Below are 72089 nucleotides of genomic sequence, written 5' to 3'. Positions count from 1 at the left end.
TTATCAACTTAAGATTGAAAAATAATCACTTACATTACTGTCAATAACTTGATGAATTCTGGGGATTTGTTCTTGATCTTAATCTTGTAATTGTCTAACTAAATTTCAAAAATTATAATCTTTGAATAGGTTTATAATTCTTGAATTTGTGAATCTTACTTGTAAACAATGAAATCTAAAGGGAGTCTTGATCTTAAGCTTAATCTTAAACTTGAAGAAAAATAGACATCTTGCACCCTGGTTGATAGCAAGAACTTGATATACTAGTAATGAATCTTGGCTTAGATTAAAAATACTTGAATTGACGAAAATTGAGAGATTAGTCTTTAATTAATCATAATTATAATTCTTGAATAAATCTTGTTCTTAAGGGATTTAAATCTTGTGATTGAATATATCTTTGACTTAGAGCAATTCTTGGTCTAGAAAGAATCTTGTACTTGGATAGATCTTTAAACTAGAACACTTGAAAATTTAGACAAAACTTTACTTGAATTGGTATAAACTTTGTAATTGTGATTAGTATACAACTTAAGCTTGGTTTCTAGTCACTTAAAAGCTATTTCTTTACTTTTCTCATCATCACTAAATTCGATGGTGAAGCAATTGATAACTTGAATCAAAGACTAGAGAAACTTGCTTGGTTCTTGAATTTTCAAATTGGTCTTAATCTTCTATGAAATGTCTAGCAATCATTTTTTTACTTGAATTTGGACAACTAGATCTTGAAGATAACTTTTGCTAATCTTGTCTTGATCTTTCTAGTTAGGTCACGGTATCTAAAATTCTTTTTAGGGGCTAAAGTTTTCTAACTAGGTCTAGAAAAAAAGAATATTCAGAAAACAGATACAAAAGCAAATAAGAAATTGTGTACAATAAATAATTTTTTTACACATACCTCCACCTTTGGTTAATGTGTCGAGTGCGTTAACCTCTTCGGTGTCAAGCTGTTTTCCTGAATAGTATGATGGTGTGGATATTCACCCATTTCTTAACAATTAAAAGAATAGGAAAAATTTAAAACAAGAGAAAAGATAAGGTTTCTTATCTCATATGGAACGTCGAACTAGATGTGAGTCCTGCCAAGTTAGCTCAATACACAAATGCATAATTTTTCAAGAAATAATCCATGTACCCTTTAAAATAAGCTTGAATACTTAAAGCTTCAATCACTTGTGCAAAATTTAAAGTAACTTTACTAAATCATCATTATTAGTTCATCCTCATGGTCGACTTGTGAAAAAGCTTCATAAAGATCTTATTACACAAAGCTTATTTTAAAAAAAAACCTAACAAAGCTTTATAATAAAATCTTTTTCAAGCATTTCTCAGCTTGAAACTATCAGCTCAACTAACCCAAATTTAGAGAAGAGCTCAGCTAACCCAAATTTAGAGAAGAGGTGGTATATTTATAGATATGGTCCCCCTTTTTTTTTAAACCTAAGCTTATATCAAAGCTTTATACTAAGCTTTATCTCATAAAGCTTTTAATATTAAACTTATTAAGCTTATTAAAAAGCTTATTTGAAAGCTCTTAAAGCTTAGTCAAAAGCCTACAAATTATATATATATAGTAAAATAATTTTCCTTCTACTAGGGTATGCTCAGTGCATGAATAGAGAAGAGAAAAAAAATAATAGTAAAAATAAGAAGCTTTTTTATTATTATTTTTTTTTATAAAGCTTTGCTAATGATTTATTCATCTAGACAGCGCCCGTGATGAAGGAGGGAGAGAAAAATTACAGCAACAAAAAATATATATATTATGTTGGTTTTATAAAGCTTTATTAAAGCTTAATCAAAGCCTTTACAAGTTTAAACTAAGGAACCTCTTCTCTTGACACTACCCGCGCAGCGCGCAAGAAGAAAAATAAAACAAAATTCAGAAAATTCTGCGCCTCCTGGGTTTTTGGGCAAATCTGAAAATTCCTCCTGAATTCGCACGCTGGCCACCGCCGACTGGATGGACAGAGGTTGGGAGGAGAGAGGTCGCGCTTTTGCCGCCGGGGTAGGAAGGAGAGGGAGAGAGAGGAAAAATAAATCAATTGGGAAATTATATATATATATATATAATTAACTTAAAGCTTGCGCCCAGCACAGCGCAGAGGAGGAAAAAAGAAAATAAAAATTTAAAAGTAATTCTTTTTTTTAAAAAACAATTTGAACAATTCTCATCCCTCTATTATAGAAATTGAGCAAAGGAAAGGTTTAGCAATTCTGCTTATGGCTCTCCATGCTTCTGTGCTTGCTCTTTTAATCCGTACAGACAGATTAGGAAGAGGATTAGTGAAGAGGAAGGTGATTTTATGGTTTTAAGAAACCCACTAATGGTTTTCCACCTAGTTTTACCCTTTGGACAATACATTGATGGAGATTGATTACCCAATGGTTAAAAACAAGCTTTATTTCATCCACACATAAACAAAATCCCTAAACGTGTTCTTCTTCAATTAAAATTCAAGAAAATTACCAAAATCACCTCTGTTTTTGTCTCTTTAACCTCTTTTGACCGCCTTCAAGAAAATTAAATTACACCAAAGCTCTGATACCACTACAACCAGACCTTTAATTTTCTTGAAGAGAATAATCAAAAGACTCATAAAAATTATATCAAATATCAAAACAACTACTTGAATTAAATTGAAAATTAAAGCACATATCAAAACATAAGGCAAGAGAAAGAAATACATCACCATCAACACAAGGCAACACAAGACTAGGTGCAATCTTCCCCCCCCAACGTGAGTGGCTTCTTCTCGCATGGGTATTTGTGATATATTCCAAAAGTAGGCTTTCAGCCCCAAAAATAAAGTACACATCCATATTTGGACTTTGCCATTTAATTAGCCTTTGTCCTCAATGAACCTTTGTCCTCAAACCTTCTAAGGTTTGCACTATTTTTCTAATACAATAATCTAACTTGTGCACATATGCACATTACAAAATAAATCAACTAATGCTCGTACGCACACTGTACAATAAATTGACGCATGCACACACACACATCACACTAATGTCAAAATAATATCAAATGCAATAATACAGCCACAAAACATTGTGAACATAATAATGAGATTTGTCCACACGCCACGACTCAATCCACCATCCGTGGGACACCTTTATCGGTACCCTCGCACTGTGCAACACCTAAATCGGTACCCTTGCACATCTCATCACCTAAACTCATAAACATAAACCACGTCAGTAGTAGTAACAATCAATTCACATCACATCAATCAATCCTAACGTGTTCATGAGAAATAGGCATCATAAAAAATATATAAATTTAAATGACCATGATTATCATTCCTCAAATAACATGGGTCATAACAATCACTTGAACAAAGGCAGAAAGTGAAGGCTGGAGATTGGCCTCTATCTTTTGTCAACTTTTATGCCAATAATACTAGAAAACACATAACAATTCACTTGTTTGTGAAAGGAGTATTTTTACAAGGTTCTAATTTCTTTTTTTCCCATTTCCAAGCTCTTAAAGTTTTTAGAATCAGCTTGTAATTGATAAAGATATATTATGTTGTCACTCCAACTGTTGGCATCCCACATTTAGAAGCTCAAAGGGAAAGCTTGCGTGAAAGGAGGAAACTACATCCACATTTCAACATGACCATCTTTGTCAAGAGAGAACCATCTTTCTAATGAATTCAAATCCTAATTTATGCCATTTTGCTTGATTTATCTTATAGTATTTGTATAAAAATAAGAGAGATAGAAACTTTAATCAAACTCACTTTTTCTTTGTAGGTTGATGAAATGAAATGGAATTCTGTGAAAAGGAATTCCGTGAGAGGGAATTCCGTGAAGGGTAATTCCGTGTGAGATGGAATTCGTAGTCCAACTATAGAATCAATGTCAAAGATCCCATCATCTCAACTACCAAATGCGCTAGTAGCATAAAGGTGAAATGGTCTACTAGGCACAACATGAGTGACAACTCGTGTTGAGCTATTCTTCTTTTTGAATAAAAGATTCATGGAATTTATAAAATCAATTATACCCATATTTACTCTTTTAGTATAAACACTAATCCATTTATCTAAATGAATCATTTCCATAATTCTCATAAATTGATTGATTTTATAAAATTTGTGCATAACCTTCTTTATTTTTCTTACTATTGAATAATGCTCAAAACTCTACTTTTAGCATAAAATTTATTTATGAATGTACATATATAAAGATAAATATAACAAAAATTCCTCTTTTCTCTATTTAAACAATTATGCATAAATACTATAAAAGTATTTTCCATAAATAACAAAAATCATTCTTTTAGCATCAAAATATAGATGCTTAGAATATGATGGGAATTCCTCTTTTTGCTTTATTAAATTTATGCAAAAAAATAAGATCTATCTTTTTCTGGAAAATTTTAACATCGCTTTGCTGCAACTTCTAAGAATGTTTAATTTCCTAACTTTAAATGAATATTCCTAATTGAAATATAATAAGAACTCCTCTTTTAAACTAAAATTTATTTATGTATACATAACATAATTATAATCATAATTACAATTAAATCTCTTGATTATTCTAAAATATCCATTCCTCATTTCCAAAAATGTTAGCATAACCCTCTTTCAACTTAAAATAAATTAATATGATTTTTCTTAATCATAAACAAGCTTAAAGAAATCAATCATCATTTCATAAAAATACCTAATCTTTTTCTCTAACTTGTCAAGCCTAGAGTTTTGTTTAAGATAATGCGTTTCTCGTTAAGAACCATCCTTCTAACAAGGATCTAACCATAAAGATGATTAATCTTTCCAAAAAGAGAGATTTAAATATAAAAATACTAATTAAGCATAAAGATTAGTATTAAACCATTTAAACATTATGAATCATTAGAAAGCTTGATTTCATGAAAAAACCATTTAATTGAAAGCTTCCCAAGCATAAGAGGGGTTCCGAAGGAGGTAACCATTGAGAAGATAGAAAAACCATTGAATTAAGGCTTACCTTTGATTTTGGATAATTTTTGGACCAGCTTGGCTCACTTTTTGATCTAGTTTGCAGGAGGAGAGATGAGAGATATAAATATCTCATTTTTTGAATTGAAAATGCAAGGCAATCATGAAAAAAGGCGCCTCCTTCAAGAGCTCTTTCCTTCCTTACTGAGGTGTCAAAAATTAATTTTTTTATTAGAAAACTTAATTTTTAACTAATAAACCCAGTACTTCGTTAACTCTTTATCTTATGTGAGCATTCACTCATTTTTGGGCTATCTTATTTTATTCTTGGTATTTTTGTCATCCCAACACTTGGATTAATCCAATTGGCCCTTTAGAACCTTATTTGGACCGTAATCAAAAATTTCTGAAATTGTGGACCCTTAGGCTAAGGTCTTCAATACACATATTCAGTTAATTTCTAATGCACATTGGAAAATTCTTTTTGAACTTCTGTTTCAAGGGAATTCATCTTAGATTTTAGGAGAAATTTTGTATCCAAAAATATCTCAAATTTGTATTATCTCTCTCTATACCATTTTCTCTCTCTAGGCAAGGGAAAACAATGTTTTCTTGTATTCTGAATTGGGGGATGATTACAAAAACTAAAGGGGAGATTCTTACACCTTTATATCTCCAAAGCTGGAGGGAGGAACCTTATAGGAAGCATCCAAGAAGCTAGCCAACATTCATTCATGATCAATTCACCATAACAAACCTAAGGATTCACTAAATTCTAATAAAGTACATTGAAAAAGAAGTTAGCAAATTGACCTACACTAGACCTCTCAAGAAATAATTAATAGCTACCACATAGGTAAGAAAATGCCAAGGAATCCCAAACAATCACCTTTAGCCAACAATGCCTAATGAGACTAGTACTAAATGATACTATCAGCTCAAAAGAATACATGCACCACAAAGCTTAGATTGCCAAAGGAAAGCACCTGTTAAGAGAAGATCAACAAATCTTAAAGTTGTGTTAATAGAGAGGTAGAAACTTTGACGCACCTTGTGTCATAGACAATGAAATAATGAGAGTTATTTCAACAAAGGACTAAAACACCACCTCTCCATCAACGATATCTACTTCCAAATCATGATTATACGCATGGGAGTTAGATCCACTGGATATCTATCACAATTTGGAGATGATGATGATAGCTCAAATTTTTGTGGCACGACTAAGAGGCAAGTACAAAAATAGCCTATAGAGTACTCGAGATAGAATACCACCTCATCCATATATAAGCCTTGTGTACACTTGAAATGTACTTAGTACACGAAAAATATAAGAGCCATCATATTGTGCTACACAAAACTAAACAACTAAACTAAGACAAATGTGTATTGTGCTACAAAAAAACTAAACTAAGACAAATGTGTACTAAAGGGAAACATGTTGACTCGCAGGTGGTTTATCCTTGGGCTTACATTTTTTGTGGTTGCTATACCAAGAGATACATTGTGCAAATAAAAAGAGAGGGAGGAGTCACAAAACAAGGAGAATCATGTGTATACTACCATGAAGACCAAGGAGATCTATGTGTACCATGACTACACAATTGGGTACCCAAGGGAAGCGACCTTGACCTCCTACACTAGCGCTTTCAGGAAATAATAAATATCTACTACCACATAGGTAAGAAGATGCAAAAAAAGCCCAAACAAAACAACCTCTAGGGACTAATGAGACTCGTACCAAACCATAGTATGAGGTCATTAAGGAGTGTACATTGAATGGATTGGCAAGGAAAAGCACCCACTAAGAGAAGATCAACCACACTCACCTTGGGAACAATCCAAGTGCACCTTCTAGGTTTTGCTATGACATAAGAAGAGTTATTCAAATTTGATGTCATCTACATCAAAGATAGATTGCTACTTACAAGATCATCCTCTACATCAAAGATCGCTACTTCAAGATCAGCATCATATTATTCATGGAAGTTATATCCATTGCATATTTATCATAACTTGGAGATAGCGACGACAACTCCTCAAAATTTTGTGGCATGGCTAAGAGGCAAGTACAATAGCCTCTAATGTACCACTTCATCCATATAGTCCATCCTAAAATAAAAGTGCCTAATAAAATGGCATTTTTCATTTAGATATTCAAAATATAAAGTCATTCTTGATATAACATCTGTCAATCGGATTGTTTAGAAATAAACTCGCTTTATCTTGGACCTTTTCTTGATATCATTATGAAAATAGCTCTTGGGATTGGTGTCAATCTCAAAAGAAAAGCCTTTTATTTCCACCAATACACCATGAGGATTGCTTGTGGGTCTCTTCCAACTCCTTATATCTTGAGATTTTACTTGACCTCAAGGGAGAAGGTTCATTATATCATGAGGAACATTGTGTGTCTAACCTACCAACCATGAGCATCTAGGTAGCCAAATTTGTTTAAAAATAGAGTGATGGGTACATTCTAAGGAGAGGGGGAGCATGACCTTAGAACAAAATGTTTGCTAAGGTTATAAAGATATCACTATGGTGATATTATGAAGCGATGTAAATGAATAGAAGCCATTGACTAGAAGCTACATTCCCTAGAACTAGGCACCTACTACCATTGGGACTCGAAAATCCATAAAGTCTTTAATTAGCATTAAATGGGACTCAAATCAAGGGGGTGGATGCTATATGATTTAGGGTTATATTGGGCGAGTTGTAAAGCTAGTCCATGGGCTAATGATGATGTACTTGATCCCATTTAAAGGCTACGCATCTGATGGAAATGTGTGTTTCGGATATAAAAATCAAGATGGAATCTCCGCTGAAGATCAGCAAGATCAACCAACTCCCAACCTAGATTTCAAATTGGTATCAGGTCAAAACCATAATCCCTTTGCCATATATGCACTCTAAGGTTGCTAAATTAGCAAAATCATAGAGTATTGATTTGAGTCTTGATTATCTCACTTATCCTATTTTTCCCTCTTTCACCCATTCTTACAAATCAGCTCAAACCAAGTGGTTTGAATACTTCTATAGGAAGTTTTAGCTTTCCACAAGCCCATAACAGTAAGAAAATCAAGCAATCAAAGAAAATTTAATCAACTTGGGAGTGGTTTTTTCTAGCATGAAATGGAAATGAGCTCAAATCTGGTATAATTCTTGTTTCTTGGTGCCATTAAGACTATGCAAAGTTTGCTCCAACATTGATGCAAGTCTCCAAACAAGTCTTAATAATGGACACCTCATGAAAAATAAGTGATTAATTCTTAATTAAAATGTTAATAACAACCATTTATGGTTTAAATCTCTAATACGGGAGGCACTTTCCCTCTATCAAATCAGTAACCCTAACATCGTTTGGTACTCAAATGATTAATCCAAATCAAGGTATTTAGGAAATTAATTAAGTGAAGCCATGGATTAATTATGATTTAGTTGAGTCTATTTGAAGGAAATTAATTAAGCTAAGCCATCAGCTAATTATGATTTAGTTGAGTCTATTTGAAGGAAATTAATTAAGCTAAGCCATGAGCTAATTATGATGTACTTGAGTCTATTTGAAGGCCTCCCATCAAATGGAAATGTGTGTCTTGGATCAAATCTCTTGTCTAAGTTATTGTGTTAATCACTCTCTTAATCTAGATTGTGCCAAAATGTTGAATCTAATCCATTGTTATCTACCTTGATCAACTCCAAACTTAGATTTTAAGTAACTTCAAGATTTCTTCTTATAAATTGGTACATGTGATAGGCTTACCAATGATGAACCTCCTCTCTACTCTTTGTTGCTATGAAAAAACCCTTGAACTTAGAACATCAAGAGTGGTGGCATTTTCTTTTTTTGTTCTAGAATTTAGCGAATTTAGCCAACTTTATAACTTTTTATTCATGCCAAAAAATTGTAAAACCAAAAGCAAATACCAAATCCTAGGCCACTAAGCTTGGTGCTAAGCATGATGGGCTAGTCCAAAAGCAAGTGCTAAAGACTAAGCCATTGAGCTTGGTGCTAAGCTTGATGGTGGGTAAGACTTATCATCATTTAACATACCAATATATCTCGTATTTTGTGCAAAGGGTTTGGGCTTGAATATGAAGGTTGGTACCAAGATGATCGAGAAGCCCATCAATTCTTTTTCTACCTATAGTTTTTTATCCATGGCAGTCATTTTAGATTCTCATAACTAGAGAAATACATCACCATCAACACAAGGCAACACAAGACTGGGTGCAATCTCCCCCCCCCAACGTGAGTGGCTTCTTCTCGCGTGGGTATTTGTGATATATTCCAAAAGTAGGCTTTCAGCCAAAAATAAAGTACACATCCATATTTGGACTTTGCCATTTAATTAGCCTTTGTCCTCAATTAACCTTTGTCCTCAAACCTTCTAAGGTTTGCACTATTTTTCTAATACAATAATCTAACTTGTGCACATATGCACATTACAAAATAAATCAACTAATGCTCGTACACACACTGTACAATAAATTGATGCATGCACATACACACATCACACTGATGTCAAAATAATATCAAATGCCATAGTACAGCCACAAAACATTGTGAACATAATAATGAGATTTGTCCACACGCCACGACTCAATCCACCATCCGTGCGACACCTAAATCGGTACCCTCGTACTGTGCAATACCTAAATCGGTACCCTCGTACTGTGCAATACCTAAATCCGTACCCTTGCACACCTCATCACCTAAACTCATAAACATAAACCACGTCAGTGGTAACAATCAATTGACATCACATCAATCAGTCCTAACGTGTTCATGAGAAATAGGCATCATAAAAATATATAAATTTAAATGACCATGATTATCATTCGTCAAATAACATGGGTCATAACAGTCCCCCCTGTTGGGAATCAACTGTCCTCAGTTGCGCAATCAATGAGTGGATGGCTTCATGGCACAAGTGGAGGACAAGATCATCACATCAAACAATTTCTGAAAATAAAACCAAACAAGTGAACGCATGTAAAAGGGATCTAAGTGTCCCATACCACAGAGGTACCTTCCACATACAAACACTCGCTAGTGAAAGATAGAAGACGTAGATACGTCTGGGGTAGGCATGTAAAACCAATCTAATGTCCCATACCATAGATTAATTCCACACGACACTACCTTAAGAATAGAAGTTTGAGACGGAGTAGCTAATTCCCTCTGAAACTTTCATTCTGACATAACTTTTCTCTATTCTCAAAATTAGACTACAAGTCTTATTCCAAAAATAAATTAGGTCGAAATGGAAATTCTTATCAACTTAAGATTGAAAAATAATCACTTACATTACTGTCAATAACTTGATGAATTCTGGGGATTTGTTCTTGATCTTAATCTTGTAATTGTCTAACTAGATTTTAAAAATTATAATCTTTGAATAGGTTTATAATTCTTGAATTTGTGAATCTTACTTGTAAACAATGAAATCTAAAGGGAGTCTTGATCTTAAGCTTAATCTTAAACTTGAAGAAAAATAGACATCTTGCGCCCTGGTTGATAGCAAGAACTTGATATCTTGGCTTAGATTAAAAATACTTGAATTGACAAATATTGAGAGATTAGTCTTTAATTAATCATAATTACAATTCTTGAGTAAATCTTGTTCTTAAGGGGTTTAAATCTTGTGATTGAATATATCTTTGACTTAGAGCAATTCTTGGTCTAGAAAGAATCTTGTACTTGGATAGATCTTTAAACTAGAACAATTGAAAATTTAGACAAAACTTTACTTGAATTGGTATAAACTTTGTAATTGTGATTGGTATACAACTTAAGCTTGGTTTCTAGTCACTTGAAAGCTATTTCTTTACTTTTCTCATCATCACTAAATTCGATGGTGAAGCAATTGATAACTTGAATCAAAGACTAGAGAAACTTGCTTGGTTCTTGAATTTTCAAATTGGTCTTAATCTTCTATGAAATGTCTAGCAATCATTTTTTTACTTGAATTTGGACAGCTAGATCTTGAAGATAACTTTTGCTAATCTTGTCTTGATCTTTCTAGTTAGGTCACGGTAACTAAAATTCTTTTTAGGGGCTAAAGTTTTCTAACTAGGTCTAGAAAAAAAGAATATTCAGAAAACAGATACAAAAGCAAACAAGAAATTGTGTACAATAAATAATTTTTTTACACATACCTCCACCTTTGGTTAATGTGTCGAGTGCGTTAACCTCTTCGGTGTCAAGCTGTTTTCCTGAATAGTACGATGGTGCGGATATTCACCCATTTCTTGACAATTAAAAGAATAGGAAAAATTTAAAACAAGAGAAAAGATAAGTTTTCTTATCTCATATGGAACGTCGAACTAGATGTGAGTCCTGCCAAGTTAGCTCAATACACAGATGCATAATTTTTCAAGAAATAATCCATGTACCCTTTAAAATAAGCTTGAATACTTAAAGCTTCAATCACTTGTGCAAAATTTAAAGTAACTTTACTAAATCATCATTATTAGTTCATCCTCATGGTCGAGTTGTGAAAAAGCTTACATAAAGATCATATTACACAAAGCTTATTTTAAAAAAAAAACTTAACAAAGCTTTATAATAAAAGCTTTTCCAAGCATTTCTCAGCCTGAAACTATCAGCTCAACTAACCCAAATTTAGAGAAGAGCTCAGCTAACCCAAATTTAGAGAAGAGGTGGTATATTTATAGATATGGTCCCCCTTTTTTTTTAAACTAAGCTTATATCAAAGCTTTATACTAAGCTTTATCTCATAAAGCTTTTAATATTAAACTTATTAAGCTTATTAAAAAGCTTATTTGAAAGCTCTTAAAGCTTAGTCAAAAGCCTACAAATTATATATATATAGTAAAATAATTTTCCTTCTACTAGGGTATGCTCAGCGCATGAATAGAGAAGAGAAAAATAATAATAGTAATAATATGAAGCTTTATTATTTTTTTTTTTTTTTATAAAGCTTTATCTCTATAAAGCTTTGCTTATGATTTATTCATCTAGGCAGCGCCCGTGTGATGAAGGAGGGAGAGAAAAATTACAGCAACAAAAAATATATATATTATGTTGGTTTTATAAAGCTTTATTAAAGCTTAATCAAAGCCTTTACAAGTTTAAACTAAGGAACCTCTTCTCTTGACACTACCCGCGCAGCGCGCAAGAAGAAAAATAAAACAAAATTCAGAAAATTCTGCGCCTCCTGGGTTTTTGGGCAAATCTGAAAATTCCTCCTGAATTCGCACACGCTGGCCGCCGCCGACTGGATGGACAGAGGTTGGGAGGAGAGAGGTCGCGCTTGCCGCCGGGGTAGGAAGGAGGGAAAGAGAGGAAAAGTAAATCAATTGGGAAATTATATATATATATATATAATTAACTTTAAGCTTGCGCCCAGCACAGCACAGAGGAGGAAAAAAGAAAATAAAAATTTAAAAGTAATTCTTTTTTTTTTTAACAATTTGAACAATTCTCATCCCTCTATTATAGAAATTGAGCAAAGGAAAGGTTTAGCAGTTCTGCTTATGGCTCTCCATGCTTCTCTGCATGCTCTTTCAATCCGTACAGACAGGTTAGGAAGAGGATTAGTGGAGAGGAAGGTGGTTTTATGGTTTTAAGAAACCCACTAATGGTTTTCCACCTAGTTTTACCCTTTGGACAATAAATTGATGGACATTGATTACCCAATGGTTAAAAACAAGCTTTATTTCATCCACACATAAACAAAAATCCCTAAACGTGTTCTTCTTCAATTAAAATTCAAGAAAATTACCAAAATCACCTTTGTTTTTGTCTCTTTCACCTCTTTTGACCGCCTTCAAGAAAATTAAATTACACCAAAGCTCTGATACCACTTACCACTGCAACCGGACCTTTAATTTTCTTGAAGAGAATAATCAAAAGACTTATAAAATTTATATCAAATATCAAAACAACTACTTGAATTAAATTGAAAATTAAAGCACATATCAAAACATAAGACAAGAGAAAGAAATACATCACCATCAACACAAGGCAACACAAGACTGGGTGCAATCTTCCCCCCCCAACGTGAGTGGCTTCTTCTCGCGTGGGTATTTGTGATATATTCCAAAAGTAGGCTTTCAGCCCCAAAAATAAAGTGCACATCCATATTTGGACTTTGCCATTTAATTAGCCTTTGTCCTCAATTAACCTTTGTCCTCAAACCTTCTAAGGTTTGCACTATTTTTCTAATACAATAATCTAACTTGTGCACATATGCACATTACAAAATAAATCAACTAATGCTCGTACGCACATTGTACAATAAATTGACACATGCACACACACACATCACACTGATGTCAAAATAATATCAAATACAATAGTACAGCCACAAAACATTGTGAACATAATAATGAGATTTGTCCACACGCCACGACTCAATCCACCATCCGTGCGACACCTATATCGGTACCCTCGCACTGTGCAACACCTAAATCGGTACCCTTGCACATCTCATCACCTAAACTCATAAACATAAACCACGTCAGTAGTAGTAACAATCAATTGACATCACATCAATCAATCCTAACGTGTTCATAGAAATAGGCATCATAAAAAATATATAAATTTAAATGACCATGATTATCATTCGTCAAATAACATGGGTCATAACAATCACTTGAACAAAGGCGGAAAGTGAAGGCTGGAGATTGGCCTCTATCTTTTGTCAACTTTTATGCCAATAATACTAGAAAACACATAACAATTCACTTGTTTGTGAAAGGAGTATTTTTACAAGGTTCTAATTTCTTTTTTTCCCATTTCCAAGCTCTTAAAGTTTTTAGAATCAGCTTGTAATTGATAAAGATATATTATGTTGTCACTCAAACTGTTGGCATCCCACATTTAGAAGCTCAAAGGGAAAGCTTGCGTGAAAGGAGGAAACTAGATCCACATTTCAACATGACCATCTTTGTCGAGAGAGAACCATCTTTCTAATGAATTCAAATCCTAATTTATGCCATTTTGCTTGATTTATCTTATAGTATTTGTATAAAAATAAGAAGATATGCAACTTTTGTTGGCTATATATAGAATGTCTCTATATATATAGCCAACAACTTTGACCTGCATGAGATAGAAACTTTAATCAAACTCACTTTTTCTTTGTAGGTTGATGGAATGCTATAGGGGATGGCTTTAACTCGATTGGAGTAGGTAGGTGTAGTCCAACTATAGAATCAATGTCAAAGATCCCATCATCTCAACTACCAAATGCGCTAGTAGCATAAAGGTGAAATGGTCTACTAGGCACAACATGAGTGACAACTCGTGTTGAGCTATTCTTCTTTTTGAATAAAAGATTCATGGAATTTACAAAATCAATTATACCCATATTTACTCTTTTAGTATAAACACTAATCCATTTATCTAAATGAATCATTTCCATAATTCTCATTAATTGAAATTTTCATAAAAATTTTGCATAACCTTCTTTATTTTTCTTACTATTGAATAATGCTCAAAACTCCACTTTTAGCATAAAATTTATTTATGCATGTACATATATCAAGATAAATATAACAAAAACTCTCTTTTCTCTATTTAAACAATTATGCATAAATACTATAAAAGTATTTTCCATAAATATAACAAAAATCATTCTTTTAGCATAAAAATGTCTATGCCTAGAATATGATGGGAATTCCTCTTTTTGCTTTATTAAATTTATGCATAAAAATAAGATTTATCTTTTTCTGGAAAATTTTGCCATAGCTTCGCTGCAACTTCTAAGAATGTTTAATTTCCTAACTTTAAATAAATATTCATAATTGAAATATAATAAGTACTTCTCTTTTAAACTAAAATTTATTTACGTATACATAACATAATTATAATCATAATTATAGGTATAATTATAATTAAATCTCTTGGTTATTCTTAAATATCCATTCCTTATTTCCAAAAATGTTAGCATAATCCATTTTAAACTTAAAATAAATTAATATGATTTTTCTTAATCATAAATAAGCTTAAAGAAATTAATCATCATTTTTAACTAGATTAAGATCATAAAAATACCTAATCTTTTTCTCTAACTTGTCAAGCCTAGAGTTTTGTTTAAGATAATGGGTTTATCGTTAAGAACCATCCTTCTAACAAGGATCCAGCCATAAAGATGATTAATCTTTTCAAAAAGAGAGATTTAAATATAAAACACTAATTAAGCATAAAGATTAGTATTAAACCATTTAAACATTATGAATCATTAGAAAGCTTGATTTCAAGAAAAAACCATTTAATTGAAAGCTTCCCAAGCATTAGAGGGGTTGGGAAGGAGGTAACCATTGAGAAGATAGAAAAACCATTAGAATAAGGCCTACCTTTGATTTTGGCTTGATTCTTTAAATAAAGAAGTGAAGCCCACAAAGAAAGCTTTCGACACCAAGTTGGGGAGGGTAATCTCCAAGAGAGGATGGAGAATTGTGAAGTGATCCATTTTGGATAATTTCTGGACCAGCTTGGCTCACTTTTTGATCTACTTTGCAGGAGGAGAGAGGAGAGATATAAATATCCCATTTTTTGAATTAAAAATACAAGGCAATGATAAAAAAAAAGGCACCTCCTTCATGAGCCCTTTCCTTCCTTACTAAGGTGTCAAAAATTAAATTTTTTACTAGAAAACTTAATTTTTAACTAATAAACCCAGTACTTGGTTAACTCTTTATCTTATGTATTTTATTTTATTCTTGGTATTTTTGTCATCCCAACACTTGGATTAATCCAATTGGCCCTTTAAAACCTAATTTGGACCTTAATCAAAAATTTCTGAAAATGTGGACCCTTAGGCTAAGGTCTCCAATACACATATTCAGTTAATTTCTAATGCACATTGGAAAATTCTTTTTGAACTTATGTTTCAAGGGAATTCATCTTAGATTTTAGGAGAAACTTTGTATCCAAAAATATCTCAAATTTGTATTACCTCTCTCTATACCATTTTCTCTCTCTAGGCCAAAACAAGGAAAAACAATGTTTTCTTGTATTCTGAATTGGGGGATGATTACAGGAACTAAAGGGGAGGTTCTTACACCTTTATATCTCCAAAGCTAGAGGGAGGAACCTTATAGGAAGCATCCAAGAAGCTAGCCAACATTCATTCATGATCAATTCTCCACCATAACAAACCTAAAATAAAAGATTTCATTTTCCTATAATGGGATCACAATGGTGTGGACTAGTAATCCAATTAATATCATAGCTTGCGGGCTATCCTAACACATAGTTTGGAAATACATCCTTCAATTATCTATACCCCTCCTTCAATTTCCATTATCACTTGAACAAAGGCGGAAAGTGAAGGATGGAGATTGGCCTCTATCTTTTGTCAACTTTAATGCCAATATTGAAAAGCACATAACAATTCACTTGTTTGTGAAAGGAGTGTTTTTACAAGGTTCTAATTTCTTTTTTTTTCATTTCCAAGCTCTTAAAGTTTTTAGAATCAGCTTGTAATTGATAAAGATGAATTGTGTTGTCACTCCAACTGTTGGCATCCCACATTTAGAAGCTCAAAGGGAAAGCTTGCATGAAAGGAGGAAACTAGATCCACACTTCAACATGACCATCTTTGTTGAGAGAACCATCTTTCTAATGAATTCAAATCCTAATTTAAGCCATTTTGCATGATTTCTCTTATAGTATTTGTATAAAAATAAGAAGATATGCAACTTTGACTTGCATGAGATAGAAACTTTAATCAAACTCACTTTTTCTTTGTAGGCTGATGAAATGCTATAGGGGATGGCTTTTTTTTTATTTTGCTTCACTTTTTATACAATAAACAACTAGATTTTACTCCCCATGCTGGATACCCACCACAACACCATGCTAAAATTCTTCTTTTATTATTTTATTGATAGAGTAGCCCTTGCCTTTGCGAAAGCTTTTGCACAAGTGAAGGGGTTTCTTTTGGTGCATACAATTGGTTTACATACAAGCTTCCTTTAAAGGGCAGTCGAATGGGGTTTAGGAAAAATGGACTGTTGAACCTTGGGATGTTCATCATACCTCTTCATATCCCTTATTAAATGAACGAATCATTATTATAATCCTTGATCACAAACGATACAATGTTCGAGCAAATGACTGATGAGAATGTCCTAGGTGCAAATTAGTTAAGTTTCTTTGCATTCATTAAATTCTAATAAAGTATATTGAAAAAGAAGTTAGCAAATTGACCTACACTAGAACTCTCAAGAAATAATTAATAGCTACCACATACGTAAGAAAATGCCAAGGAATCCCAAACAATCACCTTTAGCCAACAATGCCTAATGAGATTAGTACTAAATGGTACTATCAGCTCAAAGGAATACATGCACCACAAAGCTTAGATTGCCAAAGGAAAGCACCTGTTAAGAGAAGATCAACAAATCTTAAACTTGTGTTAAAAGAGAGGTAGAAACTTTGACGCACCTTGTGTCATAGACAATGAAATAATGAGAGTTATTTCAACCAATGACTAGAACACCACCTCTCCATCAAAGATATCTAGTTCCAAATCATGATTATACGCATGGGAGTTAGATCCAATGGATATATATCCAAATTGGAGATGATGATGATAACTCAAATTTTTGTGGCATGGCTAAGAGGCAAGTACAAAAATAGCCTATAGAGTACCACCTCATTCATATATAAGCCTTGTGTACACTTAAAATGTACTGATTAGTACGCGAAAAACATAAGAGCCTTCATATTGTGCTACACAAAATTAAACAACTAAACTAAGACAAATGTGTATTGTGCTACAAAAAAACTAAACTAAGACAAATATGTACTAAAGGGAAACATGTTGACTCGCAGGTGGTTTATCCTTGGGCTCACATTTTTTGTGGTTGCTATACCAAGAGATACATTGTGCAAATAAAAAGAGAGGGAGGAGTCACAAAACAAGGAGAATCATGTGTATACTACCATGAAGACCAAGGAGATCCATGTGTACCATGACTACACAATTGGGTACCCAAGGGAAGCGACCTTGACCTCCTACACTAGCGCTTTCAAGAAATAATAAATATCTACTACCACATAGGTAAGAAGATGCAAAAAAGACCAAACAAAACAACCTCTAGTGAACAAGGACTAATGAGACTCGTACCAAACCATAGTATGAGGTCATTAAGGAGTGTACATTGAATGGATTGGCAAGGAAAAGCACCCACTGAGAGAAGATCAACCACACTCACCTTGGGAACAATCCAACTGCACCTTCTAGGTTTTGCTATGACATAAGAAGAGTTATTCAAATTTGATGTCATCTACATCAAATATAGATTGCTACTTCCAAGATCATCCTCTACATCAAAGATCGCTACTTCAAGATCAGCATCATATTATTCATGGAAGTTAGATCCATTGCATATTTATCATAGCTTGGAGATAGCGACGACAACTCCTCAAAATTTTGTGGCATGGCTAAGAGGCAAGTACAATAGCCTCTAATGTACCACTTCATCCATATAGTCCATCCTCTCACTAGCTCATATAGTGGAAGTGGCATGTTATTATCCCTCTCTCCTCATTTAAGGTGCTGCCTTCTATCGCCCTCTTACTTCAAGAGGGCATAAATTTAGCCCTGTTTTTGTGAGATTCAAGAGAGTGGCATTGGTTGAGCCCTGAAACTCCATCTCCCGGCCACGTTGTACCCTTTATTACTTATTCTATTAAACTAGGTAGATATATCCTTATACAGACAAATTTGTTGTAGCACACTCACGAGAACCTTAATAGTTGAAGTTAGATAGATACTTATGCAAATGAATTTATTGTAGGACACTTAAGCACCTTAGCAGTTGAAGTTAGATTCTAGTAATACAATAAATTTATGAGAAGTAATGGCTATGGTAACCTCATTAATTATAGTGTACATGATGGAAAATGGCATTCTTGTTCTATATGCCTAAAAGTGCATTTCACAATAACTCATGTTGGCTAGGGAGTGATGATATGGCACACATGGGCTTAAATTTTATAGACCTGCGAGGGAGTGCTAGCTCTCTTCCTATAAGATTTCTAGCATTACATTTAGGTAAAATTACATCCTTAGAGAGTAACTTATTGCCTCTTATTAATAGAGCATTGAGCTTAGAGCCTATCCAGCATGGCAACGGCGGAGGACAACCTAGCTCTTGCCAATATGGTCAATGTTGCCCTTTGAAAAAATCCCCATGACACAATCTAAGGCAAGCTAAGGAATAAATTTTGTCATTGATGGATTTATTTGATGTTAGAAATGTGTACATGTAAATAAATCACCCCTCTAGGCTAGTTGTAGAGTTGTGTGTAGAGTCATTTAGTTGTTTTCGAACCTATCCAACTAGTAATGAGTATCCTATGGCACAATCACAAATTGAGAAGCCCTAAAATAAAAGTGCCTAATAAAATGTCATTTTTCATTTAGATATTCAAAATATAAAGTCATTCTTGATATAACATCTCTCAATCGCATCATTAAATTAGGTATTTTATACAAGTCGATTGTTTAGAAATAAACTCGCTTTATCTTGGACCTTTTCTTGATATCATTATGAAACTAGCTCTTGGGATTGGTGTCAATCTCAAAAGAAAAGCCTTTTATTTCCACCAATACACCATGAGGATTGCTTGTGGGTCTCTTCCAACTCCTTATATCTTGAGATTTTACTTGACCTCAAGGGAGAAGGTTCATTATATCATGAGGAACATTGTGTGTCTAGCCTACCAACCATGGGCATCTAGGTAGCCAAATTTGTTTAAAAATAGAGTGATGGGTACATTCTAAGGAGAGGGGGAGCATGACCTTAGAACAAAATGTTTGCTAAGGTTATAAAGATATCACTATGGTGATATTATGAAGCGATGTAAATGAATAGAAGCCATTGACTAGAAGCTAGATTCCCTAGAACTAGGCACCTACTTCCATTGGGACTCAAAAATCCATAAAGTCTTCAATTAGCATTAAATGGGACTCAAATGAAGGGGTGGATGCTATATGATTTAGGGTTATATTAGGCTAGTTGTTAAGCTAGTCCATGCGCTAATGATGATGTACTTGATCCCTTTTGAAGGCTACACATCTGATGGAAATGTGTGTGTCGGATAAAATCTCTTGCCTTTTTATTATCTTCTTATTTGTGTTACCAAAATGCTGAGTCTAATCTTTTCTATCAACTGTAACCAACTCCCAACCTAGATTTCAAATTGGTATCAGGTCAAACAATGGTCTCTTTACCATATATGCACTCTAAGGTTGCTAAATTAGCAAAATCATAGAGTATTGATTTGAATCTCGATTATCTCACTTATCCTATTTTTCCCTCTTTCACCCATTCTTACAAATCAGCTCAAACCAAGTGGTTTGAATACTTCTAGAGGAAGTTTCAGCTTTCCACAAGCCCATAACAGTAAGAAAACCATTAACAACAACTCACATCAGGCAATCAAAGAAAATTTAATCAACTTGGCAGTGGTTTTTTTCTAGCATGAAATGGAAATGAGCTCAAATCTGGTATAATTCTTGTTTCTTGGTGCCATTAAGACTATGCAAAGTTTGCTCCAACATTGATGCAAGTCTCCAAACAAGTCTTAATAATGGACACCTCATGAAAAATAAGTGATTAATTCTTAATTACAATGTTAATAACATTTATGGTTTAAATCTCTAATTGGGGAGGCACTTTCCCTCTATCAAATCAGTAACCCTAACATCATTTGGTACTCAAATGATTAATCCAAATCAAGGTATTTAGGAAATTAATTAAGCTAAGCCATGGACTAATTATGATTTAGTTGAGTCTATTGGAAGAAAATTAATTAAGCTAAGCCATCGACTAATTATGATTTAGTTGAGTCTATTTGAAGGAAATTAATTAAGCTAAGCCATTGGCTAATTATGATGTACTTGAGTCTATTTGAAGGCCTCCCATCAAATGGAAATGTGTGTCTTGGATCAAATCTCTTGTCTAAGTTATTGTGTTAATCACTCTCTTAATCTAGATTGTGCCAAAATGTTGAATCTAATCCATTGTTATCCACCCTAATCAACTCCAAACTTAGATTTCAAGTAACTTCAAGATTTCTTCTTATAAATTGGTACATGTGATAGGCTTACCAATGACGAACCTCCTCTCTACTCTTTGTTGCTATGATAAAACCCTTGAACTTAGAACATCAAGAGTGGTGGCATGACCCTATGTTTCTTTTTTTGTTCTAGAATTTAGCTAATTTAGCCAACTTTATAACTGTTTATTCATGCAAAAATTTTGTTAAACCAAAAGCAAATACCAAATCCTAGGCCACTAAGCTTGGTGCTAAGCATGATGGGCTAATCCAAAAAGCAAGTAATAAAGCCTAAGCCATTGAGCTTGGTGCTAAGCTTGATGGGTAAGACTTATCATCATTTAACATACCAATATATCTCGTATTTTGTGCAAAGGGTTTGGGCTTGAATATGGAGGTTGGTACCAAGATGATCGAGAAGCCCATCAATTCTTTTTCTACCTATAGTTTTTTATCCATGGCAGTCATTTTAGATTCTCATAACTAGCCCAATATTGAATTCTTTTTTATAGTCCATGAGTTTTATCGCATGAAGAGCTTCATGATTAAGACTATGAAACTTTACATTAGTATTTATATCCATCCAATCTAATAGTCTTCTTATTCTTAGGAAGTGTGATACCCCTTCCTCCTTCGCGCACCGGAATCTGGGGAGCTAGTAGCGGAAGTAGCAACCTCTTGCGTGGCGGGGCAGGGTTTCACACTTAGTGCCTCGCCCACCACGAATGTCCGAACAAGAGACTAATCCCTCGGTTTACCAAAACCGAGCCCGGAAGAAACGCCCCCCGCCCAGAAAGCACCGGCGATTCTTCCAGGAAAAATCTTCTAACGTAGTCTCAAGAGCCTTAACTTCCCTTTTGCATCCCGACCGAACCTGCGGATCACATGGCCGGATCAAGGGAGGAACTTGCACTTGGATCATAGAGACCAACGCTTTTTTTCTCGTCAAAGAGGCACAGCCGTGGATTCTTTTCCATAGAACAAGGATTATCTGTGATTTACTTCAACTATCGTAACTTGAACAGAATTGAATTTTATTATAGGAATCCATAAGTCTAGCCTAACCCCATCCAATCCCATGGGTTAGCCAACTACCCAATCACTATATTGATAGGATCCATTATGAAAATTTGGTTATGTTTTGTCCTGGGTACAAAGGAAAAGAGTTCCCAGGCCCCCTAGCCGGCTCTCATGCAAAAATTAAATAGACAGACCACTTACACACCCAATATGAAATTGCCTTTTTCACAAATTCAACTGTCTTTAAAGCAAAATTGGAATGAAACCATAGTATTTCCATCCTAATCCTCAGTATTCTATTTCCAGATCCAATTTCTAACTTTTTCACTTTCCAACCATAAAATCCAATTTCAGTCATTCCTTCCTTAGCATACCTATGGCATTTTCGGCAACTAGAACGCTCACCACCTACTCACTCAAGGGCCTTTTCAATAGTTCCTAGCCTATAGTACCCAGGAGTTTAATCACATAAAAACCATATGGACTCTTAGTTGGAGATCAGCAAGATCAACCAACAAGATCCATGTAAAAAGAGCTATGAACTCATCCGTTGAAGACCAGCAAGGCCAATCAACCAGATTGACCATGCCCGTTTTCACAAAACAGCTCTAACTCATTTTTCTTCCTCGTTGCACGCATGGGTATCTTGGTGGGTGACCCAGAGCCCGAGCAACGTATGGTCAGCACCCTCTAGGTTCCTTCGTCGCAGGTCACCTACTAGCGCTTTTCACTTAGGTCACCTACTAGCGCTTCACTCATAGGCCGCTTCCTTCCACCGTTTCGGAAGCTCACCATTTTAATCGAACTAAGGCTGGTCAAGAACTCGGTCGCTCTTGCCACGCGAGACGTCCTTCATTGACTCTCCGTTAGCTTTTCACTTAGGTCCTCACGACCTTATTTGACAAGATAGTCAAAATGCTTCCCGAGCATTCTTGACATAAAACAATCTTTAAAAACACGTCTCAGATACAAATAAAGTTCCAACAAACTCCCATCTTTCCACATCATTCCACGTCATTTTTTATCATTCCACATTCTTCTACTTCAATTCACATTTCATCATTCCAATTTCATTTACATTGTCCTACATCCATTCACATCATTCCTACATCCACTCACATCCATTCACATCATTCTTACATCCATTCACATCATTCCTACATCCACTCACATCCATTCACATCCATTCACATCATCCTACATCCATCCACATCATCTTATATCCATTAACATCATTCCTACATCTATTCACATCATTCCTATTTTTGATTAAGAATTATCCATGTTTTCTCGATGCATTCATATAAATATTTTCACATTCCTTCTCAAATTTCTCAAAATAAAATATGCTCAATATTCTTCTTTTTGAAAAAAAAAATTCATGGAATTTACGAAATCAATTATACCCATATTTACTCTTTTAGTATAAATACTAATCCATGTATCTAAATGAATCATTTCCATAATTCTCATAAATTGAATGATTCTATAAAATTTGTGCATAACCTTCTTTATTTTTTGACTATTGAATAATGCTCAAAACTCCACTTTTAGCATAAAATTTATTTATACATGTACTACATATATAAAGATAAATATGCGATCAAAGCATCAAGCACGCATGCCTGTGATATGAAGGCATGGTCTTTGAAATAGAAATGGAAGATTGCATGGGCACGACGATGTGCCCCTGACTTTGATAGTTCTTTCCTATCCACACGATGGGTGCCCAAAGGAGGGGGGTGGGTTCTTGTGGAAGAGAAGGGGACTCAGGAACCCCTTCTCAGGAAGGGTGGGTTCATGTGGATTATCTAAACTAAGGGATAGTGGGGGGGGAAGAGGGCGGAGGGAGAGGAAGTGGAAGAGGAAGAGCAAGGCTTGGATGATCGCCAACGGAAGGTGCTGCTCGTTGACGTGCTCTCCACTCTCTCTTTCTCTCAAGAGCTACCCTTTTCCTCTCCTTCTCTTGAACTTGGTGGACGGCTAGTCCTATCACGTTTATGACTCCTACGACTTTGAGAACCCATTCTCAAGGAAGCTAAGAGAGTAAAAATTATGAAGGCCCAATGGTGATGGGATAGTACTAGAGATAAGTGTGGGATAATACTAGAGATGTGTGATTATATAGGAAAAATAGGTTATCCACTTCAAATCTCATTGGATTTCCTATCTAAGATTGATTGGATAATTAAGATAAACATAAAGATAATTAAAGATAAACTATTATTCACTTAAAAATTAACATTATTAATAATATTTATTAACAAGTCTAAATATTTTTCATTACTAGATATATAAATATATCTTTCAATAGATCTTTTATTTTATAATTATATAACTGTATTTTTTTAATAATATATTTTTTTCAATTTTATTCAAAAGTTTATTCTATAAAAAATATTTTCAAGAAATATTAAATTTAAAAATTTATTTTTTTAAATTGAGTAACATAAACTTTAAAAATAATATTATTGATCTAATTCCAAAATATAATCCTTTAAAATTAGTGATTTTAAATTCTTTTATTTAATAAGTTATATATATTTTATTATTTAAAATACTATATTTTATTTCTCTAAACTACTAAATTAACTTTTTAAAAGAATAATCAAGAGATTTAATTGTAATTATGATTATAATTATATTATGTATACATAAATAAATTTTAGTTTAAAAGAGGAGTTCTTATTATATTTTAATTAGGAATATTCATTTAAAGTTAGAAAATTAAACATTCTCAGAAGTTGCAGCGAAGCTATGGCAAAATTTTCCAGAAAAAGATAGATCTTATTTTTATGCATAAATTTATTAAAGCAAAAAGAGGAATTCCCATCATATTCTAGGCATCTACATTTTAATGCTAAAAGAATGACTTTTGTTATATTTATGGAAAATACTTTTATAGTATTTATGCATAATTGTTTAAATAGAGAAAAGAGGAATTTTTTTAATATTTATCTTTATATATGTACATTCATAAATAAATTTTATGCTAAAAGTGAAGTTTTGAGCATTATTCAATAGTAAGAAAAATAAAGAAGGTTATGCACAAATTTTATAGAATCATTCAATTTATGAGAATTATGGAAATGATTCATTTAGATAAATGGATTAGTGTTTATACTAAAAGAGTAAATATGGGTATAATTGATTTGCTAAAAGTGGAGTTTCGAGCATTATTCTAGTAAGAAAAAAAAACAAGGTTATGCACAAATTTTATAGAATCATTCAATTTATGAGAATTATGGAAATGATTCATTTAGATAAATGCATGTGTTTATACTAAAAGAGTAAATATGGGTATAATTAGTGTTCATTTAGATAAATGGAAAGCGCAAGTGTAGGAGGTCAAGGTCGCTTTCCTATTGTCTAGTCATGGTACACATGGATCTCCTTGGTCTTCATGGTAGTACACAATGTATCTCTTGGTATAGCAACCACAAAAATTGTAAGCCCAAGGATAAACCACCTGCAAGTCAACATGTTTCCCTTTAGTACACATTTGTCTTAGTTTAGTTTTGTGTAGCACAATATGGTGGCTCTTATATTTGTTGCGTACTATTTAGTACATTTTAAGTGTACACAAGGCTTGTATATGGATGAGGTGGTACTCTATAGGCTATTTTTGTACTTGCCTCTTAGCCGTGCCACAAAAATGTGAGTTATCATCATCATCTCCAAATTGTGATAGATATCCACTGGATCCAACTCCCATGCGTATAATCATGATTTGGAAGTAGATATCTTTGAGATGGAGAGGTGGTGTTTTAGTCATTTGTTGAAATAACTCTCATTATTTCATTGTCTATAACACAAGGTGTGTCAAAGTTTCTTCCTCTCTATTAACACAAGTTTAAGATTTGTTGATCTTCTCTTAACAGGTGCTTTTCTTTGGCAATCTAAGCTTTGTGGTGCATGTATTCCTTTGAGCTGATAGTATCATTTAGTACTAGTCTCATTAGGAATTGTTGGCTAAAGGTGGTTGTTTGGGATTCCTTGGCATTTTCTTACCTATGTGGTAGCTATTAATTATTTCTTGAGAGGTCTAGTGTAGATCAATTTGCTAACTTCTTTTTCAATGTACTTTATTAGAATTTAATGAATGCAAAGAAACTTAACTAATTTGCACCTAGGACATTCTCATCAGTCATTTGTGATGCTCGAACATTGTATCGTTGTGATCAAGGATTATAATAATGATTCGTATATTTAATAAGGGATATGAAGAGGTATGATGAACATCCCAAGGTTTAACACTCCATTTTACCTAAATACCATTCGACTAGTGCCCAAGGGTCTAGCCACCCCCAACGTCAAGCGCCCGCCTACTGTCAAAGGCACTGGTGTACACGTCACAGCTCCTCTCTCTCTCTCTCTCTTTCTCTTTTTTTTTTTCTCCCCCCCCTCTCATCGCTGACCCTTGAGTCAGCACCCCTCTCTTTCCCCACCTGCCCCCGCCCGCCAGCCACCCAACCTACTTATCCAAGACACTTGCACCTTCTCTCTCGCTCACGTCGCACGCCAAGTCTTCTCTTTCTCTGTAGACATACACACACTCTCTCCCTCTCTCACACACCCCACCACCACCACCATCCACCCTCCCACATACTCTCTCTCACTCTCAGACACACACAGTACCCCTCTTTCTCAAAGATCCCTCTCTTCCTTTCCCACACATACATACCCGCCCCTCCCCCGTGTTTGGACACCCTCTAACCAATGGGCGCAAGAGGTTACTTGGTACTGCTCGTGCATATGGCTTGTTGTAGGTAGTGCGGTGCTAAGATGCAAGTACAATAGCCTCTAATGTACCACTTCGTCCTCTAATGTACCACTTCATCCGTATAGTCCATCCTGTCACTCACTCACACACTCTCTCTCTCTCTCTCTCTCTCTCTCTCCTTATCCAATACAAATACAATAGCCTCTAAATGTACCACTTCATCCATATAGTCCATCCTCTCACTCACTCTCTCTCTCTCTCTCTCTCCTCATTCATATATGCTAAACATGAGCAAAAACAAATGATCATACATGTCCGTGATGTTGAACAAGTAAAGCTAGATAGACATCATCGACAAAAGCTTTCCATTCTTTAAAAAGAGAGGTTGTGATACATTCTTCTTTTTTTTTTTTTAATAACTTGTACAAGAACACCCAAAACTGGTCCCTCTACTACACATCCAGGAAGGACCCTGTAATATAAACACACATGACTCGACCACATACATAGCCAGAGAGAGAGAGAGAGTCTTTGAACGATTTCTCTCAGCCCGAGATCTGGACACTTCTGACGGCAGACTTGGGCTCCGGCGGGGGCACTTTGGGGACGGTGACGGTGAGCACGCCGTTCTCCATGGCCGCCTTCACCTCCTCCATCTTGGCGTTGTCGGGGAGGCGGAACCGTCGAAGGAAGCTGCCCTGCGCCCGCTCTACGCGGTGCCACCTGTCCGAGGAAGCCGTCTCCTCCTTCTTGCGCTCGCCGCTGATCTGCAGCACGCGCCCGTCTTCCACCTGCACCTTCACGTCCTCCTTGGCCAGACCTGCAGAGCAGGGCACACGGCTTTGCTCATGAGCAGTCAATTCCGATAAAAGAGACGGGGGGGCGATATTCTTACCAGGCAGGTTGGCCTTGAAGATGTGGGAATCCGAGGTCTCCTTCCAGTCCACCTGCGTATTAGCCACCGCAGCCACGTCCCGGGCGAAGCTGGGGTGCTCCGGGAAGCTGGCGCGCAGAGAGGAAGAGAAAGACGGGAAGGCGAGCGAATCGAAGAGCAGGGAGTCGAAGGGATCTTCGCCTGATCTGCTGCGGCCGAACAAAGAGAGGGCCATTTCTTCCTTCTACTGTACTGTACTGTACTGCTGTACTGGTAACTGCTGTGAGGGCAGAGGAAGGCGGCACAGAGAGAGAGAGAGAGAGAGAGAGAGAGAGAGAGTGTGTGTATGTAGCTGCTGCTGGCGAATTGAGATGCGATGAGATGAGGAGAGTCGCTCTGTGGAGGTTTATTATAAACGTAGTAGTAGGGCCTTCTTGGAGCTACTACCTGCTTCCCGAACATTCCTTTCCGAGGGTTCTAGAAGCCTCTACGTCCTACCTCTAATTTTCGCAAGGGTGCCTCCCAAGTGCTCCAAAAAAAAACTCGGGTTTTGTGTAAATCCAACTTGAATCAGATTTTTGAAAATTACATTTTGAAATTTGAGTTGAAGGTAGGCAAATTTTTAAGGGTTGTAACCTTTCAATTTTCAAAAGTTTCTCTTGCCCCAACTTGATGAGCAGGTCACTTTTATTCTCATTTTTTTCTTGTCAAGATTATGGTCTCAAATGAGTATATAATATTACAACTATAAATATTATTTAAAAACGTACAGTGGTGTGTCATCTTGGGCTTGGCGAGGTACATGGAATAAACAACCCCTTGAGATGTACTTGAGGTTTGATATAAGTTTGGCCCCACGTATGCCAACACAATCCTCGAGGGCTTTGGTTAGCATGCATCGTAAATGTAAAAAAGAGGGAGGATGTACATGAAATGAGACTCACAGGATATGACCCTACTAGACATTTCCACGGTGGCATGAGAAAAAGGAAACTCTTACATGGTATTTGTACTCCACCCTTTACCGCTCTAATGCCTCAAGAGAGCAATGCAAGTGGCCTCCACATTAGACGCAACCTCACCTCTCTTCAGTGCCTTCAAGAGTAGTCTCTCGATCTAGGCATTGTGTTGGCATAAAGATGTAAAACTCTTGAAAGGCCCCTTTTCACTCTCAGGAAGCTGACTGGAGAAAGAGACCAATCTCTTGATGGGCTTGCTTGAGAGCAACTTGGATTGTCCTTTGTGAAGAACGAGAAGGATGCTAAGATGTCCTAAATCTTCTAGGTAATACATGGGACTTGTAGGAGTTAATCTGGGATAGTTCTTGGTGATCTTACTACTACGAAGGGTCAGCTGGATTGAGATGTGTCTCTGCTGCCTAATCCAAGAGGACAGCTCCCACAAAGATCCTAACCATGTCATCCCTCTTTTAGCTCCACTTGTCCACATAGAGAGAACCCCTCTAGTCTAGAGAAGATGCGGCTAAGATGATCTTGCTCTGCTAAGGGTTAGCTGGATTGAGATGTGTCTATGCGTAATCCAAGAGGATAGCTCCCACAAAGATGCTAACCATGCCATCCCTATTATAGCTCCACACGTCCACTTAGAGAGAACCACTCTAGTCTAGAGAAGATGAGGCTAAGATCAAAGCAAGAGAAAATAAAGCCATGGAAAGGGCAGGAAACTTTGGAAGGTGCCAAGTGCCCTAGCCTCTAATAAGACATGCACTGAGAGGGATGAAAAGATTGGAGGAGGAGAGAGAGCTTGAGCTCTTGCAAGCACACACATGCTCACACAACAATGGATGGAAGGCTGAAATCTTCTTCTTCTTCTTCTTGTTTTCAAAAGAGTTCTATAAAAGATAAGTGAAAACCAACATAAGTACTAGAGTACTATATACAAGTGGTCTATAATGATAACATGCTAAATAGGTGAGCTCGCAGGATAAGTATGCTATAACTCGATTGGACTAGGTAGGTGTAGTCCAACTATAGAATCAATGTCAAAGATCCCATCATCTCAACTACCAAATGCACTAGTAGCATAAAGGTGAAATGGTCTACTAGGCACAACATGAGTGACAACTCAAGTTGAGCTATTCTTCTTTTTAAATAAAAGATTCATGGAATTTACAAAATCAATTATACCCATATTTACTCTTTTAGTATAAACACTAATCCATTTATCTAAATGAATCATTTCCATAATTCTCATAAATTGATTGATTTTATAAAATTTGTGCATAACCTTCTTTATTTTTCTTACTATTGAATAATGCTCAAAACTCCACTTTTAGCATAAAATTTATTTATGAATGTACATATATAAAGATAAATATAACAAAAATTTCTCTTTTCTCTATTTAAACAATTATGCATAAATACTATAAAAGTATTTTCCATAAATATAACAAAAATCATTCCTTTAGCATCAAAATATAGATGCTTAGAATATGATGGGAATTCCTCTTTTTGCTTTATTAAATTTATGCATAAAAATTAGATCTATCTTTTTTTGGAAAATTTTACAATCGCTTCGCTGCAACTTCTAAGAATGTTTAATTTCCTAACTTTAAATGAATATTCCTAATTGAAATATAATAAGAACTCCTCTTTTAAACTAAAATTTATTTATGTATACATAACATAATTATAATCATAATTACAATTAAATCTCTTGATTATTCTAATATATCCATTTCTCATTTCCAAAAATGTTAGCATAACCCTCTTTCAACTTAAAATAAATTAATATGATTTTTCTTAATCATAAACAAGCTTAAAGAAATCAATCATCATTTCATAAAAATACCTAATCTTTTTCTCTAACTTGTCAAGCCTAGAGTTTTGTTTAAGATAATGGGTTTATCGTTAAGAACCATCCTTCTAACAAGGATCTAACCATAAAGATGATTAATCTTTCCAAAAAGAGAGATTTAAATATAAAAATACTAATTAAGCATAAAGATTAGTATTAAACCATTTAAACATTATGAATCATTAGAAAGCTTGATTTCATGAAAAAACCATGTAATTGAAAGCTTCCTAAGCATAAGAGGGGTTCCGAAGGAGGTAACCATTGAGAAGATAGAAAAACCATTGAATTAAGGCTTACCTTTGATTTTGGATAATTTTTGGACCAGCTTGGCTCACTTTTTGATCTAGTTTGCAGGAGGAGAGATGAGAGATATAAATATCTCATTTTTTGAATTGAAAATGCAAGGAAATCATGAAAAAAGGTGCCTCCTTCATGAGCTCTTTCCTTCCTTACTGAGGTGTCAAAAATTAATTTTTTTATTAGAAAACTTAATTTTTAACTAATAAACCCAGTACTTCGTTAACTCTTTATCTTATGTGAGCATTCACTCATTTTTGGGCTATCTTATTTTATTCTTGGTATTTTTGTCATCCCAACACTTGGATTAATCCAATTGGCCCTTTAGAACCTTATTTGGACCGTAATCAAAAATTTCTGAAATTGTGGACCCTTAGGCTAAGGTCTTCAATACACATATTCAGTTAATTTCTAATGCACATTGGAAAATTCTTTTTGAACTTCTGTTTCAAGGGAATTCATCTTAGATTTTAGGAGAAATTTTGTATCCAAAAATATCTCAAATTTGTATTATCTCTCTCTATACCATTTTCTCTCTCTAGGCTAAAACAAGGGAAAACAATGTTTTCTTGTATTCTGAATTGGGGGATGATTACAGAAACTAAAGGGGAGGTTCTTACACCTTTATATCTCCAAAGCTGGAGGGAGGAACCTTATAGGAAGCATCCAAGAAGCTAGCCAACATTCATTCATGATCAATTCTCCACCATAACAAACCTAAGGATTCACTAAATTCTAATAAAGTACATTGAAAAAGAAGTTAGCAAATTGACCTACACTAGACCTCTCAAGAAATAATTAATAGCTACCACATAGGTAAGAAAATGCCAAGGAATCCCAAACAATCACCTTTAGCCAACAATGCCTAATGAGACTAGTACTAAATGATACTATCAGCTCAAAAGAATACATGCACCACAAAGCTTAGATTGCCAAAGGAAAGCACCTGTTAAGAAAAATCAACAAATCTTAAACTTGTGTTAATAGAGAGGTAGAAACTTTGACGCACCTTGTGTCATAGACAATGAAATAATGAGAGTTATTTCAACAAAGGACTAAAACACCACCTCTCCACCATCAACGATATCTACTTCCAAATCATGATTATACGCATGGGAGTTAGATCCAATGGATATCTATCACAATTTGGAGAGATGATGATGATAACTCAAATTTTTGTGGCACGGCTAAGAGGCAAGTACAAAAATAGCCTATAGAGTACCACCTCATCCATATATAAGCCTTGTGTACACTTAAAATGTACTAATTAGTACGCGAAAAATATAAGAGCCATCATATTGTGCTACACAAAACTAAACAACTAAACTAAGACAAATGTGTATTGTGCTACAAAAAAACTAAACTAAGACAAATGTGTACTAAAGGGAAACATGTTGACTCGCAGGTGGTTTATCCTTGGGCTTACATTTTTTGTGGTTGCTATACCAAGAGATACATTGTGCAAATAAAAAGAGAGGGAGGAGTCACAAAACAAGGAGAATCATGTGTATACTACCATGAAGACCAAGGAGATCCATGTGTACCATGACTACACAATTGGGTACCCAAGGGAAGCGACCTTGACCTCCTACACTAGCGCTTTCAGGAAATAATAAATATCTACTACCACATAGGTAAGAAGATGCAAAAAAAGCCCAAACAAAACAACCTCTAGCGAACAAGGACTAATGAGACTCGTACCAAACCATAGTATGAGGTCATTAAGGAGTGTCCATTGAATGGATTGGCAAGGAAAAGCACCCACTAAGAGAAGATCAACCACACTCACCTTGGGAACAATCCAAGTGCACCTTCTAGGTTTTGCTATGACATAAGAAGAGTTATTCAAATTTGATGTCACATTAGGGAAAAACGGAGCTCATTTTGGGGCCCTGTAAGAAATTCACTATTTTTCGATTTATTTCTCTCCTAAAAGATCTCAAAAATAATAAAATATGGAAACGTGGCTCAGAACTGTCAGTGAGGACCACTGAACTGTCAGTTCAGAAAAGAATAAGATAATCTTTTGTCTAACTAACACGATTTTGCATTAAATATCTCCTTAATTTTTTTTGTTTCTCGAAGATTTCGCATCTCTTTTGACGACGTGTGCAGGCCTCTCATAAAGAATCCATCACTGAACTTAATGATTGTACGGGTACCGCCACACTTCCAGAATTCATGTTACAAAAAGACTATGAGATTGACAAGCCAACTTTGCAACCTCAGAAGCACAGAAATGGCCGATACTAGTGAGTTACAATCTCAGAAGAAGCGATTATATCATCTTCACATCGACTTAGAAGAACAATATGCTCCAGCACAAAAAAGACGAAAGGATACCGTGCTAAATGCTCAACAATGGAAAAATATGAGAAGAGAAGGGCTCCAACATATTGACTTATGGTGTGATGGAAGTATATATCCAAAATGTCTAGTAAAAAACTCTACACCTCCATTTGTCAATCCAACCACACTATTGAGGTTTGCGGGCGATGGACAAAATGGACTTCTTGGTTATATTTCAGCACAGTCTGCATTTGCAGAAACATATAAAACAATGTACCTACAAGAAAAGGGAGCCAGGATTCAAGAGCTATTCGTGCAAAATTGGAGCAGCAGTTGCAGAATGAAATTGAGGAGCATTCAAAGAGTAAAAAAGAGTTAACAAGATCAAGAAGGAAGAGAACCATGCTTGGAGACAGACAACGAAGCAGGAAGATTAAAAACATTGCAAATTTGAAGGCTGGGACTGGTGGATGCAAGCGAAGAATTCAGGAAGCAAGGTTAGTTTGGAATTTTTTATTTTTTAAACTCAAAAATGCTCTCAAATGACTATATCTATTTTGTCCATTAATGCAAAACAGGATTGGAAGTGTTGAATAATATAGGCATATTGTGTTGTTACTATATTGTTACTATAGGAAATTATTGGAGCCTGCAAAAGAAAATATGGATCCCAACCTTCTTCCAGTTAAACAAATGAAAGGATTGCTTTCTTGTGGTGTAGCAAAAGGTTTGATTGAAGAAAAAAAATACAAAACAATCAAACGCAATGTTGTAGAGGACTTTATATCCAATAATCAAGTTGATGGTACTACAATCCAAGAGGCTCTTGATGTTAGTAGAGTTAGCAGGAAGGGATATAGTTCGATTTTCCATGCGATATCCTCAACTTTGAGAGATCAAAGGATTAAACGAGTTTTACTGCCAAATCCAGCAAACAGTGTGGAAGATAAGAGGTCATTTGAATGAAAGTATAGATGAGTTTATTGGACCATATATCCATATTGAAGAAATATTTCATGGTGCTAAAGGAACCACTGTGTATGACCCTCGGAACAATATATTTGTAGATCTACAACAACTTCAAAGAAGAATGGTCGAGTTTTATGGAATAACATTTGAAGAGTGCAAAGGCATTTTGAAATTTGTTATCAAACTGGATGAGTGTGAGGTTGTAAAGGAAAAGAAAATGGAAAGGATTACTATCATATTGATGAATGGAGCACTTGATACATCATTGAATGAAGCGAGTTCGAAGTATTTTAGTGTGCAGTCGGAGAAACACATATGGTGGTTGGGCTCATTCCAGGTATGATCATTTTTTATTTCGTACTTGATTTTAGTCAATGTTTTCAAATCTTTTATAGTAAGACTTTTGTTTTGTATAATCACAGGTAAAGACAGAAGACCATGAAACACTAGATTGGGTGTTTCACCACACGGAAATCCCAAGAATAATTAAAAGACAAGTGCAAGGAGAGAAACTCCATGTTGCAGAAAAAGGTGATTTTCAAGTAGAGTGGCATATGGCGGGGGATCTTAAAACACTTAAGTGCATGTATAACGTTAGTAAAGGAGGTAACTCAAAGTCTCCTTGTCTTTACTGCAAAGAATCAGCGCAAGTAATGGATTCCAAATGGTGGAAGAGAGCACCTAATAGAGATAAAGTTGACCCTGACTTCAAGGCCATTCTTGACATTCCACTATGTAATGTTCACATATGCACATTGCATGCTCTATGTCAAATTATTGAGAAATTGGTATTTTTGTATATTGGATTTGCTTGGAAACTTCGTCCCGAAAGAAATAGAAAGGATGCTCTTCATGCATTGGAAAAAGTGTTATCCGATATAGGTCTGCATGGAGGTGATGTTCATATCACAAAGGATTTTAAAAAGTCTACCAATGGCAAGGAGGTACCAATCAAGTCCTCTATTGGTGGTGTTAAGGCAAGAAGATTCTTGTCTCGACCCAAACACAATAGTAAGCAAGTAAGGCAAGGTAGAACAGTTTCAAGGATTAGTTATGGATTGTGGAAGCAAGTCCATAATGCCGTGAAAGATCATGAGGCAGATGGGGAAGCACGAAATGTGAAGGCAGAGGTGTGGAGGTCTCTTGATCAACTCTTCATGTTCTATGACAATGTAACATGGACAAAGAGTGATTACAAGAACTTTGAAGAGGCAATTAAACATTTTGGGAAGTCAATGAAAGATGCATGGACAGCCTGCAATATAACTCACTACATGGTAAAGATGTCTTCTTCTTTGTGTGATCCTCTTTTCTTTTATAACTTACTATGCATTCTTATGTCTTTGTGAAAACAGCATATCATCTACAACCACCTTCCCTATTTTGTCAAAAAGTATGGATGCCCAGCAATTTGGTCTACCCAAGGCATGGAGAAGTCTCACTACATGGCACGTAATGCATTTTTCAGACACACACAACACTATGGAGGGAGTCAAAAGGCAAATAGTCTGAAGGAAGTCTTCCAATGGTTTTACCGAGGCATTCTACAAAGGCTGCATGCTAAAAGAAAAGTTGCTAGTTCCAAAGTCAAGCTTGCTTTTATTCTAGCCCAAAAGCAAAGACGAAGACAAACTTTGGACAATTCAATGGCAGCAGAGAGACATAGACAGTGGAGGGATTCGAAGATATTTAGAAACCATAAATGGACAAGTAAACATGAATAGCAGTTTGTAACTTATTGGTGTTATGTCCACATGTTTTCAAACTCAATCAATAGATTTTTATTCTGTGAAACAAGTGACTCTTGGTGTAATGCCTATATGTTTTGAGACTCCATCAAAAGTATTTCTTTTGTGAAACATGTGATCTATATTAACAAGCATCAATACATCCATATATTAACACACAAAAAATTCAATCAATACTACTTAATTATGCTAGACATACTGTTGATCCTTACCAATAAAGTATTGAGTGTCAAACACTTTTAGAAGCTTTTAAGTGTGGGAAGAGTACTGAAGTGTCGTACGGTGATGGGACAAATGCAAAAGGGTACTGATCGTCCGTACGGACAAGGAACTGATGAGGATCAAAGACTTTGTACAAATCAGTTCAACTTCAACATAATGTTTGTGCTATATTTGATGACTAAATCCTATTACTCCCAAGGCTTGCGAGTCGAAACTCTCTTTTTGAACTTGATTGGACTCTTTTTCTTCCTTATTGGCTTGATGTCGACTTTCTGTTTATCAATGCTTACCTCTGTTGCTTGTCTGAGAGGGGTATCCTTGTCTTCAGCTATCTCCATGTGTTCTTCTTCTTGGATTGTGTGGCCTGATGCAATCATGGGTGGCTCTCGAAACCTTATGAGCTTGTGTTTTCCATAGCCCTCTAGACATTTGGGCTCCTTAACACCACATGCTAATGCATAAGAAGTGTAAGACAAAAAGTAAGAGGCCCTAGAGGCCTGCTTATTCACATAATCCCCAAATATATCTATGGCGGACAACCTCTCTATTAAAATGATCTTTTCCTTTTGCCATGGAAGATCATGTCCACCTAAAACCCTAGACAAACATTTAAAGAAGTAAACAATGGCTTCTCCATTGTTGCTCAACTGCCTATGGTAAATCAAGATCTTAGCACTGCCTAGATCATGAATATAATGAGCTAGGCTTGACATTTTGCCAAACCCAGTTGGCCTGCTTCCACTTGATCTCTGGAGGAATGTGTCATCCTCAATTTGTAGCTGCCATGTATCAAAAGATTGTAGTGAGACAATGATACATAACTACAAAACATTTAAACACAAGATAAAGTATTTGATTTGAAGTAATAATATCATACCCTCTCATTTTCATCAGCAAAAGAAGTTCATCTTTCCAAAGATTTATTCCTCTCCCCTCTAGTCCAGCCTCTTCTTTAAGTTTTTCCTTATGAAGTGCTGAGAGATTCATAGCTTCCTGGGTGAGCTGGAAGGCAGCTTCATCTGGCTCTTGGAAACTTTCAGCCTCTTTGAAACAAATAGTAAGGGCCTCTACAGGATCAAAAGTTGTTTCCAAAGCTAGCAGTGAATGGTCATCCTCTATGCCAACCTCCTTGTCAAGCCTTGAAGCCTGGGCAATAAGGGAAATGGCATAGTCCTCCCTCAAATTGAACATACACTCTATATCATGGAGGAAAATATAATCTTTACCACCAATCAAGACACCTGGAAGCATGGGCACTGCATAGTTGCTGCTCTGAACATCAAAATCTTCAACTGGCTGTGCTGCCCTAAGAGTTTCAGTCCTCAATTGAACAAGGTCAAGAGCAGCCACTTGCAGCCCCTCATCCTCGAGGTTGATATCTTCTTCCTGCTCTGCCATATCTGTTGCCATAGGAATATCCTCTTTTACCTCCGCTACAGATATATCTTCTTCTTCAGTCTCCTGCCCTTGCTCTTCTAGAGATTGCTGTTGAAAGACAATGTACATAAGGAATGCCATGTTTTCCTCAAGCACTCTACACTTTCTGGTGTGCAAGTTACAGCTGAATTTATATTCCTCAGGCAGGCTGTCAAACCTTCTTTTCACATGGTACCTCAGCCTGTCAATGGAGACAATATGATTTAAATGCACAAAAACCTTTTCACCTTCCACAATCCTTCCTGCCTCTGTCAGTTGTTTGAAGGTATCCCAATGGTCTGAAAGGAAATCTCTGTAATGGTCCAAAAGAGAGCTCATAGTGAACTCCCTGTTGAAAATACTGTGGTATATGTGGAAGTTCCTCTGAGCCTTGCACTTGTGAAGAAAGTCAAATAGGAGCAAATCTGGAGATTTGTCCTCTTCTGGTTTTCTTTGTTTTGAAAGGGAAGACTCACCTTTCTGCTCTAGTCTCTTGCTTTTGCCTGAACCAAAATTTATATAACATGAATTCTATATGCTCACATATGGAATCAGATAATGTATAGGATATCACCAAACAACTCTCTTCATAAGCACACATGAATCACCTGGTGATTGCTGTGGTCTGAGTATAGCAGCAGAAAAGTCCAGCTTCCTCTTGAAAGGAGGGGCTTGAGAATCAACTGTTCCAAATCAAAAACCTTTCTCATCATCAAGAAAGACATCCCCATGGACATAGAAAGCAAAACAATGAGGAAACAGTAAAAACCAAAAGGGACACAAGAATTTGCAACAAAACACGATGCAGATCCATTTGAAAAATGTCAAGTGCTCTCCTCGCATTTTGTTGCAAATTCTAAATTTCTATACATCCAAATGCTAGGGATATCTCACAATGTTCAGGACAGTAAATGATACCAGGAGGAATTCCTCAGGGCAAAAGAGATTAAAAGAAGGAGGAAAAAATAAAAGAACCTTAACAGTTGAAGTTAGATAGATACTTATGCAAATGAATTTATTGTAGCACACTTAAGCACCTTAGCAGCTGAAGTTAGTTTTTAGTAATACAATAAATTTCGGACCTATCCATGAGTATCCTATGGCACAATCACAAATTGAGAAGCCCTAAAATAAAAGTGCCTAATAAAATGTCATTTTTCATTTAGATATTCAAAATATAAAGTCATTCTTGATATAACATCTCTCGCGCATCATTAAATTAGATATTTTATACAAGCAGATTGTTTAGAAATAAACTCGCTTTATCTTGGACTTTTTCTTGATATCATTATGAAACTAGCTCTTGGGATTGGTGTCAATCTCAAAAGAAAAGCCTTTTATTTCCACCAATACACCATGAGGATTGCTTGTGGGTCTCTTCCAACTCCTTATATCTTGAGATTTTACTTGACCTCAAGGGAGAAGGTTCATTATATCATGAGGAACATTGTGTGTCTAGCCTACCAACCATGAGCATCTAGGTAGCCAAATTTGTTTAAAAATAGAGTGATGGGTACATTCTAAGGAGAGGGGGAGCATGACCTTAGAACAAAATGTTTGCTAAGGTTATAAAGATATCACTATGGTGATATTATGAAGCGATGTAAATGAATAGAAGCCATTGACTAGAAGCTAGATTCCCTAGAACTAGGCACCTACTACCATTGGGACTCGAAAATCCATAAAGTCTTCAATTAGCATTAAACGGGACTCAAATTAAGGGGGTGGATGCTATATGATTTAGGGTTATATTAGGCGAGTTGTTAAGCTAGTCCATGGGCTAATGATGATGTACTTGATCCCATTTAAAGGCTACGCATCTGATGGAAATGTGTGTTTCGGATAAAAAAATCAAGATGGACTCTCCGCTGAAGATCAGCAAGATCAACCAACTCCCAACCTAGATTTCAAATTGGTATCAGGTCAAACCATAGTCCCTTTGCCATATATGCACTCTAAGGTTGCCAAATTAGAAAAATCATAGAGTATTGATTTGAGTCTTGATTATCTCACTTATCCTATTTTTCCCTCTTTCACCCATTCTTACAAATCAACTCAAACCAAGTGGTTTGAATACTTCTACAGGAAGTTTTAGCTTTCCACAAGCCCATAACAGTAAGAAAACCATTATCAACAACTCACATCAAGCAATCAAAGAAAATTTAATCAACTTGGGAGTGGTTTTTTTCTAGCATGAAATGGAAATGAGCTCAAATCTGGTATCATTCTTATTTCTTGGTGCCATTAAGACTATGCAAAGTTTGCTCCAACATTGATGCAACTCTCCAAACAAGTCTTAATAATGGACACCTCATGAAAAATAAGTGATTAATTCTTAATTACAATGTTAATAACAACCATTTATGGTTTAAATCTCTAATAGGGGAGGCACTTTCCCTCTATCAAATCAGTAACCCTAACATCATTTGGTACTCAAATGATTAATCCAAATCAAGGTATTTAGGAAATTAATTAAGTTAAGCCATGGATTAATTATGATTTAGTTGAGTCTATTTGAAGGAAATTAATTAAGCTAAGCCATCGACTAATTATGATTTAGTTGAGTCTATTTGAAGGAAATTAATTAAGCTACGCCATGAGCTAATTATGATGTACTTGAGTCTATTTGAAGGCCTCCCATCAAATGGAAATGTGTGTCTTGGATCAAATCTCTTGTCTAAGTTATTGTGTTAATCACTCTCTTAATCTAGATTGTGCCAAAATGTTGAATCTAATCCATTGTTATCTGCCTTAATCAACTCCAAACTTAGATTTTAAGTAACTTCAAGATTTCTTCTTATAAATTGGTACATGTGATAGGCTTACCAATGACGAACCTCCTCTCTACTCTTTGTTGCTATGATAAAACCCTTGAACTTAGAACATCAAGAGTGGTGGTATTTTCTTTTTTTGTTCTAGAATCATTAGAAATCTTGATTTCAAGAAAAAACCATTTAGTTGAAAGCTTCCCAAGCATTAGAGGGGTTGGGAAGGAGATAACCATTGAGAAGATAGAAAAACCATTGGATTAAGGCTTACCTTTGATTTTGGCTTGATTCTTTAAAGAAAGAAGTGAAGCCCACAAAGAAAGCTTTGGCCACCAATTTGGGGAGGGTAATCTCTAAGAGAGGATGGAGAATTGCGAAGCTCCAAAAGTAGAGGCAAAATAGAAGGATAATAGAATCACAGTAAAATGAAGATAATATTGGCATGTTATTACTCAAAGATGAAAATACAAAGAAATTAGGGTCTATTTATAGGTTAGGGAGGCCACTAACCAAGTCCAACTGGGATCTAGGGGCTTCGAGCTTCAGTTTGATCTATTTTGGATAATTTTTGGACCAGTTTAGCTCACTTTTTGATCCAGTTTGCAGGAGGAGAGAGGAGAGATATAAATATTTTATTTTTTGAATTAAAAAGATAAGGCAATGATGAAAAAAAGGTGCCTCCTTCATGAAGTTTGATTTTTTTTCTAATAAATCTTAATTTTTAACTAATAAACCCACTTGGTCAACTCTTCATCTTATGTGAGCATTTACTAATTTTGGAGTATTTTATTTTATTCTTTGTATTTTTGTCATCCCAACACTCGGATTAATCCTATTGGCCCTTTAGAACCTTATTTGGACCTTAATCAGAAAATTTTAGAAATGTGGACCCTTAGGCTAAAGTCTCCAATACACATATTCAGTTAATTTCTAATGCACATTGGAAAATTCTTTTTGAACTTTAGTTTCAGAGAAATTCATCTTAGATTTTCAGAGAAACTTTTTATCCAAAAATATCTCAAATTTGTATTCTCTCTCTATAACATTTTTTCTCTCTCTAGGCCAAAACAAGGGGGATGATTACAGAAACTGAAGGGGAGGTTCTTACACCTTTATATCTCCAAAGCTGGAGGGAGGAACCTTACAATAAGCATCCAAGAAGCTTGCCAACATTCATTCATGATCAATTCTCCACCATAACAAACCTAAAATAAAAAATTTCATTTTTCTATAATGGGATTTCAATGGTGTGGACTAGTAATCCAATTAATATCATAGCTTGTGGGCTATCCTAACACATAGTTTGGAAATACATCCTTCAATTATCTATACCCCTCCTTTAATTTCCATTATCACTTGAACAAAGGCAGAAAGTGAAGGCTAGAGATTGGCCTCTATCTTTTTCAACTTTTATACCAATAATACTAGAAAATACATAACAATTCACTTGTTTGTGAAAGGAGTATTTTTACAAGGTTCTAATTTATCTTTTTCCCATTTCTAAGCTCTTAAAGTTTTTGGAATCAGCTTGTAATTGATAAAGATATATTGTGTTGTCACTCCAACTGTTGGCATCCCACATTTAGAAGCTCAAAGGAAAAGCTTGCGTGAAAGGAGGAAACTAGATCCACATTTCAACATGACCATCTTTGTCGAGAGAGAACCATCTTTCTAATGAATTCAAATCCTAATTTATGCCATTTTTCTTGATTTATCTTATAGTATTTGTATAAAAATAAGAAGATATGCAACTTTGACTTGCATGAGATAGAAACTTTAATCAAACTCACTTTAATCAAGAAGATATGCAACTTTGACTTGCATGAGATAGAAACTTTAATCAAACTCACTTTTTCTTTGTAGGTTGATGAAATGCTATAGGGGATGGCTTTTTTTTCTTTTGCTTCACTTTTTATACAATAAACAACTAGATTTTCCTCCCCATGCTAGATACCCACCACATTACCATTCTAAAATTATTCTTTTATTATTCTATTGATAGAGTAGCCCTTATCTTCTTCTATTCTTTCATGGATAGAGTAGCCCTCGCCTTTGTGAGGAGTCTTATGGCTATCCTAACACATAGTTTGGAAATACATCCTTCAAGTATCTATACCCCTCCTTCAATTTCCATTATCACTTGAACAAAGGCGGAAAGTGAAGGCTAGAGATTAGCCTCTATCTTTTGTCAACTTTTATGCCAATACTGGAAAACACATAACAATTCACTTGTTTGTGAAAGGAGTGTTTTTACAAGGTTCTGATTTCTTTTTTTCCCATTTCCAAGCTCTTAAAGTTTCAAGAATCAGCTCGTAATTGATAAAGATGAGTTGTGTTGTCACTCCAACTGTTGGCATCCCACATTTAGAAGCTCAAAGGGAAAGCTAGCATGAAAGGAGGAAACTAGATCCACACGTCAACATGACCATCTTTGTCGAGAGAACCATCTTTCTAATGAATTCAAATCCTAATTTATGCCATTTTGCTTGATTTATCTTATAGTATTTGTATAAAAATAAGAAGATATGCAACTTTGACTTGCATGAGATAGAAACTTTAGTCAAACTCACTTTTTCTTTGTATACAATTGGTTTATATACAAGCTTCCTTTATAAGGGCAGTCGAATGGGGTTTAGGTAAAATGGAGTGTTGAACCTTTTGGTGCATACAATTGGTTTATATACAAGCTTCCTTTAGAAGGGCAGTCGAATGGGGTTTAGGTAAAATGGAGTGTTGAACCTTGGGATGTTCGTCATACCTCTTCATATCCCTTATTAAATATACAAATCATTATTATAATCCTTGATCACAACGATACAATGTTCGAGCATCACAAATGACTGAGAGAATGTCCTAGGTGCAAATTAGTTAAGTTTCTTTGCATTCATTAAATTCTAATAAAGTACATTGAAAAAGAAGTTAGCAAATTGACCTACACTACTAGACCTCTCAAGAAATAATTAATAGCTACCACATAGGTAAGAAAATGCCAAGGAATCCCAAACAACCACCTTTAGCCAACAATGCCTAATGAGACTAGTACTAAATGATACTATCAGCTCAAAGGAATACATGCACCACAAAGGAATGAGACTAGTACTAAATGATACTATCAGCTCAAAGGAATACATGCACCACAAAGCTAGATAGCCAAAGAAGAGCACCTGTTTAAGAGAAGATCAACAAATCTTAAACTTGTCTTAATAGAGAGGAAGAAACTTTCACGCACCTTGTGTTATAGACAATGAAATAATGAGAGTTATTTCAACATGACTAAAACACCACCTCTCCATCTCAAAGATATCTACGTCCAAATCATGATTATACGCATGGGAGTTGGATGGAGTGGATATCTATCACAATTTGGAGATGATGATGATAACTCACATTTTTGTGGCACGGCTAAGAGGCAAGTACAAAAATAGCCTATAGAGTACCACCTCATCCATATACAAGCCTTGTGTACACTTAAAATGTACTAATTAGTACGCGACAAATATAAGAGCCATCATATTGTGCTACACAAAACTAAACTAAGACAAATGTGTACTAAAGGGAAACATGGTTTATCCTTGGGCTTACAATTTTTGTGGTTGCTATACCAAGGGATACATTGTGTACTAGCATGAAGACCAAGGAGGTCCATGTGTACCATGACTACACAATTGGGTACCCAAGGGAAGCGACCTGGACCTCCTACACTTGCGCTTTCAGGAAATAATAAATGTCTACTACCACATAGGTAAGAAGATGCAAAAAAAAAGCCCAAACAAAACAACCTCTAGCTACTAACAAGGACTAATGAGACTCGTACCAAACCATAGTATGAGGTCATTAAAGAGTGCACATTGAATGGATTGGCAAGGAAAAGCACCCATTGAGAGAAGATCAACCACACTCATCTTGGGAACACTCCAAGTGCACCTGCTAGGTTTTGCTATGACATAAGAAGAGTAATTTAAATTTGACGTCGTCTACATCGAAGATTAGATCGCTATTTCCAAGATTAACTTGTACATCAAAGATCGCTACTTCAAGATCAACATCATATTATTCATGAAAGTTAGATCCATTGCATATTTATCACAACTTGGAGATAGCGACGACAACTCAAAATTTTGTGGCATGGCTAAGAGGCAAGTACAATAGCCTCTAATGTACCACTTCATCCATATAGTCCATCCTCTCACTCACTCTCTCTCTCTCTCTCTCTCCTCATTCATATATGCTAAACATGAGCAAAAACAAATGATCATACATGTCCATGATGTTGAACAAGTAAAGCTAGATAGACTTCATCGACAAAAGCTTTCAATTCTTTAAAAAGAGAGGTTGTGATACATTCTTCTTCTTTTTTTTTTAATAACTTGTACAAGAACACCCAAAACTGGTCCCTCTACTACACATCCAGGAAGGACCCTGTAATATAAACACACATGACTCGACCACATACATAGCCAGAGAGAGAGAGAGAGTCTTTGAACGATTTCTCTCAGCCCGAGATCTGGACACTTCTGACGGCAGACTTGGGCTCCGACGGGGGCACTTTGGGGACGGTGACGGTGAGCACGCCGTTCTCCATGGCCGCCTTCACCTCCTCCACCTTGGCGTTGTCGGGGAGGCGGAACCGTCGAAGGAAGCTGCCCTGCGCCCGCTCTACGCGGTGCCACCTGTCCGAGGAAGCCGTCTCCTCCTTCTTGCGCTCGCCGCTGCAGCACGCGCCCGTCTTCCACCTGCACCTTCACGTCCTCCTTGGCCAGACCTGCAGAGCAGGGCACACGACTTTGCTCATGAGCAGTCAATTCCGATAAAAGAGACGGAGGAGGAAGGGGGAAAGGGGGGGCGATATTCTTACCAGGCAGGTTGGCCTTGAAGATGTGGGAATCCGAGGTCTCCTTCCAGTCCACCTGCGTATTAGCCACCGCAGCCACGTCCCGGGCGAAGCTGGGGTGCTTGACATTGATTCTATAGTTGGACTACACCTATCTAGTCCAATCGAGTTATAGCATACTTATCCTGCGAGCTCACCTATTTAGCATGTTATCATTATAGACCGCTTGTATATAGTACTCTAGTACTTATGTTGGTTTTCACTTATCTTTTATAGAACTCTTTTGAAAACAAGAAGAAGAAGAAGAAGATTTCAGCCTTCCATCCATTGTTGTGTGAGCATGTGTGTGCTTGCAAGAGCTCAAGCTCTCTCTCCTCCTCCAATCTTTTCATCCCTCAGTGCATGTCTTATTAGAGGCTAGGGCACTTGGCACCTTTCAAAGTTTCCCGCCTTTTCCATGGCTTTATTTTCTCTTGCTTTGATCTTAGCCTCATCTTCTCTAGACTAGAGTGGTTCTCTCTAAGTGGACGTGTGGAGCTATAATAGGGATGGCATGGTTAGCATCTTTGTGGGAGCTATCCTCTTGGATTACGCATAGACACATCTCAATCCAGCTAACCCTTAGCAGAGCAAGATCATCTTAGCCGCATCTTCTCTAGAGTAGAGTGGTTCTCTCTATGTGGACAAGTGGAGCTAAAAGAGGGATGACATGGTTAGGATCTTTGTGGGAGCTGTCCTCTTGGATTAGGCAGCAGAGACACATCTCAATCCAGCTGACCCTTCGTAGTAGTAAGATCACCAAGAACTATCCCAGATTAACTCCTACAAGTCCCATGTATTACCTAGAAGATTTAGGACATCTTAGCATCCTTCTCGTTCTTCACAAAGGACAATCCAAGTTGCTCTCAAGCAAGCCCATCAAGAGATTGGTCTCTTTCTCCAGTCAGCTTCCTGAGAGTGAAAAGGGGCCTTTCAAGAGTTTTACATCTTTATGCCAACACAATGCCTAGATCGAGAGACTACTCTTGAAGGCACTGAAGAGAGGTGAGGTTGCGTCTAATGTAGAGGCCACTTGCATTGCTCTCTTGAGGCATTAGAGCGGTAAAGGGTGGAGTACAAATACCATGTAAGAGTTTCCTTTTTCTCATGCCACCGTGGAAATAAGTCAATATTAGGTAATTTGGAAAAAATCTCATATTTTGGGAATCAATTACTCCTTATAGTTTTGGACATATCTTAAACATACCAAATCCAAATTTTTCGGAGATCATAGATTTAGATTCTACTCTTCAATATCTTTCCAATGATATGTCACTTGAGGGGGTTTTGACAAACTTTTGGACAAGTTCACCATGATCCCATTTTGCAAATGGGAATGGGATTTTTCCCAAATTATCTAATATGGTGTTAAATGTCTAGTAGGGTCATATCCTGTGAGTCTCATTTCATGTACATCCTCCCTCTTTTTTACATTTACGATGCATGCTAACCAAAGCCCTCAAGGATTGTGTTGGCATACGTGGGGCCAAACTTATATCAAACCTCAAGTACATCTCAAGGGGTTGTTTATTCCATGTACCTCGCCAAGCCCAAGATGACACACCACTGTACGTTTTTAAATAATATTTATGGTTGTAATATTATATACTCATTTGAGACCATAATCTTGACAAGAAAAAATTGAGAATAAAAGTGACCTTCTCATCAAGTTGGGGCAAGAGAAACTTTTGAAAATTAAAAGGTTACAACCCTTAAAAATTTGCCTACCTTCAACTCAAATTTCAAAATGTAATTTTCAAAAATCTGATTCAAGTTGGATTTACACTAAACCCGAGTTTTTTTTTGGAGCACTTGGGAGGCACCCTTGCAAAAATTAGAGGTAGGACGTAGAGGCTTCTAGAACCCTCGGAAAGGAATGTTCGGGAAGCAGGTAGTAGCTCCAAGAAGGCCCTACTACTACGTTTATAATAAACCTCCACAGAGCGACTCTCCTCATCTCATCGCATCTCAATTCGCCAGCAGCAGCAGCTACACACACACTCTCTCTCTCTCTCTCTCTCTCTCTCTCTCTCTGCTGCCTTCCTCTGCCCTCACAGCAGTTACCAGTACAGTAGTACAGTACAGTACAGTAGAAGGAAGAAATGGAGATCCCATCATCTCAACTACTAAATGCGCTAGTAGCATAAAGGTGAAATGGTCTACTAGGCACAACATGAGTGACAACTCGTGTTGAGCTATTCTTCTTTTTGAATAAAAGATTCATGGAATTTACAAAATCAATTATAACGATATTTACTCTTTTAGTATAAACACTAATCCATTTATCTAAATGAATCATTTTCATAATTCTCATAAATTGAAATTTTTGTAAAATTTGTGCATCACCTTCTTTATTTTTCTTACTATTGAATAATGCTCAAAACTCCACTTTTAGCATAAAATTTATTTATGCATGTACATGTATCAAGATAAATATAATAAAAACCCTCTTTTCTCTATTTAAATAATTATGCATAAATACTATAAAAGTATTTTCCATAAATATAACAAAAATCATTCTTTAAGCATAAAAATGTCTATGCCTAGAATATGATGGGAATTCCTCTTTTTGCTTTATTAAATTTATGCATAAAAATAAGATTTATCTTTTTCTGGAAAATTTTGCCATAGCTTCGCTGCAACTTCTAAGAATGTTTGATTTCCTAACTTTAAATGAATATTCATAATTGAAATATAATAAGAACTTCTCTTTTAAACTAAAATTTATTTACGTATACATAACATAATTATAGGTATAATTATAATTAAATCTCTTGGTTATTCTTAAATATCCATTCCTTATTTCCAAAAATGTTAGCATAACCCTTTTTCAACTTAAAATAAAATAATATGATTTTTCTTAATCATAAATAAGCTTAAAGAAAATAATCATCATTTTTAACTAGATTAAGATCATAAAAATACCTAATCTTTTTCTCTAACTTGTCAAGCCTAGAGTTTTGTTTAAGATAATAATTTTATCGTTAATAACCATCCTTTTAATAAGGATCTAACCATAAAGATGATTAATCTTTCCAAAAAGAGAGATTTAAATATAAAAATACTAATTAAGCATAAAGATTAGTATTAAACCATTTAAACATTATGAATCATTAGAAAGCTTGATTTCAAGAAAAAACCATTTAATTGAAAGCTTCCCAAGCATAAGAGGGGTTCGGAAGGAGGTAACCATTGAGAAGATAGAAAAACCATTGAATTAAGGCTTACCTTTGATTTTGGATAATTTTTGGACCAGCTTGGCTCACTTTTTGATCTAGTTTGCAGGAGGAGAGATGAGAGATATAAATATCTCATTTTTTGAATTGAAAATGCAAGGCAATGATGAAAAAAGGCGCCTCCTTCATGAGCCCTTTCCCTTATACTGAGGTGTCAAAAATTAATTTTTTTACTAGAAAACTTAATTTTTAACTAATAAACCCAATACTTCGTTAACTCTTTATCTTATGTGAGCATTCACTCATTTTTGGGATATTTTATTTTATTCTTGGTATTTTTTTCATCCCAACACTTGGATTAATCCAATTGGCCCTTTAGAACCTAATTTGGACCTTAATAAAAAATTTCTGAAATTGTGGACCCTTAGGCTAAGGTCTTCAATACACATATTCAGTTAATTTCTAATGCACATTGGAAAATTCTTTTTGAACTTCTGTTTCAAGGGAATTCATCTTAGATTTTAGGAAAAAATTTGTATCCAAAAATATCTCAAATTTGTATTACCTCTCTCTATACCATTTTCTCTCTCTAGGCCAAAACAAGGGAAAACAATGTTTTCTTGTATAATTTTGAATTGGGGGATGATTACAGAAACTAAAGGGGAGGTTCTTACACCTTTATATCTCCAAAGCTGGAGGGAGGAACCTTATAGGAAGCATCCAAGAAGCTAGCCAACATTCATTCATGATCAATTCTCCACCATAACAAACCTAAGGATTCACTAAATTCTAATAAAGTACATTGAAAAAGAAGTTAGCAAATTGACCCACACTAGACCTCTCAAGAAATAATTAATAGCTACCACATAGGTAAGAAAATGCCAAGGAATCCCAAACAACCACCTTCAGCCAACAATGCCTAATTAGACTAGTACTAAATGATACTATCAGCTCAAAAGAATACATGCACCACAAAGCTTAGATTGCCAAAGGAAAGCACCTGTTAAGAGAAGATCAACAAATCTTAAACTTCTGTTAATAGAGAGGTAGAAACTTTGACGCACCTTGTGTCATAGACAATGAAATAATGAGAGTTATTTCAACAAAGGACTAAAACACCACCTCTTCATCAATGATATCTACTTCCAAATCATGAATATACGCATGGGAGTTAGATCCAATGGATATCTATCACAATTTGGAGATGATGATGATAACTCAAATTTTTGTGGCACGGCTAAGAGGCAAGTACAAAAATAGCCTATAGAGTACCACCTCATCCATATATAAGCCTTGTGTACACTTAAAATGTACTAATTAGTATGCGAAAAATATAAGAGCCATCATATTGTGCTACACAAAACTAAACAACTAAACTAAGACAAATGTGTATTGTGCTACAAAAAAACTAAACTAAGACAAATGTGTAGTGAAGGGAAACATGTTCACTCGCAGGTGGTTTATCCTTGGGCTTACATTTTTTGTGGTTGCTATACCAAGATATACATTGTGCAAATAAAAAGAGAGGGAGGAGTCACAAAACAAGAAGAACCATGTGTATACTACCATGAAGACCAAGGAGATCCATGTGTACCATGACTACACAATTGGGTACCCAAGGGAAGCGACCTTGACCTCCTACACTAGCGCTTTCAGGAAATAATAAATATCTACTACCACATAGGTAAGAAGCTGCAAAAAAAGCCCAAACAAAACAACCTCTAGCGACACAAGAACTAATGAGACTCGTACCAAACCATAGTATGAGGTCATTAAGGAGTGTACATTGAATGGATTGGCAAGGAAAAGCACCCACTGAGAGAAGATCAACCACACTCACCTTGGGAACAATCCAAGTGCACCTTCTAGGTTTTGCTATGACATAAGAAGAGTTATTCGAATTTGATGTCATCTACATCAAACATAGATTTCTACTTCCAAGATCATCCTCTACATCAAAGATCGCTACTTCAAGATCAGCATCATATTATTCATGGAAGTTAGATCCATTGCATATTTATCATAACTTGGAGATAGCGACGACAACTCCTCAAAATTTTGTGGCATGGCTAAGAGGCAAGTACAATAGCCTCTAATGTACCACTTCATCCATATAGTCCATCCTCTCACTAACTCATATAGTGGAGGTGGCATGTTGATATCCCCCTCTTCATTTAAGGTGTTGCCTTCTATCGCCTCTTACTTCAAGACGGCATAAATTTAGCCCTCTTTTTGTGAGATTCAAGAGAGTGGCATTGGTTGAACCCTGAAACTCCATCTCCCGGCCATGTTGTACCCCTTATTACTTATTCTATTAAACTAGGTAGATAGATCCTTATACAGACAAATTTGTTGTAGCACACTCAAGAACCCTAACAGTTGAAGTTAGATAGATACTTATGCAAATGAATTTATTGTAGCACACTTAAGCACCTTAGCAACTGAAGTTAGTTTTTAGTAATACAATAAATTTCGGACCTATCCAAATAGTAATGAGTATCCTATGGCACAATCACAAATTGAGAAGCCCTAAAATAAAAGTGCCCAATAAAATGTCATTTTTCATTTAGATATTCAAAATATAAAGTCATTCTTGATATAACATCTCTCAATCGCATCATTAAATTAGATATTTTATACAAGCAGATTGTTTAAAAATAAACTCGCTTTATCTTGGACCTTTTCTTGATATCATTATGAAACTAGCTCTTGGGATTGGTGTCAATCTCAAAAGAAAAGCCTTTTATTTCCACCAATACACCATGAGGATTGCTTGTGGGTCTCTTCCAACTCCTTATATCTTGAGATTTTACTTGACCTCAAGGGAGAAGGTTCATTATATCATGAGGAACATTGTGTGTCTAGCCTACCAACCATGAGCATCTAGGTAGCCAAATTTGTTTAAAAATAGAGTGATGGGTACATTCTAAGGAGAGGGGGAGCATGACCTTAGAACAAAATGTTTGCTAAGGTTATAAAGATATCAAGTGCTATGGTGATATTATGAAGCGATGTAAATGAATAGAAGCCATTGACTAGAAGCTAGATTCCCTAGAACTAGGCACCTACTGCCATTGGGACTCGAAAATCCATAAAGTCTTCAATTAGCATTAAATGGGACTCAAATGAAGGGGGTGGATGCTATATGATTTAGGGTTATATTAGGCGAGTTGTTAAGCTAGTCCATGGGCTAATGATGATGTACTTGATCCCATTTAAAGGCTACGCATCTGATGGAAATGTGTGTTTCGGATATAAAAATCAAGATGGAATCTCCGCTGAAGATCAGCAAGATCAACCAACTCCCAACCTAGATTTCAAATTGGTATCAGGTCAAACCATAGTCCCTTTGCCATATATGCACTCTAAGGTTGCTAAATTAGCAAAATCATTGAGTATTGATTTGAGTATCTCACTTATCCTATTTTTCCCTCTTTCACCCATTCTTACAAATCAGCTCAAACCAAGTGGTTTGAATACTTCTACATGAAGTTTTAGCTTTCCACAAGCCCATAACAGTAAGAAAACCATTATCAACAACTCACATCAAGCAATCAAAGAAAATTTAATCAACTTGGGAGTGGTTTTTTTCTAGCATGAAATGGAAATGAGCTCAAATCTGGTATAATTCTTGTTTCTTGGTGCCATTAAGACTATGCAAAGTTTGCTCCAACATTGATGCAACTCTCCAAACAAGTCTTAATAATGGACACCTCATGAAAAATAAGTGATTAATTCTTAATTACAATGTTAATAACAACCATTTATGGTTTAAATCTCTAATAGGGGAGGCACTTTCCCTTTTTTAAATCAGTAACCCTAACATCATTTGGTACTCAAATGATTAATCCAAATCAAGGTACTTAGGAAATTAATTAAGTTAAGCCATGGATTAATTATGATTTAGTTGAGTCTATTTGAAGGAAATTAATTAAGCTAAGCCATCGGCTAATTATGATTTAGTTGAGTCTATTTGAAGGAAAATAATTAAGCTAAGCCATGAGCTAATTATGATGTACTTGAGTCTATTTGAAGGCCTCCCATCAAATGGAAATGTGTGTCTTGGATCAAATCTCTTGTCTAAGTTATTGTGTTAATCACTCTCTTAATCTAGATTGTGCCAAAATGTTGAATCTAATCCATTGTTATCTGCCTTAATCAACTCCAAACTTAGATTTTAAGTAACTTCAAGATTTCTTCTTATAAATTGGTACATGTGATAGGCTTACCAATGACGAACCTCCTCTCTACTCTTTGTTGCTATGACAAAACCCTTGAACTTAGAACATCAAGAGTGGTGGTATTTTCTTTTTTTGTTCTAGAATCATTAGAAATCTTGATTTCAAGAAAAAACCATTTAGTTGAAAGCTTCCCAAGCATTAGAGGGGTTGGGAAGGAGATAACCATTGAGAACATAGAAAAACCATTGGATTAAGGCTTACCTTTGATTTTGGCTTGATTCTTTAAAGAAAGAAGTGAAGCCCACAAAGAAAGCTTTGGCCACCAATTTGGGGAGGGTAATCTCCAAGAGAGGATGGAGAATTGTGAAGCTCCAAAGCTTCCAAAAGTAGAGGCAAAATAGAAGGATAATAGAATTACACTAAAATGAAGATAATACTGGCATGTAATTACTCAAAGATGAAAATACAAAGGAATTAGGGTCTATTTATAGGTTAGGGAGGCCACTAACCAAGTCCAACTGGGATCTAGGGGCTTCGAGCTTCAGTTTGATCTATTTTGGATAATTTTTGGACCAGTTTAGCTCACTTTTTGATCTAGTTTGCAGGAGGAGAGAGGAGAGATATAAATATTTTATTTTTTGAATTAAAAATATAAGGCAATGATGAAAAAAAGGTGCCTCCTTCATGAGGTTTGATTTTTTTTCTAATAAATCTTAATTTTTAACTAATAAGCCCAGTACTTGGTCAACTCTTCATCTTATGTGAGCATTTACTAATTTTTGGGGTATTTTATTTTATTCTTTGTATTTTTGTCATCCCAACACTCGGATGAATCCTATTGGCCCTTTAGAACCTTATTTGGACCTTAATAAAAAAAAATTAAAAATGTGGACCCTTAGGCTAGGGTCTCCAATACACATATTCAGTTAATTTCTAATGCACATTGGAAAATTCTTTTTGAACTTTAGTTTCAGAGGAATTCATCTTAGATTTTCGGAGAAACTTTTTATCCAAAATATCTCAAATTTGTATTCTCTCTCTAGGCCAAAACAAGGGGGATGATTACAGAAACTGAAGGGGAGGTTCTTACACCTTTATATCTCCAAAGTTGGAGGGAGGAACCTTACAGGAAGCATCCAAGAACCTTACAGGAACCTTATGCAAAGTTTGCTCCAACATTGATGCAAGTCTCCAAACAAGTCTTAATAATGGACACCTCATGAAAAATAAGTGATTAATTCTTAATTACAATGTTAATAACAACCATTTATGGTTTAAATCTCTAATAGGGGAGGCACTTTCCCTCTATCAAATCAGTAACCCTAACATCATTTGGTACTCAAATGATTAATCCAAATCAAGGTATTTAGAAAATTAATTAAGTTAAGCCATGGATTAATTATGATTTAGTTGAGTCTATTTGAAGGAAATTAATTAAGCTAAGCCATCGACTAATTATGATTTAGTTGAGTCTATTTGAAGGAAATTAATTAAGCTACGCCATGAGCTAATTATGATGTACTTGAGTCTATTTGAAGGCCTCCCATCAAATGGAAATGTGTGTCTTGGATCAAATCTCTTGTCTAAGTTATTGTGTTAATCACTCTCTTAATCTAGATTGTGCCAAAATGTTGAATCTAATCCATTGTTATCTGCCTTAATCAACTCCAAACTTAGATTTTAAGTAACTTCAAGATTTCTTCTTATAAATTGGTACATGTGATAGGCTTACCAATGACGAACCTCCTCTCTACTCTTTGTTGCTATGATAAAACCCTTGAACTTAGAACATCAAGAGTGGTGGTATTTTCTTTTTTTGTTCTAGAATCAGTAGAAAGCTTGATTTCAAGAAAAAACCATTTAGTTGAAAGCTTCCTAAGCATTGGAGGGGTTGGGAAGGAGATAACCATTGAGAAGATAGAAAAACCATTGGATTAAGGCTTACCTTTGACTTTGGCTTGATTCTTTAAAGAAAGAAGTGAAGCCCACAAAGAAAGCTTTGGCCACCAATTTGGGGAGGGTAATCTCCAAGAGAGGATGGAGAATTGTGAAGCTCCAAAGCTTCCAAAAGTAGAGGCAAAATAGAAGGATAATAGAATTACACTAAAATGAAGGTAATACTGGCATGTAATTACTCAAAGATGAAAATACAAAGGAATCAGGGTCTATTTATAGGTTAGGGAGGCCACTAACCAAGTCCAACTGGGATCTAGGGGCTTCGAGCTTCAGTTTGATCTATTTTGGATAATTTTTGGACCAGTTTAGCTCACTTTTTGATCCAGTTTGCAGGAGGAGAGAGGAGAGATATAAATATTTTATTTTTTGAATTAAAAAGATAAGGCAATGATGAAAAAAGGTACCTCCTTCATGAGGTTTGAATTTTTTTCTAATAAATCTTAATTTTTAACTAATAAGCCCAGTACTTGGTCAACTCTTCATCTTATGTGAGCATTTACTAATTTTTGGGGTATTTTATTTTATTCTTTGTATTTTTGTCATCCCAACACTCGGATTAATCCTATTGGCCCTTTAGAACCTTATTTGGACCTTAATCAAAAAAAATTTAAAAATGTGGATCCTTAGGCTAAGGTCTCCAATACACATATTCAGTTAATTTCTAATGCACATTGGAAAATTCTTTTTGAACTTTAGTTTCATAGGAATTCATCTTAGATTTTTGGAGAAACTTTTTATCCCAAAATATCTCAAATTTGTATTCTCTCTCTATAACATTTTCTCTCTCTAGGCCAAAACAAGGGGGATGATTACAAAAACTGAAGGGGAGGTTCTTACACCTTTATATCTCCAAAGCTGGAGGGAGGAACCTTACAGGAAGCATCCAAGAAGCTTGCCAACATTCATTCATGATCAATTCTCCACCATAACAAACCTAAAATAAAAAATTTTATTTTTCTATAATAGGATTACAATGGTGTGGACTAGTAATCCAATTAATATCATAGCTTGTGGGCTATCCTAACACATAGTTTGGAAATACATCCTTCAATTATCTATACCCCTCCTTTAATTTCCATTATCACTTGAACAAAGGCGGAAAGTGAAGGCTGGAGATTGGCCTCTATCTTTAGTCAACATTTATGCCAATAATACTAGAAAACACATAACAATTCACTTGTTTGTGAAAGGAGTATTTTTACAAGGTTTTAATTCCTTTTTTTCCCATTTCCAAGCTCTTAAAGTTTTTATCAGCTTGTAATTGATAAAGATATATTGTGTTGTCACTCCAACTATTGGCATCCCACATTTAGAAGCTCAAAGGGAAAGCTTGCGTGAAAGGAGGAAACTAGATCCACATTTCAACATGACCATCTTTGTCGAGAGAGAACCATCTTTCTAAATGAATTCAAATCCTAATTTATGCCATTTTGCTTGATTTATCTTATAGTATTTGTATAAAAATAAGAAGATATGCAACTTTGACTTGCATGAGATAGAAACTTTAATCAAACTCACTTTTTCTTTGTAGGTTGATGAAATGCTATAGGGGATGGCTTTTTTTTCTTTTGCTTCACTTTTTATACAATAAACAACTAGATTTTCCTCCCCATGCTAGATACCCACCACATCACCATTCTAAAATTATTCTTTTATTATTCTATTGATAGAGTAGCCCTTATCTTCTTCTATTTTGTCATGGATAGAGTAGCCCTCGCCTTTGTGAGGAGTCTTATGACAAGATGGTCAACTATAGCTTTTGCACAACCAGTGAAGGGGTTTCTTTTGGTGCATACAATTGGTTTATATACAAGCTTCCTTTAAAGGGCAGTCGAATGGGGTTTATATAAAATGGAGTGTTAAACCTTGGGATGTTCATCACACCTCTTTATATCCCTTATTAAATATATGAATCATTATTATAATCCTTGATCACAACGATACAATGCTCGAGCATCACAAATGACTGATGAGAATGTACTAGGTGCAAATTAGTTAAGTTTCTTTGCATTCACTAAATTCTAATAAAGTACATTAAAAAAGAAGTTAGCAAATTGACCTACACTAGAGCTCTCAAGAAATAATTAGTTTTTTTTGGAGCACTGGTGTAAATGGTGACTTGCATGACAAACAATGTAATAGCTACCACACAGGTAAGAAAATGCCAAGAAATCCCAAACAACCACCTTTAGCCAACAATTCCTAATGAGACTAGTACTAAATGATACTATCAGCTCAAAGGAATACATGCACCACAATGCTTAGATTGCCAAAGAAAAGCACCTGTTAAGAGAAGATCAACAAATCTTAAACTTGTGTTAATAGAGAGGAAGAAACTTTGACGCACCTTGTGTTATAGACAATGAAATAATGAGAGCTATTTCAACAAATGACTAAAACACCACCTCTCCATCTCAAAGATATCTACTTCCAAATCATGATTATACGCATGGGAGTTGGATCGAGTGGATATCTATCACAATTTGGAGATAATGATGATAACTCACATTTTTGTGGCACAGCTAAGAGGCAAGTACAAAAATAGCCTATAGAGTACCACCTCATCCATATACAAGCCTTGTGTACACTTAAAATTTACTAAATAGTACGCAACAAATATAAGAGCCATCATATTGTGTTACACAGAACTAAACTAAGACAAATGTGTACTAAAGGGAAACATGTTGACTCGCAGGTGGTTTATCCTTGGGCTTACAATTTTTGTGGTTGCTATACCAAGAGATACATTGTGTACTACCATGAAGACCAAGGAGATCCATGTGTACCATGACTAGACAATTGGGTACCCAAGGGAAGCGACCTTGACCTCCTACACTTGCGCTTTCCATTTATCCAAATGAACACTAATTATACCCATATTTACTCTTTTAGTATAAACACTTATCCATTTATCTAAATGAATCATTTTCATAATTCTCATAAATTGAATGATTCTTTAAAATTGTGCATAACCTTCTTTATTTTTCTTACTATTGAATAATGCTCAAAACTTCTCTTTTAGCAAATCAATTATACCCATATTTACTCTTTTAGTATAAACACTAATCCATTTATCTAAATGAATCATTTCCATAATTCTCATAAATTGAATGATTCTATAAAATTTGTGCATAACCTTCTTTATTTTTCTTACTATTGAATAATGCTCAAAACTCCACTTTTAGCATAAAATTTATTTATGAATGTACATATATAAAGATAAATATAACAAAAATTTCTCTTTTCTCTATTTAAACAATTATGCATAAATACTATAAAAGTATTTTCCATAAATATAACAAAAATCAATCTTTTAGCATCAAAATGTAGATGCTTAGAATATGATGGGAATTTCTCTTTTTGCTTTATTAAATTTATGCATAAAAATTAGATCTATCTTTTTCTGGAAAAGTTTACCATCGCTTCGGTGCAACTTCTAAGAATGTTTAATTTCCTACCTTTAAATGAATATTCCTAATTGAAATATAATAAGAACTCCTCTTTTAAACTAAAATTTATTTATGTATACATAACATAATTATAATCATAATTACAATTAAATCTCTTGATTAATCTAAAATATCCATTCCTCATTTCCAAAAATGTCAGCATAACCCTCTTTCAACTTAAAATAAATTAATATGATTTTTCTTAATCATAAACAAGCTTAAAGAAATCAATCATCATTTCATAAAAATACCTAATCTTTTTCTCTAACTTGTCAAGCCTAGAGTTTTGTTTAAGATAATGGGTTTATCATTAAGAACCATCCTTCTAACAAGGATCTAACCATAAAGATGATTAATCTTTCCAAAAAGAGAGATTTAAATATAAAAATACTAATTAAGCATAAAGATTAGTATTAAACCATTTAAACATTATGAATCATTAGAAAGCTCGATTTCAAGAAAAAACCATTTAATTGAAAGCTTCCCAAGCATTAGAGGGGTTGGGAAGGAGGTAACCATTGAGAAGATAGAAAAACCACTGGAATAAGGCTTACCTTTGATTTTGGCTTGATTCTTTAAAGAAAGAAATGAAGCCCACATATAAAGCTTTGGCCACCAAGTTGCGGAGGGTAATCTCCAAGAGAGGATGGAGAATTGTGAAGCTCCAAAGCTTCCAAAAGAAGAGGCAAAATAAAGGGATAATAGAATTACACTAAAATGAAGATAATACTGGCATGTAATTCCTCAAAGATGAAAATACAAAGGAATGAGGGTCTATTTTTAGGTGAGGGAGGCTATTAACCAAGTACAACTGGGATCTAGAGGCATCCAGCTTCAATTTGATCCATTTTGGATAATTTTTGGACCAGTTTGGCTCACTTTTTGATCTGGTTTGCAGGAGGAGAGAGGAGAGATATAAATATCTCATTTTTTGAATTAAAAATTCAAGGTAATGATAAAAAAAATCACCTCCCTCATGAGCCCTTTCCTTCCTTACGGAGGTGTCAAAAATTAATTTTTTTACTAATAAACCTTCATTTTTAACTAGTAAACCCAGTACTTGGTAAACTCTTTATCTTATGTGAGCATTTACTCATTTTTGGAGTATTTTATTTTATTCTTTGTATTTTTGTCATCCTAACACCTGGATTAATCCTATTGGCCCTTTAGAACCTTATTTGGACCTTAATTAAAAATTTCTGACAATGTGGACCCTTCGGCTAAGGTCTCCAATACACATAATCGGTTAATTTCTAATGCACATTGGAAAATTCTTTTTGAACTTCTGTTTCAAGGGAATTCATCTTAGATTTCAGAAGAAACTTTATATCCAAAAATATCTCAATTTTTTATTATCTCTCTCTATAATATTTTCTCTCTCTAGGCCAAAATAAGGGAAAACAATGTTTTCTTGTATTCTGAATTGGGGGATGATTACAGAAAACTGAAGGGGAGGTTCTTACACCTTTATATCTCCAAAGCTGGAGGAAGGAACCTTACAGGAAGCATCCAAGACTCTAGCCAATATTCATTCATGATCAATTCTCCACTATAACAAACCTAAAATAAAAAAATTCATTTTCCTATAATGGGATCACAATGGTGTGGACTAGTAATCCAATTAATATCATAGCTTACAGGCTATCCTAACACATAGTTTGGAAATACATCCTTCAAGTATCTATACCCCTCCTTCAATTTCCATTATCACTTGAACAAAGGCGGAAAGTGAAGGCTGGAGATTAGCCTCTATCTTTTGTCAACTTTTATGCCAATACTGGAAAACACATAACAATTCACTTGTTTGTGAAAGGAGTGTTTTTACAAGGTTCTGATTTCTTTTTTTCCCATTTCCAAGCTCTTAAAGTTTCTAGAATCAGCTCGTAATTGATAAAGATGAGTTGTGTTGTCACTCCAACTGTTGGCATTCCACATTTAGAAGCTCAAAGGGAAAGCTAGCATGAAAGGAGGAAACTAGATCCACACGTCAACATGACCATCTTTGTCGAGAGAACCATCTTTCTAATGAATTCAAATCCTAATTTATGCCATTTTGCTTGATTTATCTTATAGTATTTGTATAAAAATAAGAAGATATGCAACTTTGACTTGCATGAGATAGAAACTTTAGTCAAACTCACTTTTTCTTTGTATACAATTGGTTTATATACAAGCTTCCTTTAGAAGGGCAGTCGAATGGGGTTTAGGTAAAATGGAGTGTTGAACCTTTTGGTGCATACAATTGGTTTATATACAAGCTTCCTTTAGAAGGGCAGTCGAATGGGGTTTAGGTAAAATGGAGTGTTGAAGCTTGGGATGTTCGTCATACCTCTTCATGTCCCTTATTAAATATACAAATCATTATTATAATCCTTGATCACAACGATACAATGTTCGAGCATCACAAATGACTGATGAGAATGTCCTAGGTGCAAATTAGTTAAGTTTCTTTGCATTCATTAAATTCTAATAAAGTACATTGAAAAAGAAGTTAGCAAATTGACCTACACTACTAGACCTCTCAAGAAATAATTAATAGCTACCACATAGGTAAGAAAATGCCAAGGAATCCCAAACAACCACCTTTAGCCAACAATGCCTAATGAGACTAGTACTAAATGATACTATCAGCTCAAAGGAATACATGCACCACAAAGCTAGATAGCCAAAGAAGAGCACCTGTTTAAGAGAAGATCAACAAATCTTAAACTTGTCTTAATAGAGAGGAAGAAACTTTCACGCACCTTTTGTTATAGACAATGAAATAATGAGAGTTATTTCAACATGACTAAAACACCACCTCTCCATCTCAAAGATATCTACGTCCAAATCATGATTATACGCATGGGAGTTGGATGGAGTGGATATCTATCACAATTTGGAGATGATGATGATAACTCACATTTTTGTGGCACGGCTAAGAGGCAAGTACAAAAATAGCCTATAGAGTACCACCTCATCCATATACAAGCCTTGTGTACACTTAAAATGTACTAATTAGTACGCGACAAATATAAGAGCCATCATATTGTGCTACACAAAACTAAACTAAGACAAATGTGTACTAAAGGGAAACATGGTTTATCCTTGGGCTTACAATTTTTGTGGTTGCTATACCAAGGGATACATTGTGTACTAGCATGAAGACCAAGGAGATCCATGTGTACCATGACTACACAATTGGGTACCCAAGGGAAGCGACCTTGACCTCCTACACTTGCGCTTTCAGGAAATAATAAATGTCTACTACCACATAGGTAAGAAGATGCAAAAAAAAGCCCAAACAAAACAACCTCTAGCTACTAACAAGGACTAATGAGACTCGTACCAAACCATAGTATGAGGTCATTAAAGAGTGCACATTGAATGGATTGGCAAGGAAAAGCACCCATTGAGAGAAGATCAACCACACTCATCTTGGGAACACTCCAAGTGCACCTGCTAGGTTTTGCTATGACATAAGAAGAGTAATTTAAATTTGACGTCGTCTACATCGAAGATTAGATCGCTACTTCCAAGATTAACTTGTACATCAAAGATCGCTACTTCAAGATCAACATCATATTATTCATGAAAGTTAGATCCATTGCATATTTATCACAACTTGGAGATAGCGACGACAACTCAAAATTCTGTGGCATGGCTAAGAGGCAAGTACAATAGCCTCTAATGTACCACTTCATCCATATAGTCCATCCTCTCACTCACTCTCTCTCTCTCTCTCTCTCCTCATTCATATATGCTAAACATGAGCAAAAACAAATGATCATACATGTCCATGATGTTGAACAATTCTTTAAAAACTCACTCTCCTCACTCTCTCTCTCTCTCTCTCCTCATTCATATATGCTAAACATGAGCAAAAACAAATGATCATACATGTCCATGATGTTGAACAATTCTTTAAAAAGAGAGGTTGTGATACATTCTTCTTTTTTTTTTTTTAATAACTTGTACAAGAACACCCAAAACTGGTCCCTCTACTACACATCCAGGAAGGACCCTGTAATATAAACACACATGACTCGACCACATACATAGCCAGAGAGAGAGAGAGAGTCTTTGAACGATTTCTCTCAGCCCGAGATCTGGACACTTCTGACGGCAGACTTGGGCTCCGGCGGGGGCACTTTGGGGACGGTGACGGTGAGCACGCCGTTCTCCATGGCCGCCTTCACCTCCTCCATCTTGGCGTTGTCGGGGAGGCGGAACCGTCGAAGGAAGCTGCCCTGCGCGGAACCGTCGAAGGAAGCTGCCCTGCGCCCGCTCTACGCGGTGCCACCTGTCCGAGGAAGCCGTCTCCTCCTTCTTGCGCTCGCCGCTGATCTGCAGCACGCGCCCGTCTTCCACCTGCACCTTCACGTCCTCCTTGGCCAGACCTGCAGAGCAGGGCACACGGCTTTGCTCATGAGCAGTCAATTCCGATAAAAGAGACGGAGGAGGAAGGGGGAAAGGGGGGGCGATATTCTTACCAGGCAGGTTGGCCTTGAAGATGTGGGAATCCGAGGTCTCCTTCCAGTCCACCTGCGTATTAGCCACCGCAGCCACGTCCCGGGCGAAGCTGGGGTGCTCCGGGAAGCTGGCGCGCAGAGAGGAAGAGAAAGACGGGAAGGCGAGCGAATCGAAGAGCAGGGAGTCGAAGGGATCTTCGCCTGATCTGCTGCGGCCGACCAAAGAGAGGGCCATTTCTTCCTTCTACTGTACTGTACTGTACTGCTGTACTGGTAACTGCTGTGAGGGCAGAGGAAGGCGGCAGAGAGAGAGATAGAGAGAGAGAGAGAGTGTGTGTGTGTGTATGTAGCTGCTGCTGGCGAATTGAGATGCGATGAGATGAGGAGAGTCGCTCTGTGGAGGTTTATTATAAACGTAGTAGTAGGGCCTTCTTGGAGCTACTACCTGCTTCCCGAACATTCCTTTCCGAGGGTTCTAGAAGCCTCTACGTCCTACCTCTAATTTTCGCAAGGGTGCCTCCCAAGTGCTCCAAAAAAAAACTCGGGTTTAGTGTAAATCCAACTTGAATCAGATTTTTGAAAATTACATTTTGAAATTAGAGTTGAAGGTAGGCAAATTTTTAAGGGTTGTAACCTTTTAATTTTCAAAAGTTTCTCTTGCCCCAACTTGATGAGAAGGTCACTTTTATTCTCAATTTTTTCTTGTCAAGATTATGGTCTCAAATGAGTATATAATATTACAACCATAAATATTATTTAAAAACGTACAGTGGTGTGTCATCTTGGGCTTGGTGAGGTACATGGAATAAACAACCCCTTGAGATGTACTTGAGGTTTGATATAAGTTTGGCCCCACGTATGCCAACACAATCCTCGAGGGCTTTGGTTAGCATGCATCGTAAATGTAAAAAAGAGGGAGGATGTACATGAAATGAGACTCACAGGATAGCATGCATCGTAAATGTAAAAAAGAGGGAGGATGTACATGAAATGAGACTCACAGGATATGACCCTACTAGACATTTCCACGTGGCATGAGAAAAAGGAAACTCTTACATGGTATTTGTACTCCACCCTTTACCGCTCTAATGCCTCAAGAGAGCAATGCAAGTGGCCTCCACATTAGACGCAACCTCACCTCTCTTCAGTGCCTTCAAGAGTAGTCTCTCGATCTAGGCATTGTGTTGGCATAAAGATGTAAAACTCTTGAAAGGCCCCTTTTCACTCTCAGGAAGCTGACTGGAGAAAGAGACCAATCTCTTGATGGGCTTGCTTGAGAGCAACTTGGATTGTCCTTTGTGAAGAACGAGAAGGATGCTAAGATGTCCTAAATCTTCTAGGTAATACATGGGACTTGTAGGAGTTAATCTGGGATAGTTCTTGGTGATCTTACTACTACGAAGGGTCAGCTGGATTGAGATGTGTCTCTGCTGCCTAATCCAAGAGGACAGCTCCCACAAAGATCCTAACCATGTCATCCCTCTTTTAGCTCCACTTGTCCACATAGAGAGAACCCCTCTAGTCTAGAGAAGATGCGGCTAAGATGATCTTGCTCTGCTAAGGGTTAGCTGGATTGAGATGTGTCTATGCGTAATCCAAGAGGATAGCTCCCACAAAGATGCTAACCATGCCATCCCTATTATAGCTCCACACGTCCACTTAGAGAGAACCACTCTAGTCTAGAGAAGATGAGGCTAAGATCAAAGCAAGAGAAAATAAAGCCATGGAAAGGGCAGGAAACTTTGGAAGGTGCCAAGTGCCCTAGCCTCTAATAAGACATGCACTGAGGGATGAAAAGATTGGAGGAGGAGAGAGAGCTTGAGCTCTTGCAAGCACACACATGCTCACACAACAATGGATGGAAGGCTGAAATCTTCTTCTTCTTCTTCTTGTTTTCAAAAGAGTTCTATAAAAGATAAGTGAAAACCAACATAAGTACTAGAGTACTATATACAAGTGGTCTATAATGATAACATGCTAAATAGGTGAGCTCGCAGGATAAGTATGCTATAACTCGATTGGACTAGGTAGGTGTAGTCCAACTATAGAATCAATGTCAAAGATCCCATCATCTCAACTACCAAATGCGCTAGTAGCATAAAGGTGAAATGGTCTACTAGGCACAACATGAGTGACAACTCAAGTTGAGCTATTCTTCTTTTTAAATAAAAGATTCATGGAATTTACAAAATCAATTATACCCATATTTACTCTTTTAGTATAAACACTAATCCATTTATCTAAATGAATCATTTCCATAATTCTCATAAATTGATTGATTTTATAAAATTTGTGCATAACCTTCTTTATTTTTCTTACTATTGAATAATGCTCAAAACTCCACTTTTAGCATAAAATTTATTTATGAATGTACATATATAAAGATAAATATAACAAAAATTCCTCTTTTCTCTATTTAAACAATTATGCATAAATACTATAAAAGTCTTTTCCATAAATATAACAAAAATCATTCTTTTAGCATCAAAATATAGATGCTTAGAATATGATGGGAATTCCTCTTTTTGCTTTATTAAATTTATGCATAAAAATTAGATCTATCTTTTTTTGGAAAATTTTACAATCGCTTCGCTGCAACTTCTAAGAATGTTTAATTTCCTAACTTTAAATGAATATTCCTAATTGAAATATAATAAGAACTCCTCTTTTAAACTAAAATTTATTTATGTATACATAACATAATTATAATCATAATTACAATTAAATCTCTTGATTATTCTAATATATCCATTTCTCATTTCCAAAAATGTTAGCATAACCCTCTTTCAACTTAAAATAAATTAATATGATTTTTCTTAATCATAAACAAGCTTAAAGAAATCAATCATCATTTCATAAAAATACCTAATCTTTTTCTCTAACTTGTCAAGCCTAGAGTTTTGTTTAAGATAATGGGTTTATCGTTAAGAACCATCCTTCTAACAAGGATCTAACCATAAAGATGATTAATCTTTCCAAAAAGAGAGATTTAAATATAAAAATACTAATTAAGCATAAAGATTAGTATTAAACCATTTAAACATTATGAATCATTAGAAAGCTTGATTTCATGAAAAAACCATTTAATTGAAAGCTTCCCAAGCATAAGAGGGGTTCCGAAGGAGGTAACGATTGAGAAGATAGAAAAACCATTGAATTAAGGCTTACCTTTGATTTTGGATAATTTTTGGACCAGCTTGGCTCACTTTTTGATCTAGTTTGCAGGAGGAGAGATGAGAGATATAAATATCTCATTTTTTGAATTGAAAATGCAAGGCAATCATGAAAAAAGGTGCCTCCTTCATGAGCTCTTTCCTTCCTTACCGAGGTGTCAAAAATTAAATTTTTAATTAGAAAACTTAATTTTTAACTAATAAACCCAGTACTTCGTTAACTCTTTATCTTATGTGAGCATTCACTCATTTTTGGGCTATCTTATTTTATTCTTGGTATTTTTGTCATCCCAACACTTGGATTAATCCAATTGGCCCTTTAGAACCTTATTTGGACCGTAATCAAAAATTTGTGAAATTGTGGACCCTTAGGCTAAGGTCTTCAATACACATATTCAGTTAATTTCTAATGCACATTGGAAAATTCTTTTTGAACTTCTGTTTCAAGGGAATTCATCTTAGATTTTAGGAGAAATTTTGTATCCAAAAATATCTCAAATTTGTATTATCTCTCTCTATACCATTTTCTCTCTCTAGGCTAAAACAAGGGAAAACAATGTTTTCTTGTATTCTGAATTGGGGGATGATTACAGAAACTAAAGGGGAGGTTCTTACACCTTTATATCTCCAAAGCTGGAGGGAGGAACCTTATAGGAAGCATCCAAGAAGCTAGCCAACATTCATTCATGATCAATTCTCCACCATAACAAACCTAAGGATTCACTAAATTCTAATAAAGTACATTGAAAAAGAAGTTAGCAAATTGACCTACACTAGACCTCTCAAGAAATAATTAATAGCTACCACATAGGTAAGAAAATGCCAAGGAATCCCAAACAATCACCTTTAGCCAACAATGCCTAATGAGACTAGTACTAAATGATACTATCAGCTCAAAAGAATACATGCACCACAAAGCTTAGATTGCCAAAGGAAAGCACCTGTTAAGAAAAATCAACAAATCTTAAACTTGTGTTAATAGAGAGGTAGAAACTTTGACGCACCTTGTGTCATGGACAATGAAATAATGAGAGTTATTTCAACAAAGGACTAAAACACCACCTCTCCACCATCAACGATATCTACTTCCAAATCATGATTATACGCATGGGAGTTAGATCCAATGGATATCTATCACAATTTGGAGATGATGATGATAACTCAAATTTTTGTGGCACGGCTAAGAGGCAAGTACAAAAATAGCCTATAGAGTACCACCTCATCCATATATAAGCCTTGTGTACACTTAAAATGTACTAATTAGTACGCGAAAAATATAAGAGCCATCATATTGTGCTACACAAAACTAAACAACTAAACTAAGACAAATGTGTATTGTGCTACAAAAAAACTAAACTAAGACAAATGTGTACTAAAGGGAAACATGTTGACTCGCAGGTGGTTTATCCTTGGGCTTACATTTTTTGTGGTTGCTATACCAAGAGATACATTGTGCAAATAAAAAGAGAGGGAGGAGTCACAAAACAAGGAGAATCATGTGTATACTACCATGAAGACCAAGGAGATCTATGTGTACCATGACTACACAATTGGGTACCCAAGGGAAGCGACCTTGACCTCCTACACTAGCGCTTTCAGGAAATAATAAATATCTACTACCACATAGGTAAGAAGATGCAAAAAAAGCCCAAACAAAACAACCTCTAGCGAACAAGGACTAATGAGACTCGTACCAAACCATAGTATGAGGTCATTAAGGAGTGTACATTGAATGGATTGGCAAGGAAAAGCACCCACTACGAGAAGATCAACCACACTCACCTTGGGAACAATCCAAGTGCACCTTCTAGGTTTTGCTATGACATAAGAAGAGTTATTCAAATTTGATGTCACATTAGGGAAAAACGGAGCTCATTTTGGGGCCCTGTAAGAAATTCACTATTTTTCGATTTATTTCTCTCCTAAAAGATCTCAAAAATAATAAAATATGGAAACGTGGCTCAGAACTGTCAGTGAGGACCACTGAACTGTCAGTTCAGAAAAGAATAAGATAATCTTTTGTCTAACTAACACGATTTTACATTAAATATCTCCTTAATTTTTTTTGTTTCTCGAAGATTTCGCATCTCTTTTGAGGACGTGTGCAGGCCTCTCATAAAGAATCCATCACTGAACTTAATGATTGTATGGATACCACCACACTTCCACAATTCATGTTACAAAAAGACTATGAGATTGACAAGCCAACTTTGCAACCTCAGAAGCACAGAAATGGCCGATACTAGTGAGTTACAATCTCAGAAGAAGCGATTATATCATCTTCACATCGACTTAGAAGAACAATATGCTCCAGCACAAAAAAGACGAAAGGATACCGTGCTAAATGCTCAACAATGGAAAAATATGAGAAGAGAAGGGCTCCAACATATTGACTTATGGTGTGATGGAAGTATATATCCAAAATGTCTAGTAAAAAACTCTACACCTCCATTTGTCAATCCAACCACACTATTGAGGTTTGCGGGCGATGGACAAAATGGACTTCTTGGTTATATTTCAGCACAGTCTGCATTTGCAGAAACATATAAAACAATGTACCTACAAGAAAAGGGAGCCAGGATTCAAGAGCTATTCGTGCAAAATTGGAGCAGCAGTTGCAGAATGAAATTGAGGAGCATTCAAGGAGTAAAAAAGAGTTAACAAGATCAAGAAGGAAGAGAACCATGCTTGGAGACAGACAACGAAGCAGGAAGATTAAAAACATTGCAAATTTGAAGGCTGGGACTGGTGGATGCAAGCGAAGAATTCAGGAAGCAAGGTTAGTTTGGAATTTTTTATTTTTTAAACTCAAAAATGCTCTCAAATGACTATATCTATTTTGTCCATTAATGCAAAACAGGATTGGAAGTGTTGAATAATATAGGCATATTGTGTTGTTACTATATTGTTACTATAGGAAATTATTGGAGCCTGCAAAAGAAAATATGGATCCCAACCTTCTTCCAGTTAAACAAATGAAAGGATTGCTTTCTTGTGGTGTAGCAAAAGGTTTGATTGAAGAAAAAAAATACAAAACAATCAAACGCAATGTTGTAGAGGACTTTATATCCAATAATCAAGTTGATGGTACTACAATCCAAGAGGCTCTTGATGTTAGTGGAGTTAGCAGGAAGGGATATAGTTCGATTTTCCATGCGATATCCTCAACTTTGAGAGATCAAAGGATTAAACGAGTTTTACTGTCAAATCCAGCAACAGTGTGGAAGATAAGAGGTCATTTGAATGAAAGTATAGATGAGTTTATTGGACCATATATCCATATTGAAGAAATATTTCATGGTGCTAAAGGAACCACTGTGTATGACCCTTGGAACAATATATTTGTAGATCTACAACAACTTCAAAGAAGAATGGTCGAGTTTTATGGAATAACATTTGAAGAGTGTAAAGGCATTTTGAAATTTGTTATCAAACTGGATGAGTGTGAGGTTGTAAAGGAAAAGAAAATGGAAAGGATTACTATCACATTGATGAATGGAGCATTTGATACATCATTGAATGAAGCGAGTTCGAAGTATTTTAGTGTGTAGTCGGAGAAACACATATGGTGGTTGGGCTCATTCCAGGTATGATCATTTTTTATTTCGTACTTGATTTTAGTCAATGTTTTCAAATCTTTTATAGTAAGACTTTTGTTTTGTATAATCACAGGTAAAGACAGAAGACCATGAAACACTAGATTGGGTGTTTCACCACACGAAAATACCAAGAATAATTAAAAGACAAGTGCAAGGAGAGAATCTCTATGTTGCAGAAAAAGGTGATTTTCAAGTAGAGTGGCATATGGCGGGGGATCTTAAAACACTTAAGTGCATGTATAACGTTAGTAAAGGAGGTAACTCAAAGTCTCCTTGTCTTTACTGCAAAGAATCAGCGCAAGTAATGGATTCCAAATGGTGGAAGAGAGCACCTAATAGAGATAAAGTTGACCCTGACTTCAAGGCCATTCTTGATATTCCACTATGTAATGTTCACATATGCACATTGCATGCTCTATGTCAAATTATTGAGAAATTGGTATTTTTGTATATTGGATTTGCTTGGAAACTCCGTCCCGAAAGAAATAGAAAGGATGCTCTTCATGCATTGGAAAAAGTGTTATCCGATATAGGTCTGCATGGAGGTGATGTTCATATCACAAAGGATTTTAAAAAGTCTACCAATGGCAAGGAGGTACCAATCAAGCCCGGTGGTGTTAAGGCAAGAAGATTCTTGTCTCGACCCAAACACAATAGTAAGCAAGTAAGGCAAGGTAGAACAGTTTCAAGGATTAGTTATGGATTGTGGAAGCAAGTCCATAATGCCATGAAAGATCATGAGGCAGATGGGGAAGCACGAAATGTGAAGGCAGAGGTGTGGAGGTCTCTTGATCAACTCTTCATGTTCTATGACAATGTAACATGGACAAAGAGTGATTACAAGAACTTTGAAGAGGCAATTAAACATTTTGGGAAGTCAATGAAAGATGCATGGACAGCCTGCAATATAACTCACTACATGGTAAATATGTCTTCTTCTTTTACTTAAGTGTGATCCTCTTTTCTTTTATAACTTACTATGCATTCTTATGTCTTTGTGAAAACAGCATATCATCTACAACCACCTTCCCTATTTTGTCAAAAAGTATGGATGCCCAGCAGTTTGGTCTACCCAAGGCATGGAGAAGTCTCACTACATGGCACGTAATGCATTTTTCAGACACACACAACACTATGGAGGGAGTCAAAAGGCAAATAGTCTGAAGGAAGTCTTCCAATGGTCTTACCGAGGCATTCTACAAAGGCTGCATGCTAAAAGAAAAGTTGCTAGTTCCAAAGTCAAGCTTTCTTTTATTCTAGCCCAAAAGCAAAGACGAAGACAAACTTTGGACAATTCAATGGCAGCAGAGAGACATAGACAGTGGAGGGATTCGAAGATATTTAGAAACCATAAATGGACAAGTAAACATGAATAGCAGTTTGTAACTTATTGGTGTTATGTCCACATGTTTTCAAACTCAATCAATAGATTTTTATTCTGTAAAACAAGTGACTCTTGGTGTAATGCCTATATGTTTTGAGACTCCATCAAAAGTATTTCTTTTGTGAAACATGTGATCTATATTAACAAGCATCAATACATCCATATATTAACACACAAAAAATTCAATCAATACTACTTAATTATGCTAGACATACTGTTGATCCTTACCAATAAAGTACTGAGTGTCAAACACTTTTAGAAGCTTTTAAGTGTGGGAAGAGTACTGAAGTGTCGTACTGTGATGGGACAAATGCAAAAGGGTACTGATCGTCCGTACGGACAAGGAACTGATGAGGATCAAAGACTTTGTACAAATCAGTTCAACTTCAACATAATGTTTGTGCTATATTTGATGACTAAATCCTATTACTCCCAAGGCTTGCGAGTCGGAACTCTCTTTTTGAACTTGATTGGACTCTTTTTCTTCCTTATTGGCTTGATGTCGACTTTCTGTTTATCAATGCTTACCTCTGTTGCTTGTCTGAGAGGGGTATCCTTGTCTTCAGCTATCTCCATGTGTTCTTCTTCTTGGATTGTGTGGCCTGATGCAATCATGGGTGGCTCTCGAAACCTTATGAGCTTGTGTTTCCATAGCCCTCTAGACATTTGGGCTCCTTAACACCACATGCTAATGCATAAGAAGTGTAAGACAAAAAGTAAGAGGCCCTAGAGGCCTGCTTATTCACATAATCCCCAAATATATCTATGGCGGACAACCTCTCTATTAAAATGATCTTTTCCTTTTGCCATGGAAGATCATGTCCACCTAAAACCCTAGACAAACATTTAAAGAAGTAAACAATGGCTTCTCCATTGTTGCTCAACTGCCTATGGTAAATCAAGATCTTAGCACTGCCTAGATCATGAATATAATGAGCTAGGCTTGACATTTTGCCAAACCCAGCTGGCCTGCTTCCACTTGATCTTTGGAGGAATGTGTCATCCTCAATTTGTAGTGAGACAATGATACATAACTACAAAACATTTAAACACAAGATAAAGTATTTGATTTGAAGTAATAATATCATACCCTCTCATTTTCATCAGCAACAAGAAGTTCATCTTTCCAAAGATTTATTCCTCTCCCCTCCAGTCTAGCCTCTTCTTTAAGTTTTTCCTTATGAAGTGCTGAGAGATTCATAGCTTCCTGGGTGAGTTGGAAGGCAGCTTCATCTGGCTCTTGGAAACTTTCAGCCTCTTTGAAACAAATAGTAAGGGCCTCTACAGGATCAAAAGTTGTTTCCAAAGCTAGCAGTGAATGGTCATCCTCTATGCCAACCTCCTTGTCAAGCCTTGAAGCCTGGGCAATAAGGGAAATGGCATAGTCCTCCCTCAAATTGAACATACACTCTATATCATGGAGGAAAACATAATCTTTACCACCAATCAAGACACCTGGAAGCATGGGCACTGCATAGTTGCTGCTCTGAACATCAAAATCTTCAACTGGCTGTGCTGCCCTAAGAGTTTCAGTCCTCAGTTGAACAAGGTCAAGAGCAGCCACTTGCAGCCCCTCATCCTCGAGGTTGATATCTTCTTCCTGCTCTGCCATATCTGTTGCCATAGGAATATCCTCTTTTACCTCCGCTACAGATATATCTTCTTCTTCAGTCTCCTGCCCTTGCTCTTCTAGAGATTGCTGTTGAAAGACAATGTACATAAGGA

At 35.8% G+C, this 72089-nt stretch overlaps 1 protein-coding gene and 2 pseudogenes across 1 annotated transcript; all 3 read right to left on the bottom strand.

The window, feature by feature from the left end:
* Positions 1 to 27078: 27078 nt before the first annotated feature.
* LOC147613941 (18.1 kDa class I heat shock protein-like) lies at positions 27079 to 27988 on the bottom strand. The gene is made up of 2 exons (XM_086781260.1): positions 27621 to 27988; positions 27079 to 27545 (listed from the first exon to the last, which is right to left on the bottom strand). Exons 1-2 carry the CDS (start codon positions 27832 to 27834, stop codon positions 27271 to 27273), a joined length of 489 nt encoding a protein of 162 aa, XP_086637386.1. The 5' UTR covers positions 27835 to 27988; the 3' UTR covers positions 27079 to 27270.
* Positions 27989 to 44500: 16512 nt separating this feature from the next.
* Positions 44501 to 45415, bottom strand: LOC147613940 (18.1 kDa class I heat shock protein-like; annotated as a pseudogene).
* A 16293-nt stretch (positions 45416 to 61708) lies between these two features.
* On the bottom strand, positions 61709 to 62705 carry LOC147613939 (18.1 kDa class I heat shock protein-like; annotated as a pseudogene).
* Between the last annotated feature and the right edge of the window lie 9384 nt (positions 62706 to 72089).

Source organism: Cibotium barometz, chromosome 43, assembly GCF_041138505.1.
Source record: "Cibotium barometz isolate CiBa-2024 chromosome 43, ASM4113850v1, whole genome shotgun sequence".
Classification (NCBI taxonomy): Eukaryota; Viridiplantae; Streptophyta; class Polypodiopsida; order Cyatheales; family Cibotiaceae; genus Cibotium; species Cibotium barometz.
The sequence above is the reverse complement of the archived record's forward strand: the minus strand, read 5'-3'. Positions and strand labels throughout refer to the sequence as shown.

Coding starts and splice junctions, on each gene's coding strand:
- LOC147613941 (XM_086781260.1), bottom strand. CDS start 27,834: ATGGCCCTCTCTTTGTTCGGCCGCAGCAGATCAGGCGAAGATCCCTTC. Junction 27,546..27,620: donor CTTCAAGGCCAACCTGCCTG/GTAAGAATATCG, acceptor CCTGCTCTGCAG/GTCTGGCCAAGGAGGACGTG.